Below are 72089 nucleotides of genomic sequence, written 5' to 3'. Positions count from 1 at the left end.
ATTATATTATTTGCCGGCAGAGATGGAGAAGCGCTATACAAGCAGTAAAAACAAGGCCTGGGGCCGATTGTGGCACCGATCATCAGTTTCTTGTTGCCAAAATTAAGCTTCGATTGAGGAAAACGCAGAAAACTAGAAGGCCTTTCAGGTATGATCTGGATCAGATTCCATTAGAATATGCTGTGGAAGTGAGGAATCGATTTCAAGAATTAGATCTAGAAGACAAAGAGCCCGAAGAGATGTGGACTGATGTTCGTGATATAATACAAGAAGTTGCTACTAAGGTAGTTCCAAAGCAAAAGAAATGCAAAAAAGCAAACTGGTTATCTGAAGAGGCTTTGCAAATAGCTGAGGAAAGGAGGATGGCAAAAGGTATGGGGGAAAGAGAAAGATACAAGGTTCTCAATGCGGATTTTCAGAAAATAGCAAGGAGAGATAAGAATGCCTTCCTGAACATACAGTGTCAAGCAGTTGAGGACAACAGCCAATTAAGGAATACAAGAGCTCTGTATAAGACAATCAAAGATATCAAAGGAAGCTTCTGTGCTAAGCTGGGCGTGATAAAGGACAAACGAGGCAAGGACCTCACTGAAGCCTCAGAGATAAAGAAGAGGTGGCAGGAATACACAGAAGAACTGTACAAGAAGGACCCGGATGTGCAAACCCAACATAGGACGGTTGTGATTACTGATGTCGAGCCGGCCATCCTGAAGAGTGAAGTTGAATGGGCCTTAGCCAGCCTTGCTAAGAACAAAGCTAGCGGAATTGATGGTATTCCAGCTGAGTTGCTTCAAAACCTCAACCACGACGCTGTTAACACACTGCATACATTATGTCAAAAGATTTGGACAACCCTGCAATGGCCACAGGATTGGAGAAGGTCAGTTTACATCCCCATTCCAAAGAAAGGCAGTGCCAAAGATTGTTCCAACTACCGCACGATTGCGCTTATTTCGCATGCTAGCAAGGTGATGTTAAAAATCCTGCAAGGTAGGCTGCAGCAGTATGTGGATCGGGAGCTTCCGGACGTGCAAGCTGGGTTTCGCAAGGGCAGAGGAACTAGAGACCAAATTGCCAACCTTCGCTGGATCATGGAAAAAGCAAGAGAGTTCCAGAAACCCATTTACTTCTGCTTTATTGATTATGCGAAAGCGTTTGACTGCGTAGATCACAGCAGATTGTGGCAAGCTCTCCAAGAGATGGGAGTTCCAATTCACCTCATCTGTCTCCTCAGGAACCTTTATGAAGGGCAAGAGGCCACAGTCAGAACTGGGCATGGTCTTACTGATTGGTTTCCGATTGAGAAAGGGGTGAGGCAAGGCTGCATACTGTCGCCCTGCCTATTTAACCTATATGCAGAGTGCATCATGAGGAAGGCCGGTCTGGACGAGTCATCAGCTGGAGTGAAGATTGCTGGAAAACGTATCAACAACCTTAGATATGCGGATGATACCACTTTAATGGCAGAAAGTGAAGTGGAACTCAAGAGACTACTGATGCGCGTACAAGAAGAGAGTGAGAAGTTTGGGCTTAAACTGAACATTAAAAAGACGAAGATCATGGCGTCTTGCCCTATCAAGTCCTGGAGCATCAATGGACAAGAAGTGGAAGCTGTGACAGATTTTCTGTTCTTGGGCGCCAAGATTACCTCGGAAGGAGACTGCAGCCATGAAATTAGGAGACGCCTGCTTCTGGGAAAGAGAGCAATGGTTAGCCTTGACCACCTAGTAAAGAGCAGAGACATTAGTCTGCCAACCAAGATCCGTATAACCCGTGCTATGGTCTTTCCAGTTGTGATGTATGGATGCGAGAGTTGGACTGTGAAAAAGACTGACCGCCGAAGAATTGACGCGTTTGAATTGTGGTGCTGGCGAAGACTCTTAAGAGTTCCTTGGACTGCCAGAAGATCAAATCAGTCGATATTGTCGACCATAAACCCTGACTGCTCATTGGAGGGTCAAATTCTAAAGTTAAAGCTCAGCTACTTTGGTCATCTGATGAGAAGAGAGGAGTCGCTGGAGAAAGATTTGATGTTGGGAAAGGTTGAGGGTCGCCGGAGAAGGGGTAGGCAGCGAACGCGATGGTTAGATGGCATTCTTGAGGCATTGCAGATGAAGCTACGTGATGTTAAGAAGATAGTGAGAGACCGGAAAGCGTGGCGTGACATGGTCCATAGGGTCACGAAGAGTCGGACACGACTGAACGCCTGAACTGAACTGATTTAGTGCAGCGGTGGCGTAGCGGTAGAACATCCGCCTCGCATGCAGGAGGACCGGGGCTCAAATTCCGGTGTCGCGCAATTCTCCACCGGATTTAAAAAAAAAAAAAAAAAAAAAAAAAACATCCGCGTGTCGATGGAATTGCATAAACAAGTTTGGGGTGCGACCTGATGCCGGTGAACACCTTTGGCAACGCACTCCCTCACCAGAACAGGAGTTGGCCAGGTGCAGTAATTGGCCGCAACGTCTAATGATATGCTTCATAAGTGGAGGAATATGGGAGAGGCCTTCGCCCTACAGTGGGTATAGTCAGGATGATGATGATGAATTATTTAACTAATTAACCAATAAGCCATTTTGTCACTTGCACTCCTTTCCTTAACACTCTATCCGATGGTAACATTCTTTTAACGATATACCAACTATAGTTCCTCTTTAACAGCGCCGATAAGATCGTGCCTACGCGACACCCGCCTACTTAGTCATACAATGTTTACTCATTAATAAGACTGTCGTCATCTGGTATGTGCGATGCAACGAAATTATCATGCCCGTGAGCGCAGCGCAACACAAACTGCTGCGAAACGACGTCACCAACTCCACAAAATGGGTGGTTGCGTACCGTATTTTTCTATAATCTGCGCTTCCTGTCCGCAGCGTTGGCATACTGTACTACGGGTTTTTCTTCAAAATTGGAACACTATAAGCAGTAAAACGCTGGTCCATTGCAAACACGTTTTCTTCGCCAAAGAACGCGACGTAAACTTGGAAACAAATCGATGCCGCGTAAGTTCTTGCGAGCGCCGCCGACTGCCGATCCCCACTATCCACCTCTAGGTAATCTCGAAGCATGCTGATCATCCGAACTCCTTCTGTAGCCGCCCAATAGTACCGACAAAAAACATACTTTTTCTAACTCTCACTCCTGAGCGGCCGTCATGGCGATATTTTCAGTCATATGCGGAGAACATGCAGGTCATCTTTCAAGGCATATGGAAATGTGAATATTTGCAGAGTCCGCACTTGAGACAAAATTGCCGCAGTTATAAACCGATACGTTCTCCTTACGAGAGAACTTTCTTCATATCTTCCCGTTCGGGTCTACAAAACTTCCGATATCATTTTTGGAAACTGAAACTGGATTTCGGCGACGCAGGTAAAATATAAAAACGTGCTGCTGTGTACGTACACTGAAATCACTGTCCACACTGTGCGCGCAAATGTTGAAGTGTCCTTCACTATCGAGTATTTCTGGTGACTAAAGTTCCATTTTAACGGTTTGCTTGACCTTCGCTAATAATAGTGCTTTTGACACTGCGTAATACTCAGTTCCTTGCGTGCCCGCCGATTAAGCATAAAATTAACACTCACTATTCGTGTTAATTTATGAAGACAAACCAATTTACGGTGCAAAGGGCTCGCCGAAGCCCACGCCGAAGCCCACGCCGAAGCCCACGCCGAACCTCTGCAGCAATCATTCTCAGTCCTTGCGGTGAACTTACGGAAAAGCGAAATAAACGCAGCATATATGCAGTGGAGCCACGCAACCCACATTGCACGGCAAACCCCTTCTTGCTTCGCACAGGTACTGATTACATCTAAAAGTGTATCCTGCTTCCACTAAATAGCGCTTAGGAAGGCACGAAAATAGTCCTATTGTCACTGCACACGGCGGCAGCTTTTCCTTTCCAATTACGCGTCTCAAGCCCATTGCCCGCAGATGGTAGATTAGATCCACATACGACGCTTTCACTCTCAGCGATCGTCGGCGAGCCGCATAAAGCTCCCGTAGTTCCATTGTCCATCGGTGCGTCCAATTTTGCGGCCGTTCTCCCTACTATTCTTAATGTGTGCTTTCTTTTCTTTTTCTTTTTTTTTTCTGCAGGTGAGGCGCAGTGGAAAATGACTATCGCCAAAAGGAGACGGCATATGCGCTGCGTTTACTCCCGGCGGCTAAGCGTTATATATATATATATATATATATATATATATATATATATATTGTCACAGAAGCCAGTGAAACTGGTTCAGCAGGTTTACTTAGGATTAAGTAAAAGCACCGGCAAGATCAGGCACGGAACCGACTGGCGGGCGAGCACCGAGAGCGAAGAAGACGAGCGCGTGCCAGTCTCCCGAGCTCGCCACATGGCGGCGCCAGTACGATAACATTGCGGCATTGCCCCTCCCGGTGGAAAAGGCATCGTCCCGATGCCGAGTGGCGAGGTCGAGGATAACCGTAGTCGGCGAGGATGCGCGTTCACATCAAGTAGTTAAAGGAAGCAAAGAAAAAAAAACACATGTAGCTTGACCTAGCGGGAGTAGAAGGGCTTCATCCTGGCGACATGTACGACTTCCGATTGTGCTTGCCGTCGGGATGAGCGGATGAGCGAACAGTTCCTTGCGGGGTCACTTCGTAGGTGACGTCGCTGAGTTTGCGTTGTACTTCGTACGGGCCGAAGTAGCGGCGCAGAAGCTTCTCGGAGCGACCCCGCTGGCGAACAGGTGTCCACACCCAAACCTGATCGCCAGGGTTGTAAATTACCTCCCTGTGACGAAGGTTATACCGTCGAGCATCTTTACCTTGCTGTGTCCGGACTCTCAGTCTAGCCAGCTGGCGAGCGGCCTCGGCATCCTGGACGAATTGGTCGGCACCGGCAATCGATGGTTGGGCAACATCTGGCAGTAGCATTGCATCCAGCATGGTAACAGCTTCGCGACCGTACACCAAACGAAACGGTGTAAAGCGGGTCGTTTCCTGGACGGCGGTGTTATAAGCAAATGTTGCATACGGTAGTATTTGGTCCCAGTTCTTATGATCTTCGTTGACGTACATAGAAAGCATATTGGCGATGGTCTTATTGAGTCGCTCAGTAAGGCCATTCGTCTGAGGGTGGTAAGCTGTTGTTCTGCGATGACAAGTGCCACTGAGCCGCATCACTTCCTGGGTTAGAGCTGAAGTAAATGCCGTGCCTCTGTCAGTTAAAACGATCGCAGGGGCACCGTGACGAAGGACCAGATTAAAGATGAAGAAGTTCGCAATATCAGTAGACGTGCCGCTGGGAAGAGCTTTCGTCTCACAATAGCGGGTTAGATAATCTGTGGCGACTATAATGTACCTGTTGCCCAATGATGACGTAGGAAATGGCCCGAGCAAGTCCATACCGACTTGGTGAAAAGGTACTCGCGGAGGAACAATAGGCTGCAGCATGCCGGCCGGCTTGACAGGTGGTATCTTCCGACGTTGGCATCTTCCGACGTTGGCAATCACGGCACGTCCTAACATAGCGCTGAACCATAGCGGCAAGCTTGGGCCAGTAGTACTTTTGTCGTACTCGTGCCAAGGTGCGCGAAAAACCGAGATGTCCGGCAGAAAGCTCGTCGTGGCATGCGTGCAAAACGTCGGTACGGAGCGGCGTTGGGACAACCAGCAGATACTGAATGTCTGTGGAAGCGTAGTTTTTCTTGTAGAGGACGCCGTCACGCAAGCAGAATGACGATAGGCCATGCGTGAAAAGGCGAGGAGGCGATGAGGCGGTTCCTTCGAGGTAATCGATGAGGGGCCGCAGTTCGGTGTCGTCTCGCTGCTGTTGAGCGAGATCTGGCGTCGAGAGAGCGCCGAGAAAGACGGAGTCATCTGTTTCACTTGAAGAGCACGGGATAGGGTTTCGGGATAGGCAGTCAGCGTCACTGTGTTTCTTGCCGGACTTGTACACAATAGTGACGTCGAACTCCTGTAAGCGGAGACTCCAGCGGGCTAACCTGCCTGAAGGATCTTTAAGGTTCGCTAACCAACAGAGTGAGTGGTGGTCGCTTACCACTCTAAACGGCCGACCATACAAATACGGCCGAAATTTTGTTACCGCCCACACAACTGCAAGGCACTACTTTTCGGTAGTAGAATAATTCGCTTCGGAACGAGACAGGGTGCGGCTGGCGTAAGCAATCACCCGCTCAACGCCTTCTTGCCACTGAACGAGAACTGCACCGAGGCCAACGTTACTGGCGTCGGTATGCAATTCTGTGTCGGCCTCCTCGTCGAAGTGGCCAAGTACGGGCGTTGTTTGAAGGCGCTTGCGAAGCTCCTCGAAGGCCCTTTGCTGCTCGTCGGCCCAGATGAAAGGCTGGTCGTCCTTTGTTAGACGAGTCAATGGTTTCGCTATTCGGGAGAAGTCGTGCACAAATCTCCTGTAATATGCACAGAGGCCCAAAAACCGACGCACGGAATTTTTATCAGTGGGGGTCGGGAAAGCAGCTACGGCAGCCGTCTTCTCTGGATCAGGGCTAATTCCCTCAGCACTCACGACGTGACCCAGGAACTTGAGCTGTTGGAATGCAAAGTGGCATTTTTCTGGTTTTAGTGAGAGTCCGGCCCCGCGGATGGCATTTAGCACGGCCGTCAATCGTTTGAGGTGCTCTTCGTAAGTCGCAGAGAAAATGACGTCGTCAAGGTAGACGAGGCACGTCTGCCATTTCAGGCCGGCTAGGACAGTGTCCATCATTATTTGAAAGGTTGCGGGAGCGGAACACAAACCGAATGGAAGCACCTTAAATTCGTACAGACCGTCAGGAGTAATGAATGCGGTTTTCTCTCGATCACGTTCATCGACTTCGATCTGCCAGTACCCGCTGGGTAGATCGAGCGATGAAAAGTATCGGGCGTGGCGAAGTCGGTCGAACGAGTCATCGATTCGAGGCAATGGGTAGACGTCCTTTTTCGTAATTTTGTTAAGCCTCCTATAGTCGACGCAGAATCTGAGTGCTCCGTCCTTTTTAGCGACCAGCACAACTGGTGAGGCCCATGGACTTGTGGACGGCTGGATGACATCATCGCGGAGCATTTCATCAACTTGCGCCCGAATAGCCTCTCGTTCTTTCGGCGATACTCGGTAGGGATGTTGGCGGATAGGGCGCTCGGTGGGATCAACTATAATTCGATGTTTGGTTACTGACGTCTGTTTCACTTTGGAAGTGACGGCAAAGCAGTCACGGTAAGTGTCCAGAATTGCTTGAAGGCGGCGTTTCTGAGTAAGAGACAAAGCTGGGTTCACGTCAGTTTGAACAGTATGTCCAGTGCTCTCGGGAGGGTTCTCGTTGGCCAGCGAAAGGGCGCAATGGGCGGATGGCGCACTGACTTCGTCAAAATAAGCGATAGCTGTACCTTGCGGTAAGTGGCGGTATTCGGCACTAAAGTTCGTTAAAAGCAGTTCAGTTCGTTTATTTCTCAAGGCAAAGATCCCCCGAGCGACGCAGACTTGTAGGCTCAACAATAAATTCACGTTCGTTTCCGCGAGGCCTTGCAAGGCGGGAGGGTTGTCGCACTGCGCTGTAACAAACAAGCTGGTGCGTGGAGGTAGAGTGACATGGTCGTCGCACACTCGGAAAACTGGCCTGTCTGTGTAATCGTCGTTGTGCTGTCTGTACTCGTCGGAAATTGCGCGGTGAGTGGAAAACGTCACCATGAAGTCACGGAGGTCGATGATTGCTTCGTTTTCTCTAAGAAAATCAAGGCCGAGAATCAGGTCCTTGGAGCACTCTGCTAGCACAACAAAGCAGCACGAGAAAGTTACGTGGTGAATCTCGACGCGAGCGGTGCACACTCCGAGCGGCGTTACCACGTGCCCTCCGGCTGTCTTTATCGGGGCTCCGTGCCAAGGAGTCAGGACTTTTCGCAGAATGGTAGCAAGGCCATGACTCATAACGCAAAAATCAGCGCCGGTATCTACAAGGGCAGTCGTGTTGTGGTTATCAACGACGATCGGTATTTCGGCGGAATGTAGCTCACCGTCGACAAAGTGTGGCGTGTCAGGGATCGTCGGGCTGACGGGTCGTTCGTTGCGTCGAATTACGGCGTCGAAGGTAAGCTTCTGTGATCGTCGAGAGGTCGTCGGACTCGGTGGTCGTGCGGTGCGTCGATTGGGGGCGTCGGAGGAAAACTTCGGCGATCGTCGAAAAGTGGTCGGACTGTTGGTCGGAGCGAAGGGTCGGAGGTCGGTCTGTGTGATCGAATCGGTGAGCGGAGGATGTTGGTCGTAGTGTCCATCGACGGCGGCCCTACCCCCGAGGGTCGCCGTCTTCAGTTTTCCCGGTGCGGACTTGGGGACTGCCTGAGGAAAGAACGGCGGCTGGTGGAAAACTGTCTCGGCGGTGGTGACCTGGACTGGCGTCGCTGGAGGGACGCAGGTGGGACGTGGTCGCTGAGGTATTGGTCGATATCCCGAGGTCGTTCGCCATAGCGCGGCCGAGGGGCATCCGGGGAAAATCCGCGCAAGCCCATCCGACGGTACGGGCAGTGGCGCAGAACGTGACCGGCTTCGCCTCAGTGGAAGCACAAAGGCAGATTGTTCGGCGTGCGCCACGCGTGTGCTTTGCGAACGGGTGGTCGAGGTTCAGGCACACCAGTCGAAACTGGATATTGCGGTGGAGGACGTGCGGGAGGAGCAGGGTTGCTGGGTGCCAATTGTTCAAGCGCAGGGGTACGCAACACGTCGCTGTACGTCATGATCTGTGGCGCAGGCGGCTGGGGTGATGGTACTGATGGCACTGATGGCACTGCTTGGCGGAGCTCTTCGCGCACAATATCCGAGATGCCCCCAACACGTGGATGTTGTCCGAGAGAGGGCAGCTTTTGCAGCTCTTCGCGCACGATGCTTCGGATAAGCTCGCGAAGGGCTTCCCTGTCGTTTCCGGCCATTGGCAAGCGGAAGTCTACAGCAGCAATGTTCGCAGAGCGATCGAAATGTACAAATCGCTGATTCAAGGCACGCTCGATGCTTGTTGCTTCTCTCGTAAAATCAGCAACAGTACGTGGAGGATCACGTACAAGGCCAACGAACAGCTGCTCCTTGACGCCTTGCATAAGGTAGCGCACCTTCTTTACCTCCGACATGGACGGGTCCGCCCGGTTGAAAAGCCGAGTCATTTCTTCCACAAACATGGCGATGCTTTCATTAGGCCGCTGTGCTCGGGACTGTAGAGCGAGTTCGGCCATCTCTTTTCTTGCATCGTTGCCGAATGTTGCGAGCAGCTGCCGCCGGAAATCCTGCCAGGTGGAAATGGTAGCCTCATGGTTTTCGAACCACATCTTGGCGGAGTCTTCTAGTGCGAAATAAACATTCTGCAATTTTCGCTCCTCGTCCCACGCATTAAATACAGCGACCCGGTCGTAGCTGGTCAGCCAGTCCTCAACGTCTTCGAACTTGTCGCCATGAAACGGCGTGGGCATACGTGGAGTATGGCAGATCAGCTGCTGGGCACTCACGGGAAGTTGAGTGGTGGTCTGAATTGCCGCTGTAGTCATCGTGGTTCGCGGTGGGGAAACAAGAGGACCACACTCGGGTGCTAAGCCTCTCAAGCGACGGCTCGCCTTGTGCACAGGTGTCGTGTCCACGGTGTGTAGATGGGCGTAGGGGGCAGCCAGAGGCTCTTCGTACATGGGATCTACCCGGAAGCTCCACCAAAAATGTCACAGAAGCCAGTGAAACTGGTTCAGCAGGTTTACTTAGGATTAAGTAAAAGCACCGGCAAGATCAGGCACGGAACCGACTGGCGGGCGAGCACCGAGAGCGAAGAAGACGAGCGCGTGCCAGTCTCCCGAGCTCGCCACATGGCGGCGCCAGTACGATAACATTGCGGCAATATATATATATATATATATATATATATATATATATATATATATATATATATATATATATTAAATATTTTTTTTTTTTTTTTTTTTCAGGCGATTGCCTGCAAAGGGCGGCGAACTTAGGTGCGCAAGGGGGGGGGGGGGGGGGGCAGAGGGAGACCATGTCTGCTGAGAAGCACGATCGCAAACTGCATGCCCACTCACAAGGTATAGGAGTGAAATGGCCTGGAAGTCGAAGATGTAATGTTCAATATAGGAAAATATATAGGGAAAAAATATAGCAGAGCATCACCAAATGCTTGGATCATTCATTTCTGTGCAGATCCTCGCCGTTCACAAATTAGTAGCGTGCTTGAGATATTTAACTCAATGAACTTGGCAAGCCACGGCATTATTTTTGTCTTGGTTGAGCCATAGTATGCACGTATGTATGCTAACAACACTTTCCACAAAAACTTTGAACAGAGCTTTAACAGAATCTATACGTGATGCGCAAAACGCCGACAACGCCGCCTGTCGACAAAGCCGCAAAGCGTAGGCGGGCGGCTTTGTATATTTTCTCGTGTAGCAGCAAACAGATATCATTTTGAACGAATCTCATTCGACGGAAATAGCATTAAATTTACCTTGTGGCAGGGCTGAGTGATAACTATTTTTTCAGTGTTTTCTGCTTGTCATTGCACCTTCCGTGAACACTTTTTGTTTAAACTTGGTCCTCCGCTGTCAGGAATATACAATACGCATTAGATTTATGAAATGCTGAGCCAGACGATCTTTAGCGTGTACCGACATCGCGCAGCACATGGTTGTATTTTGCGTTTCGCCTCCACTTAACGCGGGCAGCACGGTCGACTTCGGTCCCGATAACTCGATCTTCCTCAGTAGCCTGAGCCACTGCGGCAGGTTATTAAACAGACATTTTCCAATATTCGTTTTGAAACTTGTCATGCAATTACTTTGAAGACCAGAGTCAGTGTCCCTGTTGACCGGCAAGATTACGAAAACATAACATGTCGCTGCACTTGATATATTCAGTCTAAAAGTTCTAGAGCTTGTCATAAAGCGAGCTGTAATCTGCAGTTGGACGCGAGGGTGATACAAATGAAATGAAGATGATACTATAATAATAAAAAAGGATATAAAATTTAAATCTAATATGCTCTTGGCTAACCTGTGATGCAGCTTTTCAGATATTGCCTCCGCTGATATCTCACTCCCCCATGAAATTATCTACCCGATCTGCCTTTTTGACGACGGAATAGGTGAAATCCATGCTGTACAGGCAGTGGTAAAGCGCAAGCATGAAAAATCTGAACTCTTGCTACAGGAGCCCAATATGCGCGATTTGTCTGATGCTCAGAATGCTAGTTTGCAAGCTCGCTGGCTTTTCCTGCGGTCGCATCGGTACGAAACCGCTCGCAGTTCCGGCGACGCTGCCTAGTTTACCGTAGCAATATATTGCATGTGAACGAATCAAGCGTGTACCATTAAGCGAAGAAAGAACATTGGTTCATAGGTTAAGGAATGAACGAATTAGCGCGGCGTTGGAATGAAAGCGTGACACTCAAATTGAGCTCCACTTCGTGCGCAACCTTGTTGACGCTCGTCTGCAGCCGACACTTGATGCATAAGGAGACGATGTAGACCCAGACGGCCGTGATATCGAACACATGTCCACTATTATACAGTCCGATCCTCTTGCGCACACTGTCATCGCGGAAGTTCCCGCGAGACGTGTACAAACGACAGATCGCACGCGCGCACCACGGCCATGCTTACCGCATGAGGCCCGCCTCGGGTTCCGGCGGCCACCACTACGCGGCTATGGCGTATACATGTAATGTCTGACGCTCATGACGCACAAAGTCAGAGTCCCTGAAGTATTTCCTAGTCTGCCGTCCGAGCGGGCCGTTGGCCGCTTCTCGGATGAAAGCGCAGGGGGCGCTGCTCGCCTTCGGAGCGTAAAGCCTCGGAGCGTTGTGTAGGTTGTGTCGTACTGCGCGTCTGCGCCCTGCTGAACCGTGGCAACGCTTGTGCACCACGTGCACTTCTTTGTGTTTGCGAGCCGGAATCCGATGGAGTTAGCAAGCATGTGTGTTGGTGCTCCTTTTTTTATGGATGTGCGATCGCGTCATGTCCACAACGAGACAAGCGTGACAACACGCGTTTCGAACGTCCTACCGCCTTCTAGGAACTGACGCTAACACACAAATAATATTTGCCAAGTATGGCTCCCTTAGTGGCCTGATCAGAGCAATTTGATTTGAGTGATGATCTGTGTAAACACTAAAAATTCTGCCTACTCCACGTTACCTCCATCCATGGCCATGAGCCTAATAAAGGACCTTAACTCGTGCTCGCGGGTGCAAGAGCGGGTAGCGCTCGTTCAAGTGAAATGCTCTGTCTTAGGACACCGAAAGACGCAGAGAAGAGGCAAGAGTGGGAGCGCGCCATCAAGCGCGGCGACAGAGTGACGAAGGTAGTGCCGTTTGTGAGCGACACTTCGAACCCTAGCTGTTTTATTGAGAAAACTGTGATACAGGGAAAGGTTAATTGAGATTCCCCGGGATGTTACCTCACGAAGGATGCCGTCCAGACAGTGTTTCCTGACGTTCCAAAATACTTGCCGAAAGCCCCGCCTCAAAAGAGAAATGAGCACAACTTATTGTGCGCGCAAAAACAGTCAGCAGGGAGACCTGCAGAGAAAAAAAAAACAGTGAGGGTGGATAGTACGTGTGACGCGAGTCTGCTCCAGGAATGCAGAAAGCTGCAGTCACCACCAACGCATGGACAAATGTCGATCTTTCTGATGATGAGCAAGTAACATTCGCACATGCCACTCAAGCGAGGACGGATCTCCGGAAGCAATCTACGTAAGCCGGCGAGTTCTGCTTCATCGTAGTTATACGAATGAAGCTGCCACGAATGCTGCAGTGTACATTCGCAAAGAAAGTGAAGGAGATAGCAAATGTCAAGTAAACTGAAGAGATAATTAATCTGCTTCAGGACTTTGCGAAACTCAGTTTGTGTCCTGGCTGCGGATTGAAGCCCGTGCATATTCCCTCCTCCAATGGGCGTTACTTTGCGACGAACTGTACCATTCTTTCTGATGCAGCACGCATATGCATAGCCTGCAAATACTTGCGAAAGTTAACTTAGAACACCCTGTCAAGGAGAAAAGGATCAAGTCTGGCGGGTGTAAAGAATAAAAAGACTTCCAAGTCTCGAGCAGGTTGTCGTATGAAAAGCGTACAAATGGTGACAAATTTGGTAAAAGGTCTATGAAATGAAGAATGAACACCTTTCAAGGACAGAGTTTGAAAGAAGGGTTAGTGGCCTTCCTCTCAAGCAGCAGCTGGCTGTTAAAACATGTTTCGAGGCTGCAAAACGCAATTCAAGAAAAGGGGTGGCATATTCGAGTGGCTACTCTGCTTCCTAAGCCCCAAAGAATACGTATCAGCAGTTTGCTTGAAGCGCGATGCGATTTGCAGGGCTCGGGTTTCCATCTAGCGTGCTTTAATTGTGCATGCATCCGAAAGGTTCCAGTTCTACTTACGTGTTATAACTTAACAAGAAGATAAGATGAAGTTACAGCGTGAACGAAAACGCCGGCGACAGCGCTCTGTATCTCGCACATATGGTCCTCTGAGCGTAGAATGTGTGCCTTCATGCAAGCGCAATTGTTTATACAAAATCTTCACAAGACGTTATTACAATAGGGCACCGCGGTAGTATTCAGTGAAGATAATAGGGTGTAAAAAGCCGGCTTCGTTTCTCCATCGGCTCCGGGACATGCGCGCAAAATTTCGGTCACGACAAAAAAAAAAAAATCCGTGATTATGCCAAACCCTGGGGCGCGAATTCAATACTACGACTAAACTGAAATAAAAAACTAAAGAGCGGTATCGCACGTACAAGGCACCAGGCAGTGCGCAGCGAATGCATTTCGAAGCGCACGGGCGCGCGCGTCGTCTGCTCCGTCAGCAGTGGCGCACTCCGGTTCACCACAGCGCCATCGCGGTGATCATTCAGCGGCAGCCCTCGCCGCGGCCGGCGGACGAGAGACTATCAATATTTCTAGGGACCCTACCAGCACTTCAACAACAGTACAGACCGACCCAGACAGTGCCTTCGAAGAATGACGCGTGCAAACACCACTTTCCCCGAGTCTGTCAGCTTTGTGTTTAATTATAACTCTGGAAGCAGACTGTACGCGTCCTTTATATATATATATATTGTGAGCCTTCCGTGGATGTTCTTTAATTTGTACATGCCATGATCTTCCCTCTTTCATTTGTACATACCATCATCATCGTCCCGCGGCGCCGGCTCCGGCACGCGCCTGGGTTTTGTCACCGGATTAAAACGCTAGACAAGGCATCGCTGGCCTTGCCGTCACGACCTTGCCGTCTCAACCTAGCCTTCTTTCACAAGTGGTGGAGGTCGAATTCGATCCCCTTGCTGCCTCTCGCTGGAGCTACGTTCCGGTCGCCGTTTGGCAACTACCACCATAATCATGTCCACCGAGAACAATCCCGACCCGGTCGGACTCTACCTCAGCTGCACCGATGCCTCCGACTCTGCCCACACGTCAACGCGACCCCCCGCTGTTCGCTGGTCGTCGTGACGAAGACGTGGATGACTGGCTCGACACATATGAACGCTGCAGTGCCTATAACCGGTGGGACGATGCTTTAAAATTCCTCAACGTTTCGTTCTATCTAATTGAGGTCGCCAGAACCTGGTTCATTAATCGCGAACCCCACACTACTAACTGGACCACTTTCAAACAGCAATTCCGACAATACTTCGCTGACCCGGCAGTTCGGACTGAGATCGCGAGAAACAAGCTCGCTTCCCGCATTCAAGGTCCCGATGAATCATATGCGTCTTACATAGAGGCTGTTTTGTCGGCGCATTAGTCCCACCATGACGGAACCTGAACGTGTGCACCACGTCTTAAAAGGGATCAATGCTATGGCATACCACACCTTAGTTGCCCAGAATCCTTCAAGTATTGATTCAATTATTACGACCTGTCAACGCCTCGACCAGCTGCAGAGATCCTCTCGATTACAGCCCGGTTTCGCAACGGGTCCGACCTCTGCTGACCTTGATCTGCGGGCAATGATTCGAGCAATCATCCGCGAGGAGCTTCAAGCCCTCAATCCTTTCTGTCGACATGGGTGCGATCATTCTTCCGCACCTCCTAATGACGCCGTTCTCCGCAACATGATTAAAGAAGAGTTAGCTACCATCAGCCGCCCTATGACATCCGAACCTTCTACAATCCGCCCAGCCGACCTACGCGCACGTCACTGCATCCCCCCCTTCTTTGGTTCCCCCGCCCCGACCGGCACCAACACACAATCACGTCAATGCAATGGCGATGGCTCAACCTACACAACCCAATTACGCACCTTGGCGTCCCCCCCGACCAGTCTGCTATTACTGTGGTATTAGAGGACATATATCCCGCTTCTGTCGTCGCCGCCTTCAGAACGAGCGCCGTGGTTACGACGCCTTCGAATGCGACATGCCGTCAACCTCATATTATCAACGCCAGTCTATTCCAAGCCCACCTCGACGATCCTCCCCCCCTCCAGTATCTTCATCTGAGCCTCGTGGGAACCATGTATCCCGACGCCGGTCCACATCCCCATACCGCCGCTCAGTTTCCCCTCTCCGCCCCGCAACCGCTCTCCCTGTCCGCCATCCGGAAAACTAAGTGTTGCAGTTTCCGGAGGTCAAACTGCACTCTGCGAACTTACTAAAAGTCCTCCTGATCGCCCGTATAACGTGATTTCTGTTATCGCTGAAGGTTTACCGGTTGAAGCTTTGATTGATACAGGGGCTGCAATTTCTGTCATTCACGCTGATTTGTGCTACCGTTTGCGAAAAGTGACAACCCCATATGATGGGCCTGAACTCCGTGGAGCCAATGACGTCTCTTTGCGCCCTTCAGCGAAGTGCACCGTACGAGTTGTTATCGACGGCATCCGCCATCATGTGCAGTTTGCTGTGCTCTCACCTTGTGCGCATCTCATGATTTTCGGATGGGATTTTTTGTCAACCGCTTCAGCGTTAATTTCTTGTGGTGACCGTGTTATCCATATGACAGACAGCGATTTTTCATCTGACTTTTCTGAACGACATCATCCCCTCGTTGCCGCCGCTGATACTGTTTTGCCTCCTCAGTGCGAAAAACTGCTTACTGTTGTTTCTGACCACATCACTGACGGGGACGTACTCATAGCACCATCATATAGTCATCTTGCACGCGGCATCGCCTTCCCGTCAAGTCTTGTCCGGTTCCACAACGGCTCAGCGACAGTAGTGGCCACTAACACTTCACGTGATTCCCTCGTGCTCCCAAAAGGAACTTCTCTGAATTGTATGGTGGATGTTCAACCTTTTTCCCTGATGGTGCTCACCGCCCCTCCGCCTCAGCAACGTGTTTCGTCAGACGTCTCTCTTTCTGTTCTCGCAAAGGCTATTAATCCTAAACTCACGCCGAACCAACGCCAAGAACTGCTGACATTGCTTCGACACCACCAAGCCATTTTTGATGCCACTTCTACACCACTGGGACGGACTAGTGTTGCGCACCATCGCATCATTACTGAAGGTAACTCTATCGTTCGCCGACGGCCTTATCGGGTTTCCCTCTCTGAACGAAAAGTAATTGAAGAAAATGTAAATGACATGCTCTATCGCAATATAATTCGTCCTTCAACAAGCCCATGGTCCTCCCCAGTAGTGCTAGTTAAAAAAAAGGACGGCTCGGTACGCTTTTGTGTTGATTACCGCGCATTCAACAAAATTACCCGCAAAGATGTATATCCGATGCCACGAATTGATGACGCCATTGACTCCCTCCAAGGCTCCGAATATTTCTCGACCTTGGACCTTCGCTCAGGTTATTGGCAAATGCCTATGCACGAGGACGACAAAGAAAAAACCGCTTTCGCAACACCCGATGGCCTTTACGAATTTAATGTTACGCCGTTCGGACTTTGTAACGCACCAGCGACATTTGAAAGAATGATCGACACTGTACTTCGTGGCCTAAAATGGAGAACCTGTTTGTGTTACTTGGACGACATTGTTATCTTTTCGGCAACCTTTAATGACCATCTCACGCGCCTGAATGAAGTCCTCACCTGTCTCGCTTCGGCAGGCCTTCAGCTCAACACCAAGAAGTGCCACATTGCACAGAAAGAAATTAGAATATTGGGACATCTGGTCAGCCATGACGGCATTCGCCCAGATCCTGAAAAAATAATCGCGGTTTTGAACTTTGCTCGTCCACAACGGACTACAGATTTGCGCAGTTTCCTCGGCCTCGCGTCCTACTTCCGGCGTTTTATAAGGCATTTTGCAACTATTGCTGAACCACTTCATGAGCTACTAAAAGCACGCAGCCCTTTCGTGTGGACTGAGCAGTGCGAAACTGCTTATAATGACCTCAAGCACGCCCTCACATCAGATCCTGTTCTTGGCCACTTCAGTGACAGCGCTCCAACTATCCTGCACACCGATGCCAGTGGTCACGGTCTTGGCGCTGTACTTCTGCAGCGTGATGCAACATCGCGTGAGAAAGTGATTGCCTTTGCCAGTCGGACTCTCACTCCAGCTGAGAAAAACTACACCATTACCGAGCAGGAGTGTCTTGCTGTCGTCTGGGCTGTCCAAAAATTTCGCCCTTACCTATACGGTCGGCACTTCACAGTTGTGACCGACCACCATACTCTTTGCTGGTTGTCTTCACTCAAAAATTTGACAGGCCGACTTGGCCGCTGGATTCTACGCCTGCAAGAATACCATTTCGACGTCACTTATAAATCTGGTCGCCAACACCAAGACGCTGACGCTCTCTCTCGCTGTCCCCTTTCGGAATCCACTTGCTGCTTTTCTTCCCAATTCATTTCCACCTCTGACCAGAGCCGACCATCTCTTTGCCCGACGTACATCACAACCGTTTGTTTTGACGACTCTGAAAACAAGCACGCTCTCCGCTCACAGCAATTAGCCGATGCCTACTGCCGTCCTATTATCGACCGCCTTATCGGCGCTTCGGACCCGCCCAATGCTAGGCTTCGCCGACAGCTTCGCAATTTCAAGCTCGAAGATGGCATCTTAGCCCGCTACGTGTATTGTACTGATGGAACTCGCTGGATCCCAGTCGCGCCGCGTGTGCTTCGCCCACGTATACTGGCGGCTCTCCACGATGACGCTACTGCAGGTCACCTTGGTTTTGACAAAACCTACGACCGCGTGAGAAAACGATTCTTTTGGCCTGGCTTATCTTCCACCGTTGCCAAATATGTCGCATCCTGCCCTCTGTGCCAACGTACGGCTGACTTCTTCGCCCGCTGGCCTTCTACAACCTCTTCCTTGTCCCACCACGCCATTCGACGTAGTCGGCATCGACTTATATGGTCCCCTACCTCTCTCCTATGGGGGTAACCATTGGATTATAACAGCTGTCGACCACCTCACACGCTACGCTGAGACAGCACCTGTACCGACTGGTTCCGCTGAAGAAGTAGCAAATTTCTTTTTGCGATCAATTGTATTGCGTCATGGCGCTCCTCGGGTGCTCCTAAGTGACCGCGGTACAGCCTTCTTATCGAAAGTCGAAGTTCTTCACGCCTCAAACACCCTTCATAAGACAACCTCAAGCTACCATCCCCAGACTAACGGTCTGACTGAGCGATTTCATCGCACCTTGTCGGACATGATATCAATGTACATCACACCAGATCATCGAAATTGGGACACTATTCTACCATTCGTCACATGCATTCGCCTACAATACAGCAGTACAGCGAACTACCGGTCACTCTCCATTTTTCCTTGTTGATGGCCGTCCTCCCACTACAATCCTCGACGTTTCCTTCTTCTCTACGCCCGACTACTCCACATCAGAACCTACCCATTTTTTATCTCGTGTGGCCAGATGCCGTCATCTTGCCCGCCTCAACACGGCAGCGTGCCAGGAAGTCCGCAAGACTCGCTATGATTCTACACATCGAGTGGTCTCTTTTCGTCCTGGTGACGAAGTACTGCTTTACACACCATTGCGCACCCCTGGCCTTAGGGACAAATTCCACCACCGCTACGTAGGTCCCTATGAGGTCATAAGCCAAACTTCCCCAGTGAACTACAAAGTGACGCCTGTTGATCCCCCAGCTGATCGACGCCACCGTGGAACTGAAATTGTTCATGTGTCTCGCCTGAAACCGTTTGTGCGCCGCGATGCATCGGTTAGGTAGGAGCGGCCAGGCTGGCCGCTTCCGACCCCCCGGGCAGATTGTGTGAGCCTTCCGTGGATGTTCTTTAATTTGTACATGCCATGATCTTCCTCTTTCATTTGTACATACCATCATCATCGTCCCGCGGCGCCGGCTCCGGCACGCGCCTGGGTTTTGTCACCGGATTAAAACGCTAGACAAGGCATCGCTGGCCTTGCCGTCACGACCTTGCCGTCTCAACCTAGCCTTCTTTCACAATATATATATATATATATATATATATATATATATATAAAAGGAAAATATAGATGTTATTGCCCAAACTAGCTTCCGAAACCGAAAATCCATATAGACAGCGATAATAATAAAAAATAAAAATAAAACTCGGAACACACTTCTTCAGGTCAATCCAATTCAATCCGAAGTCGTCAGAAGCGCGGAGTTGAAGAATGGCCAAGGTTGCGCCATATGCTGCCTTTGTTGTCGTGCGGTGTGATTGTAAACGCCGTTTCCTTACGTTGTGTTGCTTTTTTGTGCCGTGGTTTTTTTAATGAGCCACAGAATTGATGTGTGACATATGCAGTCGAACCATGACTGAAGTAGTACGTGAAATAGTGGTAAATCGATTCACTGTTGTACAGCTATCGCACCGCGCCATGACAACGCTGGCATCAGTAGAAAGAAAATTGGACTAGCGTGGCTGCTTGCAAATGTGAGTAGGCTACTTGAAATTATTATTTTTTTAATGTATGCTATTGAATGAGGTACGCGCTGTTAACAATTTCTTGATCTGTTTTATTGTGAGGGCGAGCAACTCACTCTTCGGAAGCCATCGCTTTTCATGTCAGTTCACCCTACTGCAAAGAAGCGGGTGTGTACTGCTGGGTGTGATGAGTACGCCGAAGTGAGCGAACGAGTTGTGACTGCATGTGTGATCTTTGTCGAACGAAGTCCGGGAAATAAGTGTAATTTATTTGTCTCTTAGAATAACCTTTGTGCCTTTCAATATTTTATTTGAGATAAGATGTTTCCTTAGAGTCTGAAATGTTAAGCGGGAAACGCATGTGAGCGAAAAAGTGAGCGAAGCGACAAGGCGGCGCGGCGTAAGCGATCATGGTTCGCTCCGTCGCCTACTGGGGAAGACGCATGCACGCGACAGCGCGAACCGAGCGAAACGACGACAACGGTGGCATTTGGCTGGCTTAGTGGCTTAGTATACCGCAAAACTATTGCGAAATCTAACAAGAGTCATAACGATTGCAAGAATTGACGTTATTTTGCGACAACATGGCAAAGTAAAATGTATTTACAGCAAACCGTATCGAATGTGTGTGAACTTGCACTGAATCGGCACGAATAGTCACGTGACCCCTTGTTTCTACTATTTCGGTTGCGATTAGACGTTCTTTGAATCCTTGGCTATCCACCATTGTTCGTACAAAGCGAAATGTTTACGCGGTAATGCACAATCACAATGCAACACGACAAAATAAAGAAAGCATGCGAAATGAGCGGCAGTGACGTACGGTTACTTCCGGGCGAACGAGCGAAATTTTCTATTTCGGCAGATCCGAGCGACGAGCCAAGCGACACATGCATTCTGGGCCGTATTACGCACCGCTCTCAAAATCGCTCTCAAGTTTGAGAGCGTGACGTCAAAATGACGAGGCTCAGACATGTGAAGTGTGACGACATCACGGCTTTAGCCAATTACAAGCAGGCTAGGGTGCTTAATAGCAAAGCCCCACCCCGGAAACTTTTATTTTGCACGATAAAGGGGCCGTGTGCAAACATTTTTCGTGAAAACGCAGCGAATAAAAGTATAAATGTTCTATTTACCTAGGAAACATTGTTCGAAGCTATAATACGGCAACTAAAAATAGAAGCATTTTCAGTATTACAATTAAATGTGCGCCTAGGTAACGATTTTCGCCGCGAGGGTCAGCTGACGACAGCGAGGCGTGAACAGGTGAACATGGCGGCCTGCAAAGAAACAGCTGATTTTCCCGTCTAGTTGCTGCTTTTTACGCGTAGTTTAAAATCGAGGTCCTCTGCGGATGTTGTTAGTTGCCGGAAACATCTGACTGAAAGCAGTAAAGGCTACGAACCTGCAGTGAACAGCTTGGTGAAAGTGTTTGTCACGAAAATAGCTTACTGAAGTGTGTTTTCCCTCAGTGCTTACCAGCGATGACAAGAGCGACGAGCGGTAGCCATGTGATCTAGTGTTGTTTCTTTGGAAAATACAAGAGGAAAATGAAGGCTACACTATTACTTCTGCCGATAGATGGAAGCTGACAGTATCAGTAAAGTAGGTGTCAGCCGCTATGCAAGAGCTCGCGACTGCAGTGCGGGAAACGAGATCCCACGCACGACCCTTCACCACTGACTTGTCGTGCAAGCCACAGTGACTCGCTGCTGTGCTTCGCAACCAGTTGACTTCAGGCACATTGGGCTCGGTTCTTCATATTGCGATTGATGCTACTGCTGCTCCATTCCGTTCATGTTCAGTAGCTGATGTTCTGTGTGAGGTACAGAAACCGACGTTTAGGCTCCGTTTTGGTTTGTGCAAGAGAAAAAAAGCACTCTTTTTTTTTTAAATTGTCACCGAGGCGAGAACGAGTTTGCTCTACCAGACCTCAGTTTAGAGGCGATAAAGGTAGGGATGTCTAGTATGTTGCATTTCGCGCAGCGGTAAGAGTGGTGGTGTTGGTCGCACATTGTTGCAAGACCTCTCTGACGGTGTCATATTTTATGTTCGTGCTAGACGGTGTCCACTCTGTCGGCAGGAAAAGCAAGCGTATCATGCATGTGATGCCGCGAGCGAGCTCGAAATCGGCTCAATTTCTGCGATCGCACTATGACAACTAGCTTTCAAGTGCCTTTATATCCATCAAAGAGTCTTTAGTGTTTCAAAATATGTTCATTTTACACACATTACGCATTCTCTTTCAATATTGTGTGAATTATGTACAAGACTTTTCTATTAAAATATCAGTTTGAACAGAAGATGAATTTTTTTGGTTATTGGTTGAAAAGACTTAGAAAATAAATGCCAATGACAAAAGTAGCTGTGCAAAATGTGTATATCACACATTTATGGCGTAGTCATTTATTGGATGCTTATAGATTAGCTTCCTCTACTGCCTTCAAGCTGTTAGCATTCTTCTTGACAGTGTTGCACGTTTTATTAGTGTAAAATAACCTTTATTCACACATAGCCCCAGCAATGCATTTGTTATGATTGCAGTTATTTTATTGTCACTAAGATTTTTGTCATTCAGCAGTCATTCTGGGCACTGAAGCCAAGTAAAATGCACTATTCTCCTAGCAGCTGCTACAGCAGAGCAGCAGCTACAGCTTTGTTATATCTGATATATAAGCATTTTGTATACTGCATCATGCATACAGTACCTATTTGTATAGGTAGCTTCAATATGCAATGGAATGGCTTCTTTGGGCCTAGTAATTTATTCTCGAATGTACATGTCAATGTTGTATGGTCAATGTATATCAAGGTACATGTGCTTCTCTATATGCTGCCTCTTTTGCAGTAAAAACACTCGAGTGAAATGCTGCTGCCAAGAAGTAAGTGTTTCTACTGAATATAAGTGGCAGTAAAAAAAAAAAGATCTTTGTTGGTAGTATTTTCTGATTACAGTCAACATCATGAACATTTACTGCCTTGCTGTAATACTGTACTTTTCAGTTTAAGCATGTTTACACCACAGTGACCACAGCCAACTGTACCAGGCTGCAAGACGGTAGCAGAGAAGAGACAGCGAGCTGGGACTGGGATGGCTTGGCGCTGGTGTAATCAGCCATGACTTCAGTGGGTAGTTGCCGTCTCATGGGTAACCAAAATATGACATCCACTTAGGCCCATCTTTTGCTAATCTCAACAGCTTTTGAGCATGCTTTAGCACTCAATTGAAGATCCATACTAAGTAGCCCACAGCCAGAATCGTAAGCATTCGCAGGAATGCTTACAACGTGTGCCAATGCTGTTTAGGCAAGCATCATTGTAGGGACAGCCTTGTAACTTGGTAGTGATGATTACCTGCATAACAGAAGCACCCCGATTTCTTAGGCAGCAAATAAATTTAAACACTATAAATATTTGTCTCCTATTGCTTTTGCCATGAACAAAATTTCACTGCAACATGCATTCTTTGGCATATAGCCCGTCTCAGCATATTCTGGAAATGTATATCTTGCCGAAGCCGAAATCTAAGTCAGTCTCTCCCTGCAAGGCTTGCTTTCAAAAAAAAAAAAAAAAAAAAAAAAAAAAAAAAAAAGTCTTGTCCTCAGAAAAGACTCCCGGTCTTTGCAGAAATGAAAAGAAGCAGGCGTTTTTACGGCGCATTCACTTTCAAGCCGCGAATGTGTCGCAGGCAGGGAGCGTGACAAATGGCCCGAAACCAGTCATCGAGGAGCAAGGCGCGCTGGACAATCAATAGTCCCTTCATTCTGTGCTTTACATATAAAAGGTAGGTATACAGAACCCTTCCGACAGCTCTCGCTCGGTCATTTTGAAGACAACTGTTAAAAAACAATGCACGAGTGGGAACGAGGCCTTTTGGTTGGAAAAAAAGCCTTGCAGAGAAGCCGACTTACAACAAGTGGTATTGCACACATCAATGCATATAATCAAGATCGTTCGATGACCAACACGGGTTTTTAGATCTTAATCAGGAAAAAGACGCAGGTGTTCAGCAGACCTTCGATCACCTTTCAGTGCACAGGAGTACCGCTATCAAACATTATGGTGTCGCAGCGCTGGCAGACAAGGACAAGACTAGGGGCACACACAACTGCACTGAACTTACAACTTTATTTTGGACGCTTTTGATTCGCGCATATATAATTGACAGAAGGATGAAATGAAAAGAAGCAGGCGTTTTTACGGCGCATTCACAAACGCTAGACGAACGCGCCGTGGAGGAGGCGTTGGTCCGGCGGGGCAGCCAGGGTCACGAAATGCGCGTGTTCGCTTCGCAGATCTGAGATAAAGCAGGCACAATACAAGTTTACTATGATCTTCAGAACTCTTCGGCAAACACACGCAGTCAATAACAAAATCTACTCACTATTGTGATGTTCACAACGTGCGTAGTATTTCCGTATCCTTGACGGCAATCATCGTTCCGTCCGATGGCTTCCGCTACCGACGCACTGCGTGATGCAAACGATCTTACATTCCCTACGTACGTTGGAAGCACGGTATAATCGTGGTTGGAAGCCTCCGGTAGCAAAAAAATGCGGTGCGCTTGCCGCCGCGGTGACGACGCACTCGCTCGCAAGCCGCCGTTCATCGATGTTCGTCGGCAATCGTCGCGCAGTCACTACACTTTCTGCTTGTTCCCGAGTTGAACAGAGCCGGAGCAACTTGTCCGGCAAGTCAAACGCGTCCTCGTGCTTCATTCTTCGCTGTGGATCGCCGATACAATGCCTCAAAGCGGCGCATTGCAATTTACGCGGCCGCCATTTTCACTCTCAAACGTTTGAGACTGCTTCTGTCGCTCTCAAAAAAACGCTCTCAATTGGCGGCCATATTTAGGTGCCTAACGTCATCATTTCTTTCGTGTTCATGACGTCTGATGACGTCCACCGGTGACGCAGAACTGACCGGTCAGAACTGACCAATAGGACATAGGCCTTTGAGAGCGATTTTGAGAGCGATCCGTTTGAGAGCGGTGCGTAATACGGCCTTTCGCGCGAAGGCTTCGCGCGACGCGTGCCGCCGTCGCGTTCGCGTGAGTTTTCGCGTGCATGCGATTCAGCCTCCAAGCGACACATGCATTTCTGTTCGCGCGAAGGCTTCGCGCGACGCGTGCCGCCGTCGCGTTCGCGTTCGCGTGAGTTTTCGCGTGCATGCGATTCAGCCTAAAGTGTCGCTTGGCTCGTCGCTCGGATCTGCCGAAATAGAAAATTTCGCTCGTTCGCCCGGAAGTGAGCGTACGTCACTGCCGCTCATTTTGCACGCTTTCTTAATATTGCTGTGTTGCATTGTGATTGTGCATTACCGCGTAAACATTTCGCTTTGTACGAACAATGGTCACATGCATGGCAGATATTCATGTTCAGCTTTGGACTGACAAGTTTAAAAGTGTACTATTTGTGTTTGTCTAGCATGAAAAACAAAGGAAACTAAGGAAAAACGAAAAAAAAATGAACATATGTTGAAAAAGCACTAGTCATTAACACATAAAGCATATTCGTTCCTTTATTAATGATAAAGTGGCCTTCAACAATAGTACAAAGCCTGAACATTTAGGAAGGTGCTGTGCCAGGCAGCTATTTTACAGAAACCTGAACCATTTCACCTTTAGTAATGCGCATCCCGGCGGTGTGGGCTGGGCACTTATTTTTCGGTCCACTCCAACATGCGAAAACTGCATCATGTGCATTCCCATTTTCCGAGTTTTGAGCTCTGTAGTGCAGGCTAACAAATTGTCGATGACTTATTTTCATCTTACTGTTGCACAGCGCGTGTAAATAAATTACCACTGCACCTAATAAACACTGACATGCACGTGCAACATCGCCGATCATAAACGGACACACTGATGTCCGTCCGGACATAGGGAACCCAAGCTCAAGTTTCGCCGCGCGATGGCAGCGCCGCATTCCTGGCATGGTGGCGAAATGTGAAACGATGGGACGTCGCCGGAGCAGACGCTCCGCGAGCACTATAGCTCCGCTAGCTTCCTGTGCACATGCGGCGATCGAGTTGCGCCTGGCGGTTATTTGGCGATACAAAAACGCTTCCGCTGATGCGAAACGGAGGTACTAAGTAGCATTGTGTCATGGGTAGCCACAATAGTAGGCGAAGCGCCAAAAGACGAGGCTCACGTGTGGAACTTTGCAGATTTCATTGGAAGCGTTTCCACAAGACCTGTTTTCCAACCCCATGACAGCATTCTGAGAAGCCTCGCGTTCTTTGTGGAAACGAAAAGGGCCAATTTTCCCCTTCTCCATAAACTCAGAAATGTTGGACAGTTGACAAAGACGTCTTAGAGAGGCATCAAAAGAGTACAATGGTTTAACACCATCTATACGAAGTGAAGGGGGTAGAGGATTATCCTGCTCTTCGCTCCGCGCGTGTCTTGCTTTGCCGATTTTCTGTGCTCTCTCCCTGCTTTGCGAGTGCTCTGAAAGGAACCAAATCAACAGATATCCAGCGTGCGACGTCCGCGATCGATAATGATGTGTGAATGTGCCCTACGACCAAGAAAATATCTAGGAACGAGGCCCTTTTTTTTTTTTTTGGGGGGGGGGGGGGGGAGGGCATGCTTGGCTGAGCCGCTTTTACAGATTTCCGCAAATTGGCCAATAAATGAACCAACATTATTATTATTCATAACCAAAATATGTTGGAAGTGCAATACAAAAGCGATCCTAGTTATGGCTCGATTGACACTACTCGCACGGAGCACCCTATTCGCGTCACAGGTTTCGTAAATGCAAACCAAATATAAATGAAGCACAACCATTTAGTAAGAACCGAAATAAAGCACGATTGTAGTACAAGCTTGGATTTCACCTTCCTTCCGAGCCAGCGAGCCGGTTATGTCGCGTGCAGCGCGCGGAGCACGCATGTGCTTTTGAGACTGCTAGCGTTCGTGCCTTTGAAAAAACATCTCCTTCGGACTATACCTTATTCTTCTACTGCAAGATTTACTTTAGTAACATTGTAATAATAAAAACAAAACCGTATATAGATCTCATGCTACAGGCCAAAACAATAATCAACAAGCGAGCAACTTTATCTCAGAGTACTGATAATACTTCTGCAGTTTTTAAACATATTATATACGACAATATAGTTGCATAGCTGACTTACCTCGAGATAAACTTCCTACGTTTTCGCTAATGTGGGAACGCATTCACAATCAATATTTGCTCATCGCCGTCTGTCGTCTGCTCTACAGTGCTGACGTGAATAAAAACTTTCTCGCCTATAATTACGTTTTCTCCATGGAAATACGCGGCAGGTTGTCCAATAATCAAGACGGAATGCAGGCGGCATGTTGCAATGCGCCTGCGGGGGCGCGTCAGGGCGCGTGCTCGTTCGAGAGAAAGCGCGCTGCGCACGTCGCGAAGGCAGCGAGCCGAGCCGGCGGCGTCCCAGTGTGTGTTTTTCTGCCACAGATGGCGTTGCCCATCAGGAGCCGCAGCGCCGCCCAGCGATGCTTTGGGAGTAGTCTCACACAGCACTCTAGTAGGACGTAATCCGTACATCACAGCATCTCACGGTAAGCACAAACCACACCTCCAACAAACACGAATGACGCGATGCTTGGGCTACAGACACGCCGGCGGCACCCAGCTTTTTCAGCGCCGCTTGTATATGTACTACGTAGAACTTGCAGCACCAAACCTCAATGCAAGCAGAAAGCGATGCGTTACGTGACGCATCTCATCACAGATGGAAGTGACGAAACTTTGAAGAATCAAAACTACATAACTACATAACGACCGTCGTAGACGTTAATCCACATGATAACGAGGACCAAATGAGCGGGCGTGCGGGCCGCGGGCTGGCCAACACCGCGATTACATGCGCTTGCGCTCTGCTTGCCACCCTGGCGCGGTCCAACTCACGTAAACCTGTCATCATGCCATCACGTAGTATATCACCCATTCTAGGCACTATTCTTGCCACTGTACTATTCTTTGTAATTTCACATTTCACGTATGCAGTATATAGTACATACTTCTTGCACCTCGCAAGTACACCTCATACCAACTTCGATTTGGCTACATATGGCTACCATGTTGTTGCTACAACCACATCTGGGGATCTCGGATCCGTCCGGCTTTCCCGACAGATCCCAAGGCCCATATCCGAGAAAAATGCATTGGGTCCGTCAGAAGAACCCTACCGATCGGGTCCATCCGCCGTACCTCTGAAAAATATTTCCCGGATCCGTCCGTCGTATCCCGAAGAAAAACGCACCGGGTCCGTCGGACGTACCTTTAGCCACAGCCCTCTTTAAAACATGGTCGACTAATGCCAAGGCACGAACTGATGTAGTACATACTACGCTGTTACGTGTTTGGTAGTAAAATGATGGCTTGAAAGAATTATTTCAATGATGCTCGTTGTTAATTGTCCATGACAAGAGTGATTGCGCTTTCATTACCAAATAGCATTTCGTATTTTCTAACATATTATGCGCATCTTAGTGTTGTTCACTGCACATGCGGAAATAAGCTTTCAGTGGGCAGTCGCATTCGTTGTGTCGTTGCTTTTGAAGGAAGCTTTCAAATGATGCAATAATAAAGTTTCAAACTAGGAATGAAAACTTCATTTCACTTTCCTTAATGCCTGTGTCCGCTGTGCTTCCAGCTAATTTGATCTTAAAGGCCTTCATTTGTGCAGAGTTTTTTGGTTTCCTTATATATTGTACACTGGTTTTTCAATATGCCAACAGTGAAATTGTTTTTGTGCTATTGCTAGTATTTCAGAAGAAAAAAGTACGGCCGACGTCGTTGCATAAGCACATGCACTTTTTTGCTACATTGAAATCACCTAGGAATAGACCTCTCCTCGGGTACGTCACGCGATGCGAGTGACGTTATGGTGGTGACGTTTCCGGTTTGCGCCGCAGACGCCGATGGGCAAAACAGTCGCCTGAATGCATGCGCTCGCATAGAGATTCGCTGCGCGAGCAACAATGGTCTTCATTGCGGGCATTGGGACCTTTGCCTCGACTCTGAATCGTAATGCCTACGAGCTGCTGTGCAGTGGGATGCGCCAACCACGCCAAAAAAGGCTCTGGTATACGCTTTTTTCGTTTTCCACGGGACGAAAATCTGAAAGTGTGTGTGCACGCACTGCGCCGAGATAAATGGAAGCCCACAGACCGGATCTGCGGAACTTGCCCATGCTGATTTGTTCTAGAGTTCAGCTAGTTTATCATTCACTGGACTTATTACACTATCTGGTGATTTACATAAAACTGTTTGACTGCAGGTTGTTTTGTACCCATAGAAGTAGGGGCTTTGAGAAGGCAAGCCGTACCTCATTATTTACCTTCTTCATTAACATTTTTTCATGTTTCCTCAAAAAGGGTGCTCAACTCAACCTCTGTTGGGCTCATATATATGCAGCTCATCTCAATGGTAAGTAGCAACTAGTAAGGTATGTTGTCAGAGCGTTTAAGCTAAAACTAAGGTAATAAAGATCAAGTAGTTAGAGGGAATAAAAAAATTGTTACGTACACTTTCACGGAACTGGTTGTTCCGCTCACAAAGCTGTGAACTAGTGGACCGAATGAGTCCAGATGAAACGAGCATTTCCACTTTGAAGAGTAAATAAGCTACATGCGTGGCTAAACTAAAAGATAAATGTTTATTACTGTTAAATGTCAAGCATTACAAGAGCGCGCACACTTTGAAACTTGTAGATTACCATTTGAGCTATTACAGCAACTAAAGTGCCAGAACCTCTAGAAAACGTTCAGCGTGCACAGGGATGGTAGAAGGTAATAAACATTTTAATTGTAGCAAACTGGTAGCATAGTACGACTTACAAGTGTAAAGGCTAGACTTGCAAGCGTAAAGGCTAGATAGGCAGGGTCTGAAGTGCTCAGGCGGCACATGGGTTGTGAGGCACGTCGCATAACACGGATCCGGAACATTTTGGCCACCTAAGACCTGACACTGCATGACACAAGAGCACGCTTTCAACTTTGGCCCCATCGATAAGTTGCCGCCGCTGCAACCGCGGCCGGGATCGAACCAGCGACGTCGAAAACCTTATAACACGATCAAAAAATATGAGATCCTATGCTCTGCGTATCGCAGGCTGAGTTCACGCGTGAAGGATATATTCTGGCGGGACGATTTGCGTGTATGCACTTCCAATCTGCCGCATGCATTCATATTCCTGCCTATCAAAGTAACCTGTTAAAACGCTATTGCTCGACGTCACACCGAACACAGCTTACCTGGCCATGCATGTGCAGTGAGCTGCCTGTACGATTCCGTCCTTGTGCAAAAGCGTCCAGGCTTCATATAGCTCGCCAGTGGTCCTCTGCGACGGCGCCACTTTAGCTTTTAAAAAGCGGCACTTTAAGCCAGCGTCGGCAATGAAAACTTGCCGCACATGCCCTTCCGCTGCAAGAACGTAAGCCTTCAACGAGCGATAGGACTTCAAGCTATCCGTGGCGTAGCTAGGGCCGGGCGTCTGAACAAGATACACGCATATGTCACCAAAACAAACATTCAGCCACAATTTGGGGTCATTTTTCCAGTCCTTCAAAAGGAAGGGGTCGGGGTATTAGTCGCCGTCAACTACTAACTTTTCAACATACCGCCGGCGAGTGATTTCAGGCAATAATGTCGCATACTCAGGCAGCTCCATCGGTTTGGAATACACAGGAACGCATTGGAGGCTAGTCGAGACAAGGAATGGGCCTTGGTCGAGACCACGGCGTAAGAAATAATCGAGACACAAGCGCGCTGCATTCAATACGGCCGCGGCCGAGAAAAACGACGGATTTTGCCCATCGCCGCTGCATCGAAGAGCGCTGCAGTCGCCGCACGTGCGTTCCGTGACGTAGCGTTGTTTACTCGAGGGAGAGGTCTATTGAGATATTCATGCCATGATGAATATTCGCGATTCCAGCAATCCATGCGGCACCTGGCGGTGAAACCATGCAACGCTCTAAAGAGGTTCAGTAGCAGACGCCCCTCACTCGCGCTATGGAAACCCGATAGCACAGCGCTCGTAGCACCGCGAAAAAGAAAAAAAAAACAACAACGGAAAAACGATTCAGCAGCGTTCCGCAGTGCATGTCAGCACAGTGGCACACAGTTTCATGTATTTCCTTCGTGCTCTAGCGATCTGCGCATGAGAATTGATGCATTTCCAATCTCCGTGGAACGCACTGAAAGTGCCGTCGACAATTTATATATAGCCTCATCAGTTTTTGTTGTACGATTTTTTTCCTGGTATCAACTGCCTTCTACAGGCACGGAACACCTATGGATAAGTATCAGTAAACTATACGTACTACGCAGCTCGACTTCTCGCGTCGCATACATAAGTCGATGTCAGCGCATGTATGAACAACTCTATAGTTGTGGCAGCTTAATCATAGCGCTTTTTAACCTCATTCTGCTAATAACATCATCACCAAATGCGTGTAAGGGAGCAGTCTACGACGATCAGCTGAATTCTTCGCTGCGTCAAGCAGGTGTCTCGAGAGCTGCAGGCCACGCAGCGCGTGACACTGTGCTCGGTCTTAGACGGCGCACATTATGAGAATTGGGCCCGTTGAGTGATCGTTCGCCTCTATGCAGCCGCTCACGTTCCACGTCCCAGCTTATCACACTTGAATAAGATCCCCAAATCGATATAGTTTTGTCGGCGACAGGTCTGTGACGACTGGCATCTTTTTGAAATAAACTGTAATACGCCAGGGACAAAGCCGGCTTGCAGGGCGCTCATTTAGTCAAGTGCTCGAATGCGTATCACACCTCGCCAATTACCAAAGCAGCTGTGAATGTATCCAGAATTAGCTCAATTACTATATTAATCAAACAACCAAGGAGTCGTTGAATTAACTCAAAAAGAAAGATATTGAAATCAACAGCTGATCTGCGCTCAAAATTCAACTTAGATGAGCTCATCTTTTGAACTCAAGTTCCTGATGGCCCTTCATACGTCTTGCCGCAATCAATTTTAGTTCTAGGATATTCTATGCATGTGATATATGCTGAAGTAAATGTGAAGTAAACGTTGCACATCAAGAAAAGGAATCAATAAAACAAATGAATAATTTTGCAGATATATCCACACATCACCTCATCAACTGCAGCATAAATAACCCCTGTGATTAAGTGAAAATGAATGCAGATTGCCCATACAAAACTGATGCACACAACCTTCCTTGCATATACATAGAGCGTACTTTCTTGGACACCTGGCAATTAATTGCAAGAAATAATTTGCGGCTGCTCTAAAGGCTGTCTCATAAAACAGCTGTCAAGAGGAGCTTTATTAGCTGTACTAGCAAGCCAACGCACTCATTAGTTTTTCATGTTTGATGACACACTATTAAAGGAGATGGCTTTCTCGACAACAGCTAGTATTTACTTAATTCCACAGCTTCTTGAATGTTTTTCTGCATATGCAGTGCACAAGAGTATTGCAAGTGTGCATAAGCACTTAACCAGAATGAGGGGAAAATGTATACACAGTATCAAAGAAAACCAAACAAGGGTTGAGCATGAGCCTCAGTTTACAAGCAAACATTTCAACAAGAGGATCAGTCTACCTGGAAGAAGAGAAGTCCTCTTGTTGAAATGTTTGCTTGCGAACTGAGTTTCCCCTCAAATCTTGTTTTTCTTTTATATCTAGATGTCCAACGCTTCCATTTATCACTTTTCTAAAGATCTATTTTTGCACTGCTAAATACAAGATTAAAGGCACATCATCTGGCACAAGCAGTAATTGCAGTGTGCCTCCTGCGCCTGATATCAGATTGCTTGTTCTCTTTACAGCAAAGAATTTTCAACATTTACACCCAGCCTCACATTCTGCTGCATCTTGCTAAGCTCTAAATAAGCCACACAGTCTCAACAACAAGTTAGCTCTGAAAGGTGTTACAAACTGCTTTCAGTAAACTTGCACACTTGTGTTAAGTGTGCAAGTGGGCATTATTGCATCAATGTCTAAAGAGTAGCGACATACTGTACATGACTGTGTCTGCGCCCGACATATAGTTCTCTTGATATGTATTGCTTTCTGCACCATTCTCACTTTTCCAGTTTACATCTTTTGAAGCTATGTAGGTAACAGCAGTAAGTGCGGCATTGTTCGAGTTATGTGAAACTATAAATGAGCATCAGGTAAAAGAAAGAGCATGAGATATGGCAGCTATGTACCATAAAGCATAAGTACACATTATTAGTTGCTCTACTGTGCAGCTTCTATGCAAGGCAAAACTACTTACCACATATAGACAACATAATCAGCACAGCCCTTGGCTGGAACATTGTGTTTCTCTAGTCACTGAAGCCACACTTCATGCTTTCACTTGGAATTGACACATGAGTATTATCTATTAATGTTTAATTTTTAGAGCAGTGTTTTCCTGCTACAACTTCGTCATAGCTGCGATCAGCTTGCAGTGAGCAGGAACTGTGTTGTTTTCTCATGAGAACTCACACTCAGACATTATACATGAAATGTTTTTATTACAAACCAGGGAATGATAAACTAGTTTTCTCCATGACAGTTGCACTGTTCTTCTCTGTCCTAATCTTTGAACAGCTATGACAAACGCATAAAGCGGCCCTGTCCTCACTTTCAGCAAGGAGCACAGTGCCATTCAGTGTCAAAGATGCTATCTTCAACAAACACCAGAATACATATCAGTCGTGTAGTTCGACATGGAAGACTAGGAGGCATGCTTGAAAATTATGGTAGCAGAGCATATATTTAGAGCATAATATATATTCAGAGTGAAACTGGAAGGACCAACAATGAATTAACAAAAACAACTACTTTCTGCTACTTAACTGGTTAGAGCCTAAGCACCTAAATGGTTACAACCTAACCATGTTACATGACTAAGCATGGAGTCCAAGTTCAGAATAGACTGAACTGCCCTTTCTTCAATCACTTGGTTAACAAAGAAATAAGGGCAGTATTTTCCAGTGGCAGGGCCTACAAGTCAATTCGTATTGCTAGTCTGGCCCTACCCAGCGCCCCACTATATGAACTACATCAAAAACAATAACAGCAGCACTTTCTCCGGTAAGGTAGAGAACCCTCTCTCGTAGAGAGGCTGTCTTCCCACTTGCCTCCTGCACCCTGTCGCCCCATCGACACACACGTTGCTAGTCAAATTCAATTCAATTTCAATTTTATTTTCCAGAATGTTCTGGTCGGCTGCCTGGGCTAAAAGCTGCGAGTAAACAGCTTGACAAGACCCATGCAGCCGTTATAAGGCAGGCCAGCTTATACATATAAAGAAGCAAATACATTTTTTTTTTTCATGTCTTAAATGCACCTGACCGGATCCCTAATGTAAGTAATGCAATGGAAACATAGGTACATCACAAGAGCATCAAAATATCAGTTCTGCAATCAAAGCAAACTAGCAGAATATATTCACAGAATCACTGAAAAAAAAAATGCAGATAGTGCATACTTTAACACTTTTAAGTGCGAAATTATAAGAGAGGCCATGAATGAAAATAAGAGAGAACTTTATAACTGTGGAAGATACCATCGGGTTACTTAATTACAAAACACTGACGCAGTGCAGCTTTAGTGGACTGATTTATGTCTTTTAATTCATTTAAAATTGTGGGAAAAGTATATTCTAATGTCTGCAGCCTGTAGTCAGTGCAAACAAATGGTACCAGCCACTCGTCTGTGTTACATGTGCTCACTAGATGTCTCTTTCAGCAGGGTGGCATCTTCATAGTTCTGAAGCTGCAAGGAAAATAATATAACAACAGAACTCGAAATTCATAGGTATTTTGAATCCCTACTACATTATATGTCTGGGGAGCTTATCGAGTATGGGCTAAGTAACCAAGGTTTGCTATATGACGAATGGCTTTCTTTTTAAGGAGATAAATTTTCTCTATGTTTGTTTTAGTAGTTGTGAGCCAAACTAAATAACAATAATTCATATGAGAGACGAATAATGCATTATATATCTGAAGTTTTACTTTAGAAGGAAGGAAAATACGGCAACAAGAAATTGCACTTGTCACTGATGAGAGCTTATTAACTCCTGTACATGCGAATCCCAGGTCCACTGATGCGCTTCCACATGTCATTTATGATTGTATTTTGCCAAGAACAACATAGAAAGGGCTGTAAAGCCGCTATGCCGAAGGCGATTGAGGGCTCGGAGCAGGAGAGGATGAAAGATTCTAGTTCCCACACTTTGTACTATGCCAGAGTGATGTTTCAACTGCTTCCCCGGGCACTCTGTCGCCTCATCAAAGAAGGTAAGGAGAATGTGCATTTCCCATGGCACTCGGTTGTATTGTTACAAAAACACCCTTGTTACAAAGTTACAAAGTGCTCTTACGTATCCCTGAATGGAACCCATGTTAGTCCATGCAGCAGCATGGGTGGCTGAACGACTTCCCAAAATTAGGGGGGGGGGTTGCCCATAGTAGAGGAAGTTGCATAGGCGGGAACTGGAGGCATGCATCTGTATGTGAATGCAGACCTGCAGAATCACTACTGCACAACAATGACATATTAACTGGAAAAATATTATTGCACTCGCCAAAGTATTGTTTTACAAATGAACACCAGTCTCCATCAGCAGTAGCCATGCAACACTCGTGAAAATCCAAACACAAAGAAATGTCAAGAGGACGAACTACAGTATAATACTTCAATCAAGCGAACCTTTGCTGGGCTTATCAAAGCCAACAGCGGAAGGTTTGAAGGAATTGAGCTAATCGTCTGAACGATATATAAAATGCAGAAGAGGTTGGCAATAAACTGATGGGCTTGTATAAAGACGCATGAAGCTTGCTCGTCTTCATAAATCATTTTTAAGTTAAGAAACCAACCTTAAGACCATAAGCTACAATGTGTGGGGTACGCGAGGTACCAGAAAATGTTTAATTGAAAAATTGTCACTGTATATCCTACAGATTTAAACTTTATGTGGAATAGGGCTTTAATGTACAAAGTTGATAAGTATTTACAATCATAGATAAGCACAATACTGAGCTCCAGGGAGTCTAGTTTGGCAGTCTAACAGTTTGTGAACTACCTTACTGAAGATCCGGTGCCCAAATAAATATTTTCACCTCCTTCCAGCATCGACTAGGAATGCCCGACAGCCTTTGTGAAGGAACTGTGATGATGTTTGCTTAGTACACTTCTACAAACAAGTTTTTAGGTGCCTAGAATGCAGCACCATCATAGCATAGATTCACAATATACTATAATCATCACTGGAAAAGACAAAGTTGACTATTTTAGATGGTGTTCAGGCGGTTGTGTCACCCACCTACCATTCAAGTGCTCCATAAATATACCAGCTTCATGGGCACAAAGCACCCAGTGAAAGGCAAGATCAAAAAACAGCGCGGCTACTTGGGACAAACAGAGAGGAGAATAACGGACAAGCGCTGACTAACAACTGAAGTTTATTCGAAAAAAGCACAGGTAATATACACTTTTTTTCTCAAGAACCAGGACGCATGCGCTCCCAAACAAGCATCAGTCTAATCATGGGAATCCAAATATACAATCTCAGTGTCATGCAGAAGCACCGATGGCGTGCTCACGCAACTATCCCCTTTTCTATGGATGTGATAGGCTTCCGATAACTCCCTGGTTAGTTGATCCTTAGCCTGTAGATTACATTAGTGTTGTTAAAAAGAGGTGTGCATAGTTTTTTATCAGGATATCTTGGATCATTATTTAAAGGGCAGTCCCTGTAGTGCAGGGCAAGGTTCGAAGATTAGACTGATGCTTGTTTGGGAGCGCATGCGTCCTGGTTCTTGAGAAAAAAAGTGTATATTACCTGTGCTTTTTTCGAATAAACTTCAGTTGTTAGTCAGCGCTTGTCCGTTATTCTCCTCTCTGTCCCAAGTAGCCGCGCTGTTTTTTGATCTTGCAATGCACCAACTAGCTCAGATTTCCGTTCTTCTCCAGTGAAAGGAAACCGGAGTGACGTGATGCCTATCTTGTGTATCACAACTCAGACAACTCAGTGCATATTACAAAAATTTTTTTTGACATTCAAGCAATCTTGGCTAGAGTACAGACAGGTTTACTTTTAAGATTCGAGTAAGCAATGGATAAATGTCTGATAAGGATTTTGCATGAAATGTGTTGTTTGCACAGACTGCAGGTGCATAGTTTGTAAAAATTGGCAAAGCATCAAATTTTATTTCTTAGTCCTGCAATACAGCACCATGCTACAAGCTCTAAACTTCTACAAGGTAAAGAGCACCCTTTTCCTCAAATTATAAGGTGTTCTAGTCATTGGGGGTGTTATTTGGCATACACTAAGTGGCTGAGAAGCAAGCCTTGTTGCCTGGTAAAGATGGTATATGCAATAATTGCAGTGATGCAATCCTTTTGATATCTGAGTCACTCAAGATAATGTTCAGTGTCATTGACTCGACTGTTTTCCTGTCGCCCTCTGCGCCGCATGTTCCACACACAGGCATCCGCCGGCCCTCTTCAGCGAAGTAGGTTGATGTGGGCGGCAGGCCTTTTCAGCCGCATTGTCAAAAAACAATTAGAACAATGAAAACTACTAGCAGTAAAATAAACGAGCACTATGGTTTATAGAAATTGTATAAACATAAAAATATGGTGAAGAAAGCCTCTGCAAACTGAGTACAAATAAAATAACTTCACAAAGGAGTCTGTAAAACTGAAATTGGAGAAAAAATTGCTCAATTCCTTTGCCAAAGATATGTAACATCTTAAAAAAAAAGTTCAAAACAACAGATTAAAATAACAATCATATATGCTGTTCCACAGTCTAGTAAAAGGTCTACCACATTAAAGGAAGGACAAGTCGCTCTTCTTATACCACGCTCGAGTTATTAGCACCCAAAATGCGTAGAAGCATATTCTTCCTCAAGCAGAACTTTTTTGTCTCCTGAAATATTTTCCTAGTAGTACTTGCAGCCTATAGAGAACAGGTTATATATCATGTAACCAGAAAAGTTCCAAACTCAGAAGCTGGTGCCATAAAGAAAACAAAAACAACTCTTGCCACCCATCCGACACCAGTGATGCCATGTTTCCTTAACCTGAAACCAGGCCAGTGCCAAAGTAATGGGCGAGATACCATGTAACACATGTTATGGTCCGAATGATTTAGGCACACCGATTTAGGCATCTGAGTGTGAAAGGCACACACATCCAGGACGTGTGCCTTGCAACAACTCGTAACTACTGTGTAGAGTGCACAGTAGGGGAGCCAAAGGTGCCATAATAATTTCACTTCCACTTCAGTTGTTGAATCACTTTACTGGTTCAAGCATCAAAGGAGGAAGACGAAATTGAGGGTGACGAACCGTGCAGGCCAACAGAAAGCACAGTTTTATGGTTGACTTTCCTGTCTGCCCTTTTAACAACTTTCTTAGCACCTTTTTTTGTTTCTGTTTTTTAACCCTGTAACTGGATTGGAAGTACTTCGTCGACAGATAGACACGAGCCAGGCGGGCCGAGCAGCGTATGAATACGACACAATACAGAATTTACACTAACAAGCTTTACACTAACAAGCAGACTGCCTGAGGGAGCGAAAATTCCCAAGGCCCTCGCTAGAGAATGAGTTTAAATATCCGGTAGCCTAGATGTAAATACACACGCGAAAGAGGCGACGCAGCACGCAAGCTTTTCGAAGGCATCACTTATCACGCTCGCACTCTCAAGAAAAGCAAATGCATGCGTGCACGTCACACAGACAGTTGGCGCAGCGACATAACACGCAAACGCAAGACACCTGCGTGCAAATTAACACCGAGCAATGCAAACGGCACCATCAATCGCGAAAGAATTGTTGTATTAGTTCAGTGAAGTGCGCTGTTAATTTAAACTGCACTATCGTGCATAAGCGAAATCTCATCAAAAACCACATTCGTTTAAAATAATCATGATGACCCTTCTCGCCACGAATAGCTTCATTATTTTTAGAAACGAAAACATACCACAGACTGGGGAAAAAAAAAAGAAAAAAGGTTATACTGTTGATCGCTATCAAACAGCGGCAACAAGCTCAACGACCGGAGGCTCGTAAGATGAGCGTAGCTCCTTTCCATTCACGCTGAATAATTGCAAAATCGTTGAGGTCCTTACCTGTAGTAATATGTAAACGCAGTGCAGTGTCAACATGCTTCCGTAGAAGCATCGGCGACGCAGTAACGCGTCGCATTTCTCCACGGTAGATTGCATAAACGTTCGTCAGCGATCACTAAGCGATCTTCGGTCTGATAGTCCCTGGGGCACTTGGGGCATGTCAGAATGAAACGTTAACCGTCACAAACGTGACCACTTTTCAAAAATAAAACAAATTTCGTCACAAACAAGGAACAGCAATACATTTTCAAGGGACAAGTTACCTGGGAACCCTATATATTTCTGCCATCTTGCCCAGTGTGGCCAGACTTCGCAGCGCCCCGTCATTTATTACAGTTGCGAATAGTTCATGTGGTAAGAGCAAAAAGCAGAAAGAGTACAGAATATTAGGCATATTTCTGGCGTTATGAGAAAGTCATCACTTAGAAAACAAAATTGCGAGGTGCCACAAGTCTTAAAGGAGGCTATATTAAATATAAATACATTTTTTTCATATACAGAATGGTAACTCATTGAACACTATCCCAAGTTCAACGCATATGAACATAGTCTTTTTCAGGCATTAGAGGAAACAACCTTATCCCTAATTTTTCTTAAAATTTAAGGATGAAGTCTCTAGGAAGAGATGAAAAACAATACGAGACAAAGTGTTGGATTGTATTGTTTCCAGCAGTGTTATCAAAGCTGAAATCTGTTATTTTTTTTGTCAAGCATTGGGAGGAGGGCCTAAATTGAGGACACAAAGGCTACAAATAGACTCCCCAGTCCTCAAAATATTCCTCATACGCTAACCCTGAGACCTTTACCTCAAAGGAAAGGCATACCTGATTATATTATTACAAGCCAATGATGATTTGTAAAGTACTCAGGATGTGGCAGTGGCACTATCCGTGGGTGCGAATAGTCGCTAGTGGGGCCGCCCTTAGGAATGAAGTTGTGAGTGGCAGTTTTCAGACGAGTATAAAGTGTGGTGCGCGTGCGTGCGTGTGCGCGTGCGTCCGTGTGTATGTTTCCAGAATGTGTTTATGATTAAGGTGGCACCCCCTGAGTCCTTGCTTTGTCTTCGTGCTGTTGACAAACTTGCTGTATTTTTCTCTTCTAATAGGCATTTATTCATAAAATGCATGTTGGGATTCTTTTTGTCCCCATTAAATAAATTTATTTGTTTCTTTACAGCTTTACTATAACAGTCATTTCCACATTATTTCTTAGTTTCCTGTTCAGTTTTGCCTGTCAGAAATGCCACAAGAAAATCAGGTTCCCTTGCTGAAAACATTTGAACAGAGCTTAAACAATCTGGACATGTTAAACATGTCTGACATTCATGTTGGAGTCGTTTATATATACTGACTTTGAAATGCGATTTTACACAACCTTTTTTTATGCACTTAGTTATGTTAAAGGCAGAAACTTGTCATATAGCTGCAGTTTGAAGCTAAAATTTCGAAACAGTTGTTATTATGCATTCTTATGGGCATCACTTCAAGCTGCTACCTGCACCCACAAATGGCTGTGCCGCTGCATCCTGCTTATGCAGCGAACCAGCATTTGTCCATTATAATGTTATCAGGTATGCCATCTGTTTGCAGTGCAGTCTGTCTTAAAGGACTATAGACACCTTATGTGGGTTTGTGTTTTATCATTTGTAATAATACCTAGGACATTACTGTACACAGATCACCACATCACATTCGACTACGAGTGCTGAATAATTTATAATCGATTTTCTTTTCTCACTTGTTTGGTATCACAGCCAAGTAGCAGCTGTGATGTAACAGTCAAGTCAAGGTCAGGTAACGGATGAAAATACAAAATATAATCATTGCTGTGTCATTCGAATTTACTACAATAATAAAGCCAGCTTGCCTCAAGAACAGGAATCACTGAAAGTGCAGAATGAGCGATATTATCGCTGTTTTTTCATGTTGTCCACCAAGGCATGATTGTGACGTCATAGCCATCTCTCAGCTGGTGAAACCGAACCTAGTGAGAAAAGAAAACGCAATTATAAATTATTTAGTGGTTGTAGGCATTAACTGCGTGCATATCGATATACAGGAATGATTATGCATCATTAACAAGACGAAAAATGCCACCAAATTTTGGTGTCTATAGTCTTTTAACATAATGTATATTTCTAGCAACGGGCATTGCGTTTGCTACTTTTGCACCTTTATTCAAACACTTGTAACGATGCTTGAGAATCTCCATGTTTCAGCTTTCGTAACATTTTGGAAATACAATAATGTAATGTTATTTCATGGATTCTTTCTCCATCTTCTGCGAGAAACTAGTTCCTGAAATTTTCAGACAATTTATGGAGTAAGTTCTGTGGTGATGGGGTAATTCTTCTTTTTAGTTTTGAAGAAATTTACTCTGTTCAAACATGCCGTAATTGGGAAAATGTTTCATGTGCTTTCATTTTATGTAAGACGAAAAACATTACAAGGGTTCAACGCTGCTGAACCAAAAGTTAAGCGAAAGCATTAGCTGCGGGTGACCGAGCGTTCTTCTCTTTTTCTTCTTCCTCAGCCCACATATAAAGCCCCGCTTTAACCAACCCATATGAACGTGCCTTGGTGGCCTATATTGGTAACGCGAATGCCAGGGTCCTAGCAGGCTGATTCTGACATAACTGTACCATGTGAAACAAGAGACCCAAGTTGGCAGCTCCTGCTGACCGCTTGAGTTGGTAGCCCAGCTCTCACCCTAGTGTCACATGGGGTGTGACGTCACAGCATAACGTGGGTAAGACGTGGCTACCGGCCGCGCTACGCTGAAGGCTCGAAACCTAAAACATTTGTACACTTTTTGAACCAGTTTCCCTATCCATTCTGGAATATTAAGGTAGGTGGACCTCAGAGTCGTGGAGAAAAAAAAGTTTCAAAATAGCCTCATTTGAGACTTGTGGCATTTTTTTATATTTTTTGTATGAACCAGGCTTCAAGGTTTGCCTGTCATACATATTGTGGAGCGCTTTTGCCATCTCCCAGTTCTTAAATCTTAAAAGCAAGGTAAAACCTTCATTGCCTTTAATGGCCTTTTCATCTTTAGGGAAACTGTAAAGGCTCTCCTATACCAGTCAGAAGTAAACCATGCAGGCTGGTTACTTTTGGCAAACACAGTGCATACATTGTATTGAGGCTGAAGTCAGGCACTTTTTTCATTGTGCTGTGAGTAGTCTTCTTAAAGTTGTTTGCCCAGAATCCTTATGATTGTCGGTGCTGAATTTATAGCTGTGTCTGTTTTCTTTACTGGGAAAGGAGTTGCGTGATCTGTCTCATTTGTCGATATTTTTCCCTCTTTACATATGCAGTTACCTGAGCACTTCAAACTGCCCAATGCCTGGAGTCTACCTGCTGCTCACCTGCACACCACAGCATCAATGAATGATGTGCTAAATCATCTACCAGCAAGCATACCGCAGGGCCCTTCTGCAAGCCATCACCACATTTTTTGACACGCTCCAGGCTGCACGATTAAGTTAATGCCTTAAGGACAGCTAAAGATGCTAGTATGAAGAGAGCCGCCTCAGTTTGCCTGCATTATTTCTCATAATAATGTTGTAGTCAGTGGAAAAAATAAAACATTCTGAAGCAAATCTGTTTACATTGTTGCGATTAGCAAAGCCAAACCTCACACCATGTGTGATGTATGTGAAAGATAGTTTTGCGTTGATTGTGATTGGGGGGGGGGGGTCACAGCATGTTTATCTCACCAACTATTAAGTACGGAAATTTGAAATGTACAGCTGCCACACCTCCTGTGTCTTAAAATTATCTCACGAGTTTTGTAGGGAAGATATGATTATAATACACCAATCACACGGGCAAGTTTAGTGACGCTTTCATGAAGTACACTTGCTTAGGAAGAATGACACTTACGGTGCTCGCTGTCACACGGAAAAATCGTGTCATTTTGAAATGGCGGCAGTGCCGATGCGAATGCTGTGGCCCTATGTGGAAATTAATTAGTTTTCGCGGAAATACCTTAAAGTTCAATTGTATTGCAAGCACAATGACCCCAAGCTAATATTCAGTTTGTTTGTGCATTTGAGTACATGGATTTGACTAAAAAAGCATCGCGATGTCGAACGGGCATGTTAGCAGGGCATGTTAACGTGCATGGTTACTGCTGTTCACATCAAAACCGACCTCGTTTATGCTATATAGTTACGCTGCTAACCGCGGTTATGCGAACGTAGCTTTGCGACTGATTTGCATCGTTATCCGAGAAAATGCCGGTAGCGAGTATATGGAGCGGAGTCACCGGTGTTCGAGCTCGAAAAGTTATCGAGCTAGTATGATTCAGAGCAGCGTGCATTTTTCACACGAAATCATGTCCGACGGCGCTTCACACTTGCGACTAGATGAGGTCGCGCGACTAGTCGCGCGACCAGAGGAGAGGAGCTATGTTCACACTTGCGACTGTCGCCTTTACGAAAAACGAGTTGGGAGTAGGAAAGCTGCAGGGCGATGATAGCGAACGTCGGTAGCAGCCGCTTGCCAGACACTTCAGCTTTTTCAGGCGAGAACGCCGACGACGAATAGATGGTGTCGATATAAAATGTTGCGCCTGCGTGAAAAACCCATTTCTCAAAAGTTCATAGTACTTACCGGATAGTCCGAATATCAGCTCCTCCCAGGCCATATCCTTCTCCCTGCCTTTGAATTCCGGATGCCGTTTGTTGAAAAGGTAGGGGTATTCTTTAATTGCATTTGAGAAGGTGCTCGATCGAGTACTCCGGGACCTCGCTGATTGGTGAAATGGTTTGCGACTAGTAGTCGCGCGACTAGAAATTCGAGCAGTGCCCGATCGGCTTGCGGCAGTCGCTTTTAAACGGCGGCGCAGCACCCACGTACGGCAGCATCGTCACGCCTTCACAGCGTTTGCTTGCCGTTGTACACAACGTCGAAAAAGGTCCGGTTTCCGCAGCATCACGAAAGTAGGCGAGAAGTTCGCAGCGTTCACAGCACCGGATGCTACGCTGCAGTACCGCCCGCGTGCGCCCGTGAACGGCAGAGCGCGCGGTGCAAGTAGCGCTTGGCCGTGCGCTCCTCCGTGGTCGTCGCTAGGCATCGCTTGTTTTGCATCGAAGTATCAGTGGGTGGCGCTTTCGTATTGCCGGCTTAATAGGATATGTGGCTCACTCATGGCACTGCCTTATTGTCAACCTTACTGTCTGTTCATAATAAGAGACAGGTGCAATTCAAATCGACGACTTAGTACTGCAATGGTGAGCTGCACCGCGCCGCCGGCGAAGTTGTGAGCAGAAATTTGATTGCGTCGCAGCAATTTCACCTACTAAGGACTCGGTATAGGTCAACGATCCCCAAGAAGGATTAATTACTGACATTGCTTTACTTCAGGGATAATTGTTTACGGGAAAAACAGATTCTCGCACACTTTTCTGACGCCGGTGACAGCGGGGCAGGATGCGCCGTAAAGGTGCTGGCTTGGCGCTGGCGGCTTGCGGGAGGAATAGCGGTGGTGTCTCCGGCCGGCGCTTGAGCGAAATGCTGCTTGTCAAGTGAGGACTTTCTAGAGATTGGGTTACAAATAACTCCAACTTCGTTGATGCAGCTTGAGATACCGCATACCATCGAAGTGCAGCAGCAGACGAACGCCTTCGTCTTAGCGCAAGCACTGAGAGCGAGGGTAGCTATTCATGTGTACGCATTGTTTTTAGTTGGTGACAGCTTTAATCTCTTGCCTATTAATAGAAAGGCTCATGAAATTACGATAAACCTATCAAAACATTGTAATTCTCAAAAAATGTATGAGTGATATGTCACTGCCCTGCTGTCGAGACCGCACCAACCGCACACTCTCCTGCCGGACAAAGTGTAGAGAGTTCGCCCGTTCACCTAACTCACTTCACGCCGAGTGTGTTCGGCAGCGGGTGTCATTAAAATTCCTCGTGTGACACGATGCGAGTGACACTAAACGCGAATGCACTCCTTAAAAGTGACACTAAACTTGCTCGTCTGACCGGGGTATGTTGGCTGCATACGTGAGTGGTCCAGTGGCATGTGCTGAAGTGTGTACAAGATACTTCCTTAGGATCATTAGGTAAAATGTAACATGTTTTTATCGCTGCGTTGTGCTTTGTATTATTATAGATGCGGCAGCGCTTCTAACATTTTGGTTTCCACAATATTTTTTTTTTCCTTTAGCAGTGTTGTGCTTTTCCTCGTGACTTTTAACGTTGTTCAGTGGGTCTCCACAACAGTACATGCCTTTCATGGTCTACATTAATACTAGCCAGATTTTGATGGTCTTTCAGGTTTTTTAAAGCAAGCTTTACATCCAAAATCTAGGGAAGAAACCCTGCTCAGCAAAATTTGGGCATAAATATGGTAACTATCTGTTGACACTGCAGTTCAGTTCAGGCGTTCAGTCGTGTCCGACTCTTCGTGACCCTATGGACCATGTCACGCCACGCTTTCCGGTCTCTCACTATCTTCTTAACATCACATAGCTTCATCTGCAATGCCTCGAGAATGCCATCTAACCATCGCGTTCGCTGCCTACCCCTTCTCCGGCGACCCTCAACCTTTCCCAACATCAAATCTTTCTCCAGCGACTCCTCTCTTCACACTGCAGTCAAGTAAAAAATCAGAGCAGTAATAGATGCTTGACATTGCTATTATGGTCACCTGTGTTGAATTGGCAAATGACAAATGTATAGTTGCCCTTATGTCTGATCTCTTTTCCTCTACACTAACCATATCATACATGAAAACAATGTGGAAAAAAAAAAAAAAACCTAATTCATACTTGATTAAATAAATAAAAGGCATTTTATTGCTCCTGCTCGAGTTATAGGCAAAGCTGTTTTTTAATCAGCATGGTTCAGTCCACGCCAGTCATAATAATATACACCAAGGTGTTGCGGCTAAAGGTTTTCAAGCTTTTAAAAGACAGTGTGCAAGCCCACTGAAATCAGATGAGAGCTCATGAGTCTTATAGCTTAGCCTGTAGTATTTCTTCATTTTCCAAAGTTTATCAAATAATAAAACCAATTAGCTTATATTTCAGTTGTTTCAGCAACTAAGTGTGTACGGTAAGGATTTTGGTCATTTTTTAAAAATAGCCTTCTATAATGTTTGCTAAGATATATTTCGCTGGTACGCTGTACTCGCCTATGGTGCTGAAACATGGAGGCTAACGAAGAGGATTCTACTTAAGTTGAAGACAACGCAAAGGTCTATGGAAAGAGAAATGGTAGGGGTAACATTAAGAGATGGGAGGCGTGCAGAGTGGTTCAGAGAAATAACTCAAGTTACTGACATTCTAGTGGAAATCGAGAAGAAGAAATGGGCATGTACAGGACATGTAGTGTGAAGGGAGGATAAGAGATGGTCGCTTAGGGTAACAAAATGGATTCCAAGGGAAGGAAAGTATAGCAGTGGACGGTAGAAAGTTAGGTGGGCGGATGAGGTTAAGGAGTTTGCAGAGGTCAGTTGGATGCAGCTAGCCCAGGACTGGGTAAATTGGAGGAATATGGGAGTGAGTGAAAACTTTATTGGATATTTCAAGGGTTTCGCGGTTGTGAAGTCTCCGTCGCCTTCTCTGGCGCTGGCGACTTGAGGCTTCTCGTCAGCAAGGGTGGGCCCCTATTCCAAGGCTCCACTGAGTCGTGCTGCACTAAGGCCCTTTGGGTCACGAGCTCGCCGCTGGTGAGCCGACTCTCCCATTGCTCCGCACTCGGGTCTTCCTGTTGGTGGAATGCTCTGTTGCGTTCGCATTCCCACGTGATATGATAAAGTGTAGGTGTGGCATCGCACCAAGGGCAGGTGGCTCTGTATTGTGTTGGGAACATTTTATTAAGTATGTGTAGATTAGGAAAGGAGTTGGTCTGTAATCTGCGCCAGCCGGTCGCTTCCTCCTTTGTTAGGGCCTTGTGTGGTGGTGGATATCTAATTCTAGCTCCCCTATGCAAGTGCAAGATCTCTGCGTATCCCCCCTCGCAAGCCTGTAGGCGGAGCTCCGGAGCATTTGACTGCCCTGCTCAGAATGGAGAGGCCTTCGCCATGCAATGAGTATAGTCAGGGTGATGATGATGATGACCATTTACACAGCTTTATTTAATGGCATTAACAGAAACCTATGATGCGTCCAGCTACTGGTTCGGTATCTTCTGCTCACTGGATGTGCAAAGTGGCCATAAGGGAGAGCACTCCAGCGAAAAGCGATGTCGTTCTCCAAGATGTGTCGGGTTGCATAACAGGTATTGTGGCAAATTTTTTTTTTTTTTTCTGCAGCTTATCATTTAAGGCCAGTGGGAAAGCCGGTTTACATAAACAGTAGCTTTATGCAAATGCTTTTCTGCTATTTCAAGGTGATTGGCACATTTTTCCTTAAACCAAAAATTAAAGGGTAAATTGGTTTTTGCTGAAGATCATAATCAATAAAGTCAGCGGAACAAATAAAATACTGCAGGTTATCAAACACTGCTCCGAAAAGCCTTCAGTTATTCTCAATGAGCTTGGTCATACTTAGCAGGTCCATCCAGCAGTTTACACCTAACAGGCATCCTTTTAACAATTAGTGATATGCACGATGACAAATTGTGTAATATCATGCTGTGAGGAATGTTTGAGATGTATATTCTTTCTAGACAGTTTTGAGGCTTACAGTAGGAATTGCTGATGTACTGTTTCTTAAATCATGTGCATCATAACTTGGCATAATTAACAATTTATAGTGTATTAGTAGGTCAGTTCGTTATAAGCAGCACATTCTCTTTGAAGCAATTCTCTTATTACTATGGAACAGACTGTTATAATAGCTAGTGCTAATATCCTTTTATAATGCTTCATGTAGATCTATTAGTCAATCTCCTTGTCACCAGTCCTGATGTGGGCAGCTTTTTTTTTTTTTTTGGGGGGGGGGGGGGCGGAGTTGAATGCATCAACAGCATAATGAGAAATAAAGTTGCATGTTCTTAGTCACTTTTGTGTTCAATATGTTTTCTTTTTTCCTTTCTTTAAGCCATGTAAGCCCACTGCTTCAGAGTGGTCCATCTTGTGTAATCCAGCGTTCGGGTTAGCGGTTATGCCACTAGCAACGAAGCAGAGCAGTTTGCTAAGTGTGTGCTAAAGGCTCTCACTACCTGCTATGATAGTGAATATTAGTAAAGGTAGTTGCTCTTATTACCTCCTATAGTTAAATTTTGCTGTATGTAGTTACATCTTGAGGTAGAATATTTGCTAGAGGTAATTCTGGGTACTACCTTCGAGAGGTAGTATATGCTACTACCTATCAGATAGTACCTTGAGTGACTAACTAGTTAGTAATATATGTGACAAGCAGTTACTACCCTAAACGTTAGCAGCTGCAACTACCTATAGGGCGCTTGACTGTTGATCCCGAGAATGCGGGTTCGATCTCGATGGCGGCGAAAAACAATGCTCCCACGTGCTGTCGATGTGATTGCACGTTATAAAGAACCCCAGGTGGTCGAAATTTCCCGGAGCCCTCCCCTGCGACGTGCCTCATGTCCGATTTCGCTTTGGGGCGTTAAACCCCACAAACAAAGCTACCTAACATTCCTCCCACTCCTCTAAGGCCGGAAGGACCAATCTCTTTCTCTATGGGTCAACGGGGCCACCTAGCGGAAAAAAATAAAATTTGAGAGAATGTGCAGGAACGCCATCAGCAGTACCATCCATTTTTTTCTGTATTGCAATCTCCTAATGTTTTCTTTTGAAACGCACATGGCAGCTGTTTGGATCCAACTTCTATTTGTACTCTGGAATTTGTTTTTTTTTTTTTACTTGTTTTGTACCAAGCGAGTCATTGGCTATTTCTTCTGAGTGTGTGTGCCTTTTACATTTCATTTTAGGACGTTTTTACGCGATTTTTTTTTTTCCCCCAAGTAGTAATTTCCACCATACAATTCACAGTTTCTTCCCTGGATGTTTGTTACCATTTAGGCGGCACTCTAAGGTACACTTTGAAGACAAAATTGCAGAGTAAAAATTTTGAGGCGAGACGGGGGCTTTCGTGCACTGTACCGTTGACGTTTGGAGGATGCGCCGATGCGCTGTCAGTTCGCTCCGAGATTTCCCATTGCCAATGGGCGTTTTCTTTTTTTTTTTTTTTTTTTTCTCCGCAGCAAGTAATTATTATAGCAGCAATACCTATAAAGCTTTACAAGGATTTTAACAAACATTTCTTTTGCGTAAGACCCCAGAAAAGTAAAATATAGAAGACAGCAGCAGCAGAATCAGCAGCAGTTTTCTTCTTTTGCCTTGTTTCTACAAGGCAAAAGAAGAAAACTGCTGCTGATTACACTTTAGCCAACGGCGATTCCTCTTGATATGGTTCATGGCAAATAGCGACTGTTAGAAAGCTGAGTTTGGCGATAGAAACGAAACCTTCGAGACCACAACGAGTCCTTAAGAGCACACGTTTGCTTTTTATTTTAGGACAATGAGCGCGCTCTAGCATCGGGCTGCGCGCGGCACACGTGCAGCCTCGAGCCGCACATTCAGTGCTGTCACGCTGATCGTTAAGATGGACTCCGCAAACGTCGATCTAGGCCAAGTGGGTTCGCTCGACTGTATGGACAAATATATCCACAGAAGAGCGCTTGAAATAGTCACAGAAGCGAAAACTGAAATGGAAGAAAATTTTGCAGAATTCAAGAAAAAAATTTTGGAGAGTTTCAACGATGTGGGAACCGAAGTTGCAGCGATGGAATCAGCTCGCCTCGATTTTGTTGTTATTCATAGATCAGCATTGGCAAAGCTGGATTTACTCATGGAGTGGAAAACCAATGATAGACGTTGCCAGGCCAGCCAGGCTTCAAGTTCGGCGGGGTCCTCGACAGTTGTGGATTTTCATGACTTCGCATCTGAGGTGAGCGCTTGCCTACGATCGGCGCAGCTGCGGACATCGTTGTTGTTAGAATGGAAGAATCAGCTTGTGCAGAAGAGGTCTAGCGTAGTCGCCGAGGAAGATGATGAGGACGGTGATGGCGATGATGGCGCACCGCAGAGGAGGAGAGGAGCCTCAGAGGAAATAGAGGAGCCTTACCCGAAGCCGTGTTCCTGAATAAATGTCTGAGTAGATGTCTTTGGCATCTCACTTTGGTCTGCACTTGTGTCACATGTGAAGGGTAGCTGCTTTGTTTTTTCTAGCACTATCCATTCACTTCGATGTTATGAGTTAAAGGTCTTCTCACGATAAAAAAAAGCAAGAAAAATTACTAACAGCCTCTTTTATTCTAATAAAGTAATGTATGTGCCATGTAAGTACATGGTGGTGAAAAACTTTATGCAATGTTGGGAGCCTTAGGGATTACATTCTAATAACGGGTCGGCTCTTGGCTGCGTGCTGTGGCCGGAAGCTGGTGCTTCCCAGCGACACCCAAAGCCCAGTCCGTCAGCTGCTTTTTAATGACAGGGCCAGAGCTGGACACCGCAGCGTCCCATTGCTCGAGGTCGGAGAGTTGGGAGAGTTGCCAAGCGGCTGGAGGGTGGAATTCCGAGCATTTGATCATGTTATGTTCAAAATCAGCTTTAGGTGCCCCACATGGTGCACTGCGGCGAGAAAAGTTCTGAACGGATCAAAGCTAAGAAAGCAGGGGATGGGAATGTACGGGACTGAAGCTGGCGCCACGTCACCTAGTTGTAGCTTAGTCAGAGATTTATGAGGAGGAGGGTAGATGGTTCGTTGATCACGGTAATGGAGAGAGATTTTGTGATAGGATGCCATGCGCTCGCGAGCATCTCCCCAGGCAGTGGCAGACCCTGCTCGGCGGACGTATCCTCGAGCAAAAGATTGAGCTGCTTCGTTGCCTGGGTGACCCGTGTGAGCGGGCACCCATAATAATTGAATAGGGTGTTAAGGCTGGGCTGGAGAACCAACCGCGAGCGAAGTTCCGTACTGCGGATTTAGAGTCGCTAAAGATGGTGGTGGCTCGGGTAGTAGCTATGGCGAGGGCAACTGCACCTCCTCCGCCTCCAGGGAAGTGGAGGCAAAAGTTGTACCGGCCGCGACCAGTCGCAAAGAGTTGGAGACAGCGCTGAGGGCGAACGCAGGGCGGGAGGGGTATGAGGCAGCGTCTACGTAAACGGCCTCTGGCTGGAAGCCATAGTGTTTTTGAAGAGCTTCTGCGCGTGCCTTGCGGCGAGCGACATGGTGCTCTGGGTGCATATTCTTTGGCAAGGGATGTACCTTAAGAACGGGGTGTATCGCAGGGGGAAGTGTATGTTGTGTAGAGCAGTAACCGGGAGGTGAGCGATGGATGCGAACAAGGATGTTCCGGCCGGTGAGGGTAGATCATGGAGGAAGGAAACAACTTAGGAGAGGCCCTTGCCATTCCCAATGCATTGGAGAAAGTGTAACGGAAGTGAAGTCAAAATTTAGGGTTAGCCAAGTCGGGCCATTAGGAACGGCGACGCTGTTGCTATGAAAACTCGGGCCACTAGCAACAACTAGATACGTGAGCGTCGCGGAGAAAGAGAATGCGGAAGGTAAAGGAGGAGGAGAGACGTTGCAGCATCCGGTCGCGGCGCGGCCCCGGCTTCAAAAAAAAAAAAAAAAAAAGACGTCAGGGCCTCTCCTAAGTTCTTTCCTTCCTCCATGGGATAGATGATAGTCGCTCCAACTTGGCTGAGTGGTGGGCTTCCGTGAGCTCAGTCAGGGAGTTATGGACTTATAGATGCCCATGTGGAAAAAGGCACTCATTCGAGGTGTAGCGGGGTAAGTTGAGGGCGGCCTTGTACGCCTGTCGGATAGAGGCGTTAACCTTGTCTTCCTCCGTCCGCGTGAGTTCATACATACTTGCTCCTCACTTGGAATATGTTTTATGCAATATGGTGTCTTCAGCTGAGGCGCACTGCCTCCGCGCCGGCGCGCAAAAACTGACGTCAAACACTGCACGAGCTGTGTGCTCCAGCCCACGCTCCAGCCAAACGTGTGAAAACACGGAGAGGGCCGTCGTTCTTGCTGCAATCCGTTCTCCGCAGCCTCCGAGATCCTTGACTGTCTCGGAGGCCATCCTACGTTCGTACAAATGGTACGGATAGCGAGTGCGAACGAGCGATGCCGGCACACGCAGGCGAAATGTTGCGACTGTAGCGGTGTAGATTTGTCAGCCACTACAGCTGTGTTATGCTTACTGGTTTATATCTGTACATTGCACAATGCGTATACATTGTATACCTTCAGCTATGCACGGGTCGTCAGCCGTTGGCTGTGTAATGGCGGTTAATTTGCATTGCAGTTGCTAACATGTTCATTATTTCTTTACGCCCACCTGAATTGCTTCCTCTTTTTCTCTTCGTCGAAGCTTGCTATCGGCCGTTGTAGAGCGAATACGGATACGATGACAGTGTCGTCTGCACGCAGCGTCTGCAAGCGCGCGCTGCACGACGGGATTACACTACGTTCCACCGTCGGCCCCCACAGTAGCACAGTGCCGCACACTCGTGTCGTGGTCGCCCCAGCCGAACGTCGGCACTGCACGAGTGGCGACCAGCCGAACGTGTGGCAGCGCACGAGTGCGCAGAAAACCACGAGTGCCGAGACACCATAAAAGTTTGCTCATGTATGCACGCAGACTCACCATCTGCTAGCAGGTTTTTGAGGATGCGCTCTAATCACATGACGTTAATTGAATTTGTTTTGATTTTTTTTTTAGTATTGTCAGAAAATAATCTCTTTATTGGTTTGCATTTCATTGTTTTGATGACAAGGGATACGCGTTTTAGCTCCTGCAATCCAATGTCGCTGATAAGTGAATGTGAGGTGTCATTGGCGCATATGAGGAGCAATGCTGCTTTCCACTCCCATTCTGCGCCAATTAAGCTCCTTCGAATGTCCCGCTGTCGTTCTTGCTCGCGTCTCGTAAACTCGCTCGGCTTCTCCGTCCATAGCTGCTGCAGAATGTCCGACCGCATGTATGTCGATCATGATATACTGCTATAGCGCAACAAAGTTGACTCACTCTCAATGCAGCTGGAGGCGTCCCCATCGCGTAATGCACTGCAGGGGTTCGGTTCCTGGGGCATCATCGTTTTCCATACTTGTCGCTTATGTTGTAGCGGATGACAGCACTTTTTAAGGCGAAAGCCTTTAATGCCTTATCATTGTTGACAGAAGGTTGTCAGCAAAGGTGTCACGCTTTCGAGAGCGAAAGTTCATTAAATTAATAAGCCTTGTCTCCACCGAGAATCGAGCCTCCATCCCCTGGATCCCCAGCCGAGCGCTTTACCACTGCGCCATGCCCCGGTCGTGAAACGCTCTTCGTAATTCCCCTTGTGTACTGTGAGGATGATAGCGGGATTCCGCGAGTGACAGATACTGTGTTTTTCCTTTCCTGGAAACGAATTATAGAATGCTGGTGAACGCTGGTGATGCGTTCAAAAGGTCATCCCGCCAGCGTCCGATCCAGGCGTCCGTGCGGCGCCTTTCATTTGCTGCTTCCTCGAACATCGCACCACACAGCAAACAGAAGCAGACCCATATGTCTAGGAGGTGCTAGTACAGCAGGCATCAGAGGTGTTTGAAATTGATTTTCAGGATAGAAAGGGCACAGTACCTGTCACAATTCTCCGCTGACACATGTACCACGTCGTAAAGGGAGGGAGGAAGGTGGGTGTGAAAGAAGAGAGGGAAATAGAGGTGCCATAGTGGAGGGCTACGACACACCGCGCTATAATGGCTTTCGCCTCATCACACTTTAGTGGTCCAAAGTGCCCTCTAGAATTTTTTTATTATTTTACGTCAGAATGTGTAACCAGATCGTGTGCTTATGTAACCTGACACCGCCTTGCTGCACACGTCGTGTGTACGTCGCGTACAAAAATGTCGAAAAAGACGCGAATGCGCACAATTTCAATTTTTCACTGCAAGTAACTCTGCTTCTAAAGACAGCTTTTAAATATTCTTGCCGGAGAATAATAGTATCCCCCCCCCCCCCATTTTTTTCAAGATCAGATTGGGCTCTATGCAAGCATTAATTAATGTGCCTTAATTTGTGCTGTTGGTGTCATTAAATAATTGCCCATATGTCGGGCATAATCAGTCAGTGCACGTTAAACCATAATCAGCGTGATGTCAGTGCACGTTAAAGAACCCCAGGTGGTCAAAATTTCCAGAGCCCTCCACTACAGTGTCTCTCATAGCCTGAGTCGCTTTGGGATGTTAAACCCACAAACCAAAATCAAAACAAAGGCGAAATACTGGCAAGGTGAGAGGTTATATTTCCCATATATCTCGAACAAAGTAGTTGGAGCCGCATTTTGGGGGGGGTGATATAAATTCCACACTATCTCTCATGCCAGCACGTCATAAACATGCTTACCTGTAGAGCTGAAAGTCAAGTAGTTCATTAACACTTGACATATGGGCAAAAAATAGGGCACCAACAGCACAAATTAAGGCACATTAGTCATATATATAAAAGGGGGCTTTTCGCCTTCATCGAAAAGTGGCCGCCACGTCCGGGATTCGATCCCGCATCCTTAGGAGCAGCGGTCGAGCGCCCTAACCACTGCACCACCACGATGGGGCTATTTCTCCTTGGCTTTGGCGTGGAACAGGCATTCTCGAATGCAGCTTGTAGAACTTGCATATCATATATCATTCAGTAAATAATAGAACCATGTATGATATAGCAGCAACACTGCCATCAGTAGTATCAGACTCGCAATAATTACTTGATCTTTACTTGAACTCATGCTTAAACTCATGCTGTCAGTACGTTTTTTGGCTGCAACTAACTTTGTACTACCTCACTGGGAGCAGGGGTAGTCAATGGACCTTCTCTTACTACCATAATAAAAAAATGTCTGACAGCATGCACGATAGGAATATTCAAATAAACACTAGCTTTGCACTCCTGATTACGTTGCTACTCTATTTCGTAGGTTCTTAGAGGAACAATTTTACACTCCGAGTTGCTTGCCATATGGGGAACCATAAACACCATTACGACAGCTGCAGCCACAAGAGATAATTTCAATGAATATTGAATTTTAACCAACTCATACGCAGCGATGGCACAGCTGGCGTCCTCATGTACAGGAGACGCAGTGGCCAACGACAGAAAGAAGCTGAGCAAATGTGGGAAGTTGGAAAAGAAATTTAAATTATATAGACACCGGGACATAATGGCACGAACGGGGGAAATGCAACCACGCACATGGCCGCCGCACAAGCGGATGGGCTTGCTGGCAGGTACAACACCCCAACTCCATATGCCTAAACCGACAAACTTAAATCCCTACCAAACAATGCTCACTAAAGGCTCCCCTGGTAGAACGATTATGCATTACGTACGCACCAAAATAAAACGTAATAGCAGGTTTAGGTTATATGAAGCAACACCAACGCCGGTATTTGACAACACGAAAGGTCTCACTCAACCACAAGAAATATTTCTCAACAAAGTAATAACAAATGCATCCTACAGACCGCACATAGTGATTTCTCGGCAGACACGAAACACTCAAATACAACATATGCATCCACTGTCGGGAACAATGTACAGCAGACCTAAAATGTCTTATATGGCAGTGCGCCTTGTTTTCACAAGGAAGAAACAAAATTACGCATAATCCACCCAACAACATACCCACACTAGCAGATCAGGTTCTATCAAGCACCGTAATACAACATTCCATTGCCACCTATGGCAGTGAGAACGGCCTGCTTCGAGTAGTGTGAGAGAGGTCGACTTACAGCGCACAGATCGGCAGCATGGCAAGCAACGAGAAACATCTTGAAGAACCGTGAAGAAGCTACACTCCCATCCCTCCTATAACTCCCTAATTACCCAAACAGCAGCCGAGAGCCATCCTTTCATTCAAATAAAGGCTTCATTCATTCATTCATTTGACGAAAATGATTTCATAAATGGCAGCGTGATCTAAAAAAAAAATTCCAGTGCTGTTTTTGTGTGGGATAACGTAATGCGGCACATACGAGTTACATTGTACTTCTTTATGAGTCAAACTTACCTTTGTTTTTGCGCAGAGTGATCCATGAACACGTTTAAAAGCCCCCTTGCAAGCTCTATAACCAGCACTGAGCTTAATCTACTTAAACAGTCCCTTCAAAGACAGACAGTACAGAACCAGACCGTGCCTTCATGACGAAGGAAGATGCGTGCAAAAACCACTTTCCCCAAGCCTGCCAGCTTTGTATTTAATTATAGCCCTGGAGGCAGGCTGCATGCTTCCTTAAAAAAAGAGAGAGAGAGAGAGATTATCACCCAAGCTGGCTCCCGAAACCGAAAATCCATCTGGGAAGTAATTGCCCCGCCGCGGTAGCGCAGTGGTAAGATGCCCATCTACTGTGCCGGAGTACCCGGGTTCGATCCCGACTGCCGGCGGCTGCGTTTTGATGAGGGCAAAACAAAGTGGTGTCCGTGCGCATCCATGCGTCCTTGTGTTGTGCGATGTCAGTGCATGTTAAAGATTCCCAGGTAATTACTCCGGCGCCATCTACTACGGCACGCCTTTCAATTTTTCCGCTTTCACTCCTACCTTCCTTCCCTTACTGTGCGGTTCTGGTGTCCACAGAACAAGTGTGACAGATACTGCACCTTTCCTTTCCTATGAACTGATTATTATTATTTAGAAAAAAAAAGACACCAGAAAAGCCACCGACAGGTCAATCCGATCTGAACTCGTCAGTAGCGGGGAGTTGCGTTGCGGTGCGTTATGCTGCCTTTGTTGTCGTGCGGTGTGATTGTGAATGCCCTTTCCTTACGTTGTGCTGCTTTTTTGTTCTGTGGTTCTTTGAATGAGCCACAGAATTGATATGTGATGTGCACTTTCAACCATGACTTCGAAAGATGTTCTGAAGTACACCCACCAAATTTTTTAACAGTATCACGCGAGCGTCGACTGTTCGCTCGATCAGTACCCTATGACGGAACGAACCGGAAAACTCGCCGAGAGTTGCTGCATGCGCACCGAGATCAGGCCACAGTGGCCGTCGGGACAATGTTTTTGCAGGTCCTTGGTGCGCAATCACGTGACACATGGGTGACATAGCCTACAAGTCAAGTATGTAAATCTCATGAAGTTTCTTTTCTTTTTGTTTGTGAGTGATGCAATTCTTGCTTATCCACCAAACCAAGCGTTCGCGGCAGTTTGTTTTGTCTCCGCCATGGCTTCTCCTTCAACACAGTCTCCTCCCCTCCCCTATGGTTCCAAGCAGTGCTCACATGACTATGGGCTGCAGAAATCAAGCCTTTATGCTCTTAAAGTAAAAGAATTTTCCTCCCCCGGGGAAATGAGTGAGCGCAGATTCTGTGCTTTCGCAGTCTTCTGCTTTTGTTCTTTTTCTTCCGGTGGTTTGGTGGGTGGTGGTATTCGAAGCAACGCGACGCAGGGACTTGGAGTCGTGAGTCTGCTTCTTTGCAGCGCACTACAGGGGTTGTGAGTTTGCTTCCTCACATACAATGAAAAAGGGCAGAGTACTGACCTTATGTGGGGCCACAAATATATTGAGTACCTTCGCATGAGTTATTTGCACACACGCGCGCCCACAAACGCATTTTTGTAGCGACAAAAAGGAAATAACTTTCACGGCATGAGAGCATCTTCTAAGGGCACATAAACGTTGATGTTTGGAATTAAGCTGTGAAATTATAAAATATGTTGCTTAGCTTATGGACAAACAAACCAGCCCATACCTCACGGCTAGGAAAAAAAAAAAAGAACAAAGGAAGCAGGTGTACATACTGTTTTGCCAAGGGCAGCTCCAAGCCGTCACTCGTTTGAACCCATGCTGTCTATGTTGGCTAGCCTGCCCACCCTTCCTTTCAAACTTTGTGCACTAATAGGGAAAAAAAATACAGAAAAAAGCATGCGTGCTGCTGCTGAGTGCGGACGGCTAGATGCTCCCCCTCCTCCAGCTCGAAGCCACGCTCCGACAGCCAAGCGCTTTTCTCACTACCCCTAGTAGAATAAATAAAAAATTAAAAAAAAAAAGTCGACAAGACATGCATAAGTGACGTGGACTCTACGCCACTTTTATGTCACGTGATTGCGCGCCCAGGACCTGCAAAAATATTCTCCCGTGGCCGTCGCCTGCTAGGCAGTTCCGGGAGCTGCGGGCAGCCCCTTACCTTTTCCTTTGATCAGCAGTAACCTCATGAGGCGACAGCCCCTAGTGATCCGTCACGCGACGCCGCCAACGCCTATCATTTCACTAGTGTATATCGCATGGAGCGACGGGGCTCAGCAACAGCAAGGCGAGTTTTCAGCGTTGCTCTGTTACCGCTGCCTCGTCATTTGGTCAAGGGGAGTGCAATCACACAATATCCCATTTCTAACACTAGACAGCATGAAGTACGATGAAACACTGATGAAATTTCTTGTAACGCATTGCATTTTAAAGGGTCACAGCGCAGCGGTGCACTACAACGCTGCGATGCCGACTTGCATTGCAAGCAGTGACTTTCTCCTGCTCCTTTCGAAAATTATCAATATCTAGCCACACCAGCCTTTTTTTTTCTTTTACTACCCTCCCAAGCTTTCATTGAATTGTCTCAATGCACTCATATATACACAGATCGGACAAAGTGAGCGCGTGCAGGCACCAAGTTCTTCGCCCAAACCGGACTAGGAAAACAAACTTCACACGCAAAAAAAAAAAGCCAGAACGGAATTTGAGCACCTCAAAGCCTTCTGCGATTGGCTGCCTCGCGAGCTGCTTCCGGGCAACACGCAAAATTTTCTAAAAACCCAGAAACTGAGCGACAGCAATGAGCGGCAATGCTTTGGCGGCCCTCAGCCCGCCGCGAATTGTCGCCTCATGCAGTTAGTGCTTTATGCTGGCACATGCCCCTTATATTCAGGGAAAGTCAGGTGCCACCCAGCTGCAACCAGCGTACTCCGTGTTTCTCGAACGAACTTTGCGATCGATTTTCCGTTTGCTCTTTTATTATATGCAGTTGTTTGCGCGTATGGTTGTGGCAAACGATTTTGCTGAGCGTGAAACGTAAATAGTGAGATTTGTTTGAAGAATGCTTACACTGCTACTATTGGCAATCTCTCTTACCCTCTTCGCTGTGTTGGCGGCAGAAATGCCAGGTAGTGTGGTTAGCGAAAAAAAGGGTCGGGGGCTGTGCGCAACTCCTGGAACAGCTTAGCAGATAGTGGTCACCATAGCCAAGGCCTGGTCTTCGTGCACATGTGACAACTCTCGGCAAGTTTGCCGGTTCATTCCGTCATAGGGCGCTGATCAAGCGAATGGTCGATGGTCGCGTGATATCATTAAAAAATGTGAAGGGTGTACATGAAGTAGTGGTAAATATATTCAGTGTCGTACAGTGCTTGCACCGCGCTGTGATAACACCAGAATCAGTAGGAAGATGAAAATGGACTTGCTTGGTTGCTTGCAAAAGTGAGTACACTGCTTGATATTATTTTTTTGTATAATGTTGCCATTGAATGAGGTACGCGTTGTTAATACTGTTGCCTGTGGTTTTAAAATTTCGTCTTAATCTGTTTTACTGTGAGGGTAGGCCAGTCACTCTTCGGAAGCTGTCACTTCTCATATGTAAGTTTGTCCCTACTGCGAAGAAGTCATACGATATAAGCATTATGTTATGGTATATGTATCATGATATAGTTGTGGTGGGTTTGTACTGGATGTGATGAGTACACTGAAGTGAGTGAACAAGTTTTGACTGGATGGTGTGATCCTTTTAGAACGAAGTACAGAAAATAATAAGTGTTACCTTGTAATTTATTTGTCTCTTAGGATAACCACTGTGCCTTTCAATCTTTTATTTGATATATGATGTTTTCTTAGAGTCTTTGTTAAAAACTCGCCCTTTTCCTACAGCAAATTGGTTGTTTGGGTGTGTTGGTGAGACATGATATAAATTTGAAGCACACAACCAGCTCGTTTGTCTCTCGTCTCTTTCACTGTCCTTTTCTGGTTGTGTGCTTCAAATTTATATCTTTTCTTACAGTTGGGTGCATACGCGATAAAAAGAACTAGCTCGCCAAAAGCAGGTTGTTGCGATGACGTTTTTCAGTGGTTGCTGCATTTTAGTTTTCGTGCTTGTGTGCATCTAAAAAAAATATTCCTATCGCTGTAAAAACTGTCAGCTAATGAGAGGCACAGACTGATGCACATACTAAGCTGTTACATGTTTGACAGTAAAATGACGACTCGAAATAATTATTTCAGTGATGCAGGTATTCAAATGTCCATGACAAGAGTGATAGCTTTCATTACCAAATAGCCTTTGGTATTTTCTGACATATTATGCACATATTGGTGTTGTTCCAACAGCAGATGCGGAAATAAGCTTTCAGTGGGCAGTCACATTCATTGTGTCATGGCTTTTGAAGGAAGCTTTCAGGTGATGCAGTAATAAAGTTTCAAAGTCACATTCGTTGTGTTGTAACTTTTGAAGGATGCTTTCAAGTGATGCAATAATAAAGTTTCAAACCAGGAATGAAAACGTCATTTCACCTTCCTTGATGTCATGCCCGCTATGCTTCCAGCCAATTTGATCTTAAAGGCCTTTATTTGGGCAGAGTTCTTTGATTTCCTTATATATTGTACACCAGTTGCTCAATATGCCAGCAGTGAAATTAGTTTTGCGCTATTTCCAGTACTTCAGAAAAAAAAAGTATAGCCGACATCGTGGTATAAGCACCTTTTCTGTGCATGAACTTTTTGCAGCTTTTAAATGACCTAGGAATTGAGATATGCATGCCATGATGAAGATATTATTTTTCTTCTGTAAGAAAAGCTAAGAGCAAAAAGGAGAAAGAATACAGAATATGAGACATATTTCTGACGTTGTGAGAAAGCCATCTCTTAAAAAAGAAAATTCAGGGGTGCCAGAAGTCCGAAAGAAGGCTATTTTAAATATTTCTTCACTGCGATTTTAAGGCATGCATACATCAGAATTTCAGAATGGATAGCCACTGGAAGTGGCAAAATGTTTACAAATATATTTTTTTCATATATGCAGTGGCAACACATTTGGGACATTAAACACTGTCCCAAATTTGCCACATTTCAACATAGTTTTTTTCAGGCATTAGAGGAAACAACCTTGTCCCTTATTTTGCTTAAAATTTAAGGATCAAGTATCTAGGAAGAGATGAAAACAATATGCAATTTAATGTTGCATTGTATTGTTTCTAGCAAAGTTATCAAAGCTGAAATCTTATTTTTTTTGTCAAGCATTGGGAGAAGGGCCTAAAATGAAGGAACAAAAGCTACAAATAGACTCTCCATTCCTCAAAATATTGCCCATACACTAACCCTGACACCTTTACCACAAAGGAAAGCATACCTGAGCACATTGTTATTAGCCAATGCTGATTTGTAATGTACTCGGGATGTGACTGTGCCAATATCCGTAGGTGCAGATAGCCGCTCATGAGGCCAACCTTAGGAATGAAGTTGTGAATGACAGTTTTCAGAAAGGTGTAATCTTCTTTTTTTTTTTTACAGTGTGTCTATGATTACGTTGGAATCCCCAGGTCCTTGCTTTGTCTTCCTGCTGTTGACATACTTGCTTTATTTTTCTTTTGTAATATGCATTTATTCATAAAATACATGTTGGGATTCTCTTTGTGCCCATTAAATAAATTTATTCCTTTCTTCATAGCTTCGCTATAGCAGTCATTTCCACACTATTTCTTAGTTTCCTGTTCAGTTTTGCCTGTCAGAAGTGCTACAAGATAAGAAAATCACGTTTCCTTGCTGAAGAAGTTTGAATAGAGCTTAAACAGAATGTGGGGACATGTAAAACATGTCTCACAAGGTCATCTTGGAGTCATTTAAATATACTGACTTTCAAATGACATTTTACACAACCTTTTTTTGCTCTAGAGAATGCACTTAGTTATGTTAAATGAAGAAACTCATCATAGTTGCGGTTTGAAGCTAGGAAACTTCAAAACAGTTATTATTATGCATTCCTATGGGCATCACTTGGGCACCCACAAGTGGCTGTGCCGGTGCATTCTGCTTATGCAGTAAACCAGCATTTGTCCATAATAATGTAATCAGGTATGCCATCTCTTCACAGTGCAGGTCTCAGTTTTAACATAATGTATATTTCTAGCAACACGCATTGTGTTTGCTACTTTTGCACCTTCATTCAAACACTTGTAACAATGCTTGAGAAGCTCCATGTTTCAGCATTGGTAACATTTTGAAAGCAGAATAATGCAATGTGATTTCATGAATTCTTTCTTTATTTCCCCCAAAAAACTAGTTCCTGAAATTTTCAGACAATTTATGGAGTGATTTTTGGGGTGATGGGGGGGTAATTTTTTTTTTAGTTTTATAAGAAATTTACTCTGTTGAAGCTTGCCATAGTTGGGAAAATGTTTCATGGGCTTTCATTTTATGAAAGCACGTGAACCAGGCTTCGAGGTTTGCCTGTCATACGTATTGTGGAGTGCTTTTGCCACCTCCCATTCTAAATCATCAAAGACAAAGTGAAACCTTAATTGCCTTTCATGATCGGCCATTTCATCTTTAGGGAAACTGTAAAGGCTCTCCTATACGAGCGAGAAGTAAACCATGCAGGCTGGTTACTTTTGGCAAACACAGGCAGTACATTGTATTGAGACTGAAGTCTGGCACTTTTTTAATTGTGCTGTGAGCAGTCTTCTTAAAGTTGTTTGCCCACAATCCTCATTATTGTCAGTACTGAATTTATAGCTGTGTCTATTTTCATTACTGGGAAAAGAGTTGTGTGCTCTGTCTCACTTGTCGATATTTTTCCCTCTTTACATATGCAGTAGTTACCTGAGCTCTTCTGACTGGCCAATGCCTGAAAACTACTTGCTGCTTATGTACACACCACAGCACAAACGAGTTATGCGCTAAATCATCTACCAGCAAGCACACTGCAGTGTCCTTCTGCAAACCATCACCACATTTTATGACACGTTCAAGGCTGTATGGAGTATAGCTAAAGATGCTAGTATGAATGGAGAGCTGTCTTAGTTTGCCTGCATTATTCCTTTTAATAATGGTGTAGCCAGTGAAAAAAGAAAATTCATTCTGAAGCAAATCTGTTTACAATTTGTTGTAGTTAGCATAGCCAAACCTCATACCATGTATGATGTATTTGAAAGTTATAGTTTTGTGTTGGTTGGTGATTTTCACAGCATGTTTATCCCACCAGCTATTAACTACGGGAGTTTGAAATGTACAGGTGCCTGGAAACACTTTGGACCTCACCTCTTGTGTTTTAAAATTATCTCATGAGTTCTGTAGGGAAGATATATATGATAGTTGGCTGCATACGTGAGTGCTCCAGTGGCATGTGCTGAAGTATATGCAAGGTACTTCCTAAGCATCATTAGGTAAAATGTAACAGATTTTTTTATCACTGAGTTGTACTTTGTATTATTATAGATGCGACTGCGCATCTAACATTTTGGTTTCCACAATAATTTTTTGTTTTTCCTCTAGCGGTGTTGTGCTTTTCCTTGTGACATTTTAGTGTTGTTCACTAAGTCTCCACAACAGTATATGCCTTTCATGGTCTGCACTAATGCTAGCCAGATTTTGATGGTCTGTTAGGTTTTTGGTAGCAAGCATCACATCCTAAATCTAGGGAAGAAACCTAACTCAGCAAAATCTGGGCATAAATATGATGTTAGCTATCAGTTGACACTGCATTAAAGCAAAAAATCACAGCAGTAACAGATTAGCAAATGACAAATGTATAGTTGTCCTTATGCCTGCTCTCTTTTCCTCTACACTGACCACATCATACATGAGAACAATCTGAAGAAAGGCAAATAAATAAAGGGCCTTTTTTTGCTCCCACTCAAGTTATAACAAAGCTGTTTTCTAATCAACGCGGTTTAGTCCACACCAGTCATAATAATATACACCAAGATGTCACAGCTAAATGTTTCCAAGCTTTTAAAAGACTGTCTAAGTGCACTGAGAGCAGATGAGAGCTCATGAGTCTTACAGCTTAGTCTGCAGTATTTCTTCGTTTTCCAAAGTTTGTCATATAATAAAACATATAGCTAATATTTTAGTTGTTGGTTTCAGCAACAAAGTATGTATGGTAAGGCTTTTGGTCATCTATAAAAGCAGCTGTCTATCACGTTTGCACTGAGATACCATTTACGCAGCTTTATTTGATGGCATTAACAGAAATGAAAAGTTTCTGTTAAGAGATACCAAACCAGCAGCTGCTGGTTTGGTATCTCTTGCTCACTGGATGCTCAAAGTGGCCATCAGGATAGCACTCCAGCGAGAAGCGAGATCATTCTCCAAGATGGTGTCTTGGGTTGCTGAAGTGGTACAGCTACATGAGGCCATTTTTTTTTTTTTTTTTTTTTTTTACAGCTTATCATTTAAGGTCAGGGGAAAAACCAGATTACATAAACAGTAGCTTGTTGCAAATATTTCAATCTGCTTAAGGCGATTATTGGCACTTTTTTCTTATGCCGCCAAGAGGCTAACGATGGGAGGCAAATTGCCTCCCATCGTTAGCCTCTTGGCGGCATTCATTGCATTGCTACATATAATTATAATTGGTTTACAGGAAAGGGAAGGCGCAGTATCTATCACACTTTCTAATAATAATAACAATAATAATAATAATTGGTCCACAGGGAGGGAAGAAGCAGTATCTGTCATACTTGCTCTGTGGACAACTGAGCCGCGCCGTAAAGGAAGGGAGGAAGGAGGGAGTGAAAGTGGAAAGAGAGAAAGGGGAGAGCCGCGCCGTAAAGGAAGGGAGGAAGGAGGGAGTGAAAGTGGAAAGAGAGAAAGGGGAGCATAGCAGTGGGCGGCTACGGAGTAATTTCGACCACCTGGGGATCTTTGACGTGCACTCACATCACACAGCACACGGAGGCCACTTTTTCTTAAGCCAAAAATCAAAGAGGAAATTGGTCTTCGCTAACGATCATAATCAATAAAGTCAGCGGAACAAATAAAATACTGCAGGTTATATGAAACACTACTCTGAAAAGCCTTCAGTTATTCTCAATCAGCTTGGTCACACTTAGCAGGTCCATCCAGCAATTTACACCTAACAGGCATCCTTAGTGATGTGCATGATGGCAGGCTAGGTCTCTATTACATAATATATATCAGGCTGCGAGAAATGTTTCAAATTTACATTCGTGTGAGGCAGTTTTGAGTCTTAGAGTAGTAATTGCTGATGTACTGTTTCTTAAATCATGTGTGTCATAACTTGGCATAATTAGCAATTTATTGTGTATTAATAGGTCAGTTTGTTATAATCAGCACATTAACTTTGAAGCCATTTTGACCTATTCTCTTACGACTCCGGCACAGACTCCTATGATAGCTTTTGCTAATATCATTTTATGGTGCTTCATGAAGATTTAACATCTGTTTCATTGAATTGCCATAGAGTGGACAGTTTGGCTGTTCTTAGCTATGTCTCTGACAAGTGTTTTATACCTAAGGATTTTAATGAATAAATAATTAGGAACAAAAAGCTTCTGCATGCCTGAGGTACTCTTAGAGAAGGCTAGGCAGTGTACGAGCTTGTAGCTCCATTTTTTCTCAGCCAGAAACCTTATTTTAGTTGTGATTTTCATTGCACATGTCTGGTTAAGTTGCATAGACATATGCTGATAGTTCTTGTATGATATTCCTTATACCAGTTGCCTTCGTATTGCGACAAATGTCCATACATGCCAGGCTCTGCAAGCCTTCAATACCTAAACCTACTGTAAAGGTTTGAAGTTAAACACACCCAATTCTGTCTCATATGAATGTGTGATAACCAAAACGGAACAAAAGTACCTGCTCTCTTTTTGAGTGTTTTCTCATCTTCAGTCAGTCTCCTATAGTCACCACTTGTGATGTGGGCAGTTTTTTTTTTTTATTTGTAAAGTTGAATGCATCAGCAGCATAATGAGAAATAAAGCTGCATCCCAGTCAATCGCGGATATTCGTGGTACGTCCGATTAGGATCTGAATCGACATTGCCATTAGAGAATGTTCGTAAGGCATCCGTACGGACGTCCAAATTCGGATATCCGTATCGGAGATTCGATGTATGTCCGAGGAGCATTCGTTATTGGATGGCGAGCGGATGTACGCACGCGGACGTCCGGGAGGTATCCGTGAATGTCCGTCTATGGCCACAAATTAGTGGCTGACATACATGTTTTAATTGTCCTCACGCAAATATTTAACAAGTGATTCGGCTGTTGTGCAGATGACGAAATTATCTGACCCCATTCCTATTAGCGCTGATATAAAATATCATCTAAATTAAACATGCGACCTTCTAGCATCTGGTCTGATAATTAATGCCGTTATCTTTCTCCAGCATTCTTACGCGCCGAGGCACGCCCTCTTGGTTCGGTGAAAACGAAACTCCTACCTGGCAGCGCAGGAGCTCACCTCAAACACCTCAAAGTCGATGCGATCCGATCCAATCCAGTAGACAAGTTTTTTTTTGGCTGCTTGTGCGCGGGTTGGTTTTGTCTTTCCGTGGTGCTTTTTTGGAATTTCGTTTTTCGAGCTTATTTTGGGTTGTTTGTTTATTGTGTGGTTATTTGGTTGTGCTACAGAAGTGATGTTCGACTTATGCGCTAGTCGAGACCTTATTTTGGCCTTGAAGCTTTCTGCAACTGAAGATGGTGCTGTTGTTTTGGATGAAAGAGCGGCTGGTCACTTCCGAATGTAAGTAACAGTGCATGAACATTACTTTTCGGATGTTATGGCTAAATGGGTGAAGTGCTGTTACAGAGTTGCAACCTACTGCGCACTTTGTTCACCCTGGCGTGGAGTTTCAAGCACGGAGTGGTTACAAGCGTTAGGCGATACCTGCCAGGAGACATGTTTACTCGCGTTGACGAACGTACAGCAAAGTTCCGGAAACGAGTGCCTCGCGCCTCTCTCTTCTATCTGCGTTTCTTATTATGAGTGTTTGGTAATATTTTAGAGGAAATCCTCAAGGCAGAGTGGAGTTTTGGAATGAGGGAATAATTATTACATTCACCCGTGCGCAGCCGCACGGCGACAAAGGAAAGCTCGCAGATTCCGTGGTTAAAGAAAAAATTAGTCTGTAGGTGTGAATCGTGAATGATATATAGGTTCGTAGTTGTGGTTAAACGGAATGCGAATAAAGCATAACGCCAAAACTACTAGAGCTTTGAAATGGTGCGTAACTTTGCTATCTTTTTATTTAGTTATTTTTTAAAGCAGTAACCGCATGAGGCAACAGCCCCAGCGATCCGTCGCGCGACGCCGCCGCCAACGCCTGTTGTTGTCGCTGGTGCATACCGCACGGAGCGACGGGGCTCAGCGACAGAGAGGCGCGTTTTCAGCGTTGCTCTGTTACCGCCGCCTCGTCATTCGGTCAAGGGGAATGCAATCACGCTATATCCCATTTCTAACACTAAACAGCATGAAGTACGATGAAACACTGATGAAATTTCTTGTAACGCATCGTATTTTAAAGGGTCACAGCGCAGCGGTGCATTACTACACTGCGATGCCGACTTGCATTGCAAGCAGCGACTTTCTCCTGCTCCTTTCGGAAATTAACAATATCTAGCCACGCTAACCTTTTTCTTTCTTTTATTACCTTTCCAAGCTTTTACTGAATTATCTCGATGCACTCATATATACACAGATCAGACGGAAGTGAGCGCGTGAAGGCACCAGGTTCTTCGCCCAAACCCGACTAGGAAAACTAACACGCAATAAAAAGAAAAAAAAGCCAGAACGGAAGTTGAGCACCGTAAAGGCCCGTTCACACTTGCGATTAGCAGCGGTCGCATCGGTCGAAAAGCGACTGTCGCGGGCCGATCGGGCACTGCTCGAATTTCTAGTCGCGCGACTACTAGTCGCAAAGCATTGCACCAATCAGCGAGGTCCCGGAGTACTCGATCGAGCACCTTCTCAATGCAATTAAACAATACCCCTACCTTCTCAACAAACGGCACCCGGAATTCAAAGGCAGGGAGAAGGATATGGCCTGGGAGGAGATTGGAAAGATATTCGGACTATCCGGTAAGTACTATGAACTTTTGAGAAATGGGTTTTTCACGCAGGCGCAACATTTTATACTGACACCGTCTATTCGTCGTCGGCGTTCTCGCCTGAAAAAGCTGAAGTGGCTGGCAAGCGGCTGCTACCGACGTTCGCTGTCATCGCCCTGCAGCTCTCCTACTCCCAACTCGTTTTTCGAGAAGGCGACAGTCGCAAGTGTGAACACGGTAGTGGCGAGCGTCGCGCGTCCTCATCTAGTCGCAAGTGTGAATAGACCTTAAAGCCCTCTGCGATTGGCTGCCTCGCGAGCTGCTTCCGGGTGACACGCGAAATTTTCTAAAAACCCAGAAACCGAGCGATAGCGACAAGCGGCAATGCTTTGGCGGCCCTCAGCCCGTTGCGCGGCATGTCGCAGCGCTTTAGATGCGACTTGCCCACGTAGTGGATTGGTGCCGAAATAATGCCAGGTAATGGAAAAAACAGGTAGGCTGAAAATGCAATGATATTACTTTTGCATAATATTGACTTGTTTCTTTTGGTGTGCAGAGTGAACAGTATGTTGCACTGTGCAGTAGAATTGTACCACAAAGATTAAAAGTCCTGTTAGATTTGCTGGCTTCACTCATACTTTGTACTTAAATCCTTATTTTTGTGCATGGACCGTAGTGAGATGATGCCATGCATTGGTGCAGCCTTGACAAACATGTTATAGCTCACAGAGCTCAATGCTGAGCCAGATATGAGGGCTTTACGGCACCCATGGAGCTACACGTCCCTGAATTGTGAGCAGACCACTCTTCCTTACTCCTTTGGAGCACTGGTTTTTCAGATATGCTGTCGGTGCCCTGCAGCATGATTTGTCAATGAACACAGGAACAATAGCGCAACGACAGTAGCACAAAGAGAGAACCGCAAGCACATGTACCCCTGCGGACAAAATTAAACGGAGAACGCGATTTACTTCTAAAATTTTTCACGCATTGCATAATTGAAACTGGCAGTCATGTTATGTGCGTACCGGTAGTAGACGCCAGTGCCCGTTTTCTTGGATAAATATTGGTTTCTTATCTTTAGTGCAGAAGGCGTGACTTTAATTTGAACGGAAAAGCGTGCGCTATCATTATGAGAACAAGGAGCCAAACTCTTCCTTTACACCTAAGCAGATGACACATCGCTATCTCGCAAAACCGTTCTATCACCGATGCATAAGGCTAATAAACAATGAAAATTTTTTCTTTCCAAGAATTAAAAAATTACCAAATGAGCCAAAGCAGTATCCGTTCAACACTCATGAATTGGTGTATGAAATTTTAGCGCCTTTTTTGACAAGAAAAAGAGAGGCAGCAGATGTGTCAGCAACGCATGATTCCGTTGTCTAAAAGGCACGGTATTGACTCTAGTAGGGTCCTCTAAGCAGTGTCACCTGGCGACAAACAGCGGAAATATTGTCAAAATGAATAAGAGCGCATTTGAAGCCTGCCGTTCCCGTTGCTTCTAAAAAAAAAAAAGCTGTGGTGCAATGGATCAACACTACTTACCTGAGCACTGGTACATCTGTTCGAATCCTCTCAGTGCAATTTGTTTTAATTTACGATGTTAAAATAAGCTACCAACATCTTTCCTGGGCTGTGTTCCCCTTTAGATTGCAATATGTGATGTTTTTGATCCTTAATAACCGCAAAACCACCCATGAACGCAGCCAGGAGGTGACGGTATGGCAATGGTTACACTGTACAGTTACCGTCACCGTAATCATTTCCTGCCTTTATTGGGTGTATGTTACCTTTAGGTTGCATTCAGAGACACCTTTCAGCAACCATTGCCGTTTAACTCGCTGAAAGACAACCAGTGGAGAGAAAGAAGTTGTGGTACCCTACTGTTGAGGAAATGGAATTTCGCGTCAGCAACACATTCACTAGGTATGCACAGAAATGTATCTTGATGCAATTTTTTGTATTTTTGTGATTGTTGTGGGGCAGCTCTGTTTTACTGTATGTTTAGGTGTGTGTGTGTGTGGCTCGTGACTGCTTCTAGTCTCAATGTGTGACTGTGTTTTTGCGTGTGTTTGGCTTTGTTTCTTTGGGTGGACACTGCTTTGGCTAAGACATTTGGTATCTTTTCATTTAGAAAGGTAAAAATTTCATTGCTGATTAGCTGAACCAGACTATTAAAAGGGAAAAATGTGTAAAGTGAGGGCATGTAAAAGGTACAAATAAAATCAAGGATAAAATCAGAGATGAAAGCAACCTCCCTGCGCGAAAGGAAAACACAGGCTGTGCTCATGCATTCATCCTCGAGGTTTGCGATAGTGGCGGCTTCCACTATTCCGCATGTGAGCTTCTTTTGTTACTTTTTTCAGAATGTTTGTTTATTCAAAAACAGGGGTACATTTTGCATTGCTGTCACGTTTGCAATGTTCACTGCAGATTTCTGAACAGGGAGCATTTAACGTCATTGCTGTGTTTTGTTAGTTTTTTATTGATAGATACAGCAAAGAGAAACACTGGTTGTACTATATGGCACAAGAATCCCATCATAGCATGCACAGAAATCGTCATATACTCCATTCCACTATCTTCTAGCAAGCATACATTGGCCAAACTGGCCGAACTATCAATAAAAGGCTAATTTATAGAGTGCAGCGATGATGTTAGTTTCACAGTACAGAAACATTCCTGTGCACTGTCACAAATGTGACAGCAATGGAAAATGTTCCCCAATTTTTGAAAAAACACCATTCTGAACAAATGCCATAATAAGCTAGCCATGATCGTGCAGCTCAAGGATGAATGTGTCAGCACAGCCTGTTTTCCTCTCAAGCACATAGATTGCATTCATCTGTGGTTTTATCTGATTTTATCCCTGATTTTATTTGCACCCTTTACATGCCCTCATTTTATAGATACTTTTTTTTCTTTTAGGTCTGGTTCAGTGCTTGTTTATCCTGTATGCTTCTCTATGCTGTGTTCTCATCCTGCTGTGTGCTGCTGAAACCGATTGAAAACCAGTGAGCCCCACAATCCATCAATGAACCTTTCATACCGAGTAATGCCCCTGTCACACGAGCAAATTTAATGTCATTCGTATCACCCCTCGGCGGGCGCTTTTCGATGGAGACGAAAAGCTAGGCGCCTGTGTGCTGTGCGATGTCAGTCCTCGTTAAACCCCAGGTGGTCGAAATTTTCGGAATTCTCCACTACGGCGTCACTCATAGCCTGAATCGCTTTGGGACGTTAAAACCCAAAAACCAACCAACTAAGGTCATTCGTATCGAATGACATTAGCATCTAATGTCATTATTCCCCTGCTACACGAGAAAATTTAATGTCATTAAGTTCGAATGACATTCTTCTGCACACAACAACATATTCTGCAACAACATATTCTGCACACAGTGAAATTAAAAAAATATATTTCTAGGGTTTTGTTTTAAAACCTGTTAATTTAAGTGTAAAATTATTCGCACTGCAGGCTCTCGTGGAACGGCATTACTCTCGGTCACAGCAGTGGTCCAATCATGGCAGTGACTCGCAATCATTTTGGGCTCTTTGTTCCTTGGTGGCTGCATCTTCCCGTATCTCTGAACTATTTAAAGTTGTGACTGAGCTTCTCACAGTTTGGACGTAAATTACGTGCTCTATGTGTGTCTCCGTGCGTCTTCACACTGTGTATCCGTATAGGCACTATAGTGTGCGCACTCGGCTGTGTTCAGCCATATTGTTTGTTTACATTTATCGGATCGTAGCTGTAGAACATCCGCCTCGCATGCAAGAGGACCTGGGTTCAAATACCGGTGCCGCGCAAATCTCCACCAGATTTAAAAAAAAAACAAATCCGCGTGTCGATGGAATTGCATAAACAAGTTTGGGGTGCGACCTGATGCCGGTGAACACCTCCGGCAGCGCACTCCCTCACCAGAACAGGAGTTCGCCACCCTGGTGCAGTAATTGGCCGCAACCTCTCATGATAAGCTCCATAAAACCCCGGCCCTCAGTCACCAGCGGCTGCGGAACTACTGACCACGGCAGCTGTCCAACCAGTGACGCAGCAGGGGGTGCTAAGAATTCCTGGCTCCGCTGGACAGGCCGCCATTGGAAACTGACCCTGGAAACGTTTAACGCTAGAATCCTAGCTAGTGAAGCTAGTTTAGCAGTGCTGTTAGAGGAACTAGAGGGTATGAAATGGGA

At 45.7% G+C, this 72089-nt stretch overlaps 4 long non-coding RNA genes across 4 annotated transcripts in view; 3 read left to right on the top strand and 1 right to left on the bottom strand.

Moving 5' to 3' along the window:
* Positions 1-19580: 19580 nt before the first annotated feature.
* Positions 19581-42527, top strand: LOC146206180 (uncharacterized). Its single transcript, XR_014704375.1, has 3 exons — positions 19581-19818; positions 29183-29234; positions 42248-42527. It is a non-coding gene; the product is annotated as an uncharacterized LOC146206180 (long non-coding RNA).
* On the bottom strand, positions 33527-40945 carry LOC146206181 (uncharacterized). Its single transcript, XR_014704374.1, has 3 exons — positions 39195-40945; positions 38932-39080; positions 33527-34563 (listed from the first exon to the last, which is right to left on the bottom strand). It is a non-coding gene; the product is annotated as an uncharacterized LOC146206181 (long non-coding RNA).
* Positions 42528-44773: 2246 nt separating the features above from the next.
* Positions 44774-50152, top strand: LOC146206179 (uncharacterized). Its single transcript, XR_014704372.1, has 3 exons — positions 44774-45003; positions 47038-47164; positions 49674-50152. It is a non-coding gene; the product is annotated as an uncharacterized LOC146206179 (long non-coding RNA).
* A 16197-nt stretch (positions 50153-66349) lies between these two features.
* Positions 66350-72089, top strand: part of LOC146206178 (uncharacterized) — a 37080-nt gene continuing 31340 nt past the window's right edge. Inside the window, exon 1 of the long non-coding RNA XR_014704373.1 lies at positions 66350-66588. This is a non-coding gene — a long non-coding RNA (uncharacterized LOC146206178). The remainder of the gene's footprint in view (positions 66589-72089) is intronic.

This window comes from Amblyomma maculatum, chromosome 1, assembly GCF_055883805.1.
Source record: "Amblyomma maculatum isolate TAMU_Amacu chromosome 1, ASM5588380v1, whole genome shotgun sequence".
Classification (NCBI taxonomy): Eukaryota; Metazoa; Arthropoda; class Arachnida; order Ixodida; family Ixodidae; genus Amblyomma; species Amblyomma maculatum.
Note: the sequence above shows the minus strand (reverse complement) of the source record. Positions and strands in the feature narration are given on the sequence as shown.